Source organism: Erpetoichthys calabaricus, chromosome 2 (genome assembly GCF_900747795.2).
Source record: "Erpetoichthys calabaricus chromosome 2, fErpCal1.3, whole genome shotgun sequence".
NCBI lineage: Eukaryota > Metazoa > Chordata > Cladistia > Polypteriformes > Polypteridae > Erpetoichthys > Erpetoichthys calabaricus.
In genome coordinates, this window is record NC_041395.2 from 197,307,137 (window position 1) to 197,379,225 (window position 72,089).

Sequence of the window (72,089 nt, forward strand, 5' to 3'; positions counted from 1 at the left end):
CCCCTTAAGTTTTCTCTTTAGCATATGGAAGGCATGCTCAGTTGGATTTAAATCAGGTAAGTGGCTATGAAAAACTTTTGTGTTGCCTTAGCAGTATGTCTGGGATCATTATCTTGTTGTAGGATGAAGTGCCATTCAATGAGTTTGAAGGCATTTACTGGAACTTGAGCAGATAAAATGTTCCTGTACTGCTCATAATTTATTGTGCCACTGTAGTCAGCAGTTGCATCATCAATGAAGATGAGTGTGCCAGTACCTGTGGCAGCCAAACATGTCTAAGCCATAATACTGCCACCGACATGTTTAACAGATGAGGTGATATGCTTTTGGATCTTGGACAGTTCCTTTTCTTCTCCACACTTTGCTTTTACTATCACTCTCATACAGGTTAATCTGTGTCTTAGCTGTCCACAAGACCTTTTTCCAGAATTCTGCAGACTCTTTTAAGCGCTTTTTCACAAACTGTAATCTGACCACACTGTTTTTGTGTTTAACTAGTGGTTTCATCTTGCAGTGTGGCCTCTGTATTTCTGTTCATGAAGTCTTCTGTGAATAGTAATCCCAGACACATACACGTCTGCCACCTGAAGACTGTTTCTGATCTATTGGACAGATGTTTGGAACTTTTTCTTTACCCTAGTGAGCATTCTTCTGTCATCAGCAGTAGAGGTCTTTCTTGGCCTACCGGTCCATTTGCAAATACTGAGCTCACCAATGCATTCTTTCTTAATGATATTCCAGATAGTTCATTTAGGTACTCCTAAGGTTTTACCAATGTCTCTGATGGTTTAATTCTTGTTTTTCAGACTCATAATGGCTTGTTTGACTTTTATTGGCACAGCTGTTGTCCTCATGTTGAACACTGGCAACTACACACTCCGAAGGGTAGAAGTGAGCCTAGGTATCTCATGCCTGCACTAATGAAGTACTGGTACACACCTGAGTAATCAAAAACATCCGTGACACCAACTGTTCAAAACATTACGGTGCCCCGAAATGGGGGGACCATGTAGAAAAAAGTGTTGTAATTTCTATATGGTCTGACCAAAATGTATGCAAATATCCTTAAATTAAAGTTGGCAATGTTCACTGTAATCATATCTGAATTATTTGATTTGCAAGTTTGAACATTGGAGCATGGGTAAAGTATGTCCTTTGTGTTCATCATTTAATGAGTACTAAGGTCCTGTGCTGTGCTCTTTATGAGTTGTAGGTTCATATGTGAGTGATAGCTTCAAAAGCATGGCCCCTTGTAAGTGCTGTGCTTCTGTGTTCCACTCTTTATAGGTTTTTGCCTGTGCGTTTGTCTTCCAGTTATTAATTCTACATGCTTTGCTTGTTATGCATGTGATATTCCTGTTCACTGTTCTTCAAAAGCATTGTCTTCTTGCATTTGTCTTCTCACCTATGATTTGCATCCTGTGCCCCTCTCTTGACTGTATGTCCCCTGGAGATTACCTTTGAGTGGGCAGTCAGTCAGTTGCCCTGCTCTGCTCATCAAATTCAAGGGTGTACAGGGATCCGCTCTCTCTGATTCTTATTTGTCTCCTCTTCTCCTATGTGGGCTGCTCTTTATACATTTCTGTCTGCTCTTAATAAGCTGTTAGGCAGGGCTTATTAACAGAGATATGAAGTGGTCATTTGGTCCTTAAATATAACACTAAATGTAAAGGTATTTACCTGGTAGGTAAAAATTTTCTAAACTGGGGGCCAATCCCTCACTAAAATGTCCTCAGATATTGTACTCACAAGTCACTCTAGGGGACAAGGACGAGTAGCCAGTAAGTATAAGTGTGAGCCTGGCACTGAGCATCTAGCCAAGTATGTGGTGCAGGCGGGCACAGCCGTCCCCTTCGGATCTCCTTCAGCAAGTTGGACTGTGTTGCTTAGCAACCATATTCATGCTAATCTCCCCTTAGATGTCTGCAATACAATTTAGTTTTAGTAAAAATGAACAGATTTTTTTTTTTTTTAAAAAAAGGCCCTTTTGTCCCAGGAAGCTGTCAGGAGTACTGGTCAGCCATGTGACCATGATCCTTTCAGGCACCCAATGTGGAAATTTGAACCTTTGCAGTAGATTAGGGTAGTTCAGTGTTTTTATGGTGCTTTTCACAGTGAATAGGAAGTTCAAAACAATTTACACAGATGTGTATTTTTATGGAAGGCTTTCATGCCATCCTCAGGGTGACATTGTGGGAGGCCAGCCTAATTGGAGCCAGTGAATGATGAGGTAACAGATCAACTTTTAGACCATCAGGAACACATAAAGAACTAGTGTGAAGACTGCCACACTGTGTATAGTTGAGGTGTGACTTGAGCTTTAAGTAGAATCAATGTGGCATTCAATGAAGGTGATTTGGCTGCAGTTACCATTTATCTCTCTGTCTGGGGCAGGGTGCCACTCAGTATCTCTTATTTTTTGGGAGAGACTCACAATAAAATTGCTATGCGTACTGGGTAGGTAGGTCTTTAAATAAACCAAATCTGCTCTGCAGCCTACATGTTGCATATTAGTAGGAGTGCAGCATCCCAGCAAGCTCTGCGCACAGAAAGGCCTCAGTGGCAACTCTTGGTACTGTAGTGTAGGCAGACGTCTTTGGAGGTCTCTTCAATGAGAGATACTGCTAAAAATAGCCTGGGTGGCTGACACTCCAAAGGCATAACAGAGCTGGTGTATCTTCTCCACGCTGTCTCCTGAGGTTCTCTGTCCACTGCTACTGGACCTCTGTTGTGTCGTGAGATACCTTGTCTGTCACAGACTGACTTATTAGCAGGTGCAGTTACACTTTCTTCCAGCATGAGGCAAGTTGGAGATGACAATTCAGATGAAACTGCCTAAAGCAGTTTAAAAATAGTGCAACAGGTGGGTGCGTGTATTTGTAGGTGTGAGGCCGCATGCCATTGTGTATACGAGTGTAAATATCAATGTTGGGGGAGTGTATTGCTCAGACTATATGAACCCGTCATTTTTATGCCTTAGATGAATAATCTTCAAAAAATTCTTTATCTGAACCACAATATTTTATGAAGAACCTAAAGTACATATATAAATATACCTACTGTGTCATCATTTATTTAATAAAACATGTTTATTTAATAGAAACCCAGTGATCCCTGCACTCAAAAAGTAAGTGAACCTTTTAATTCAATAAGCGGCAGTGCATTCTGAAAACCATTGACAGCAGCTTAACGCTTTCTTTAGTTATTTATAAGTCTTTCACAGCTACTTTGAGGATTTTTTCCCATTCTTCATTAGTGAACTTATAGTAGCCGCTCAAGATGTGTTGGCCATCTTACATGAACAGCCCACTTAAAGACTTGTCACAACACATCCATTGGGTTGTAAATCTGGACTTAAAAATAAACCTAAATGTTTCTCTTAAATCTTTCTTTGGTAAGTTTGCTGGAATTTTTAGGATCATTTTAATGTTGTAGGAACCATTTTCAGATCAAATTCTGACTTACAGACAGTTATTTGCAATATGTTAGTACAACTCTGAATTACTAATTTTCTCAGTGATGGAAAATCATTTAGGTCCATTAGAAATGAAGGAGCCCTAAGTCAGGAATCTCCCTCTATCTCATTTGACTCTAAGGTTTTTTGCTTAACAAGCCATGTTAAGTTTTAAAAAGGTCAAAGGTTATTTCCATACTGAAACAGAAAAAAGGTTAAATACAGAACATTTCGGCTATATAGCATTGATCAGGTGTGCAACTGGAAAAGAAAAAGACAAACTGGGATAGAGGTACCAAAGCCAGGGCAGATGAAAGAAGAAAAGTTGAGACTGGCCATGAAAAGCTGCAATTAGAGATGAAAAAAGTTAAAATGTTTGCCAGTCATTAAGATCTGGAGAAATGTGTGATCCCAGTGTGACAATAAGCTTAGCTTCTTCTGTTTTTTTTTTTCTTTTTTTGAAAAGAGTCTTTGAAGCCCTGTTAAAGAACACAAACAGAGAGATCAGTTTGGCTATGGTCAAGGCGTGTGAAATGTTCTACAATAGGCATTGTAAAGTCTTTGATTTTAATGGCTCAAGTGTGAAGAATGGGAGTCCCAGTGAGATGTGGGTATTGGGGTTCTTCTTAGAGTGGATTCAATTAGGTTTACTCCTGGCTTGATTGAGAGCCTTGCCCCTAATATAAGAAGGTTATCCTAAGGGTTTTACACAAAAAACATTTTATGTATTATATCAAAAAAGATTAATTTTAAACTCATCACCCTTTAAAATAAAACTGTTCACAATCTAGCAGGATCATTGTGATGGTCTTTTGCAAACTTAATATGAGCAAAAGGGTTCCTTTATGAAAGAAGAGCATCTTTACTAGTTACCCCCAGGAGTGAAATGTCTTTTTGTTTGTAGAATTATATGAAGTACTCAGAAATGGTACTTGAGTAAAAGTCAAGGCACTTCATCAGATTTTTAGTTTCAATTAAGTAAGATGTATTTCACTTAAAAAAAAAAACTCAGTAAAACTAAACAAATATCTGCTTTCAAAACCACTCAAAGTAAAAATACATTTTTTTAATAATGAGTAGGTGCACAGTTAATGTTTAGGGAACACAATACATTCATTTTTACTTTTGAACACAATGATTTTTCTATAGAAATGCACTACAGAAAAATGAATTATGCCATTAATATATCAAATTCATAGATATAATTCATCGAAATAAAAGTACATTTTAGAAGGGCAATTATTATAATTAAATAATGATACCACAATTTCAGAATTGTTGTTTATCTTTAATAAGTATTATGTTAATGTACTCCTATAGACAATTTAAATTCCAAAAAAATAACATTTTACTTCACATGTAAGCATTAAACTAACTCGTATTAATATTATACTAAAATAATTCAACCTCAAGGCAACATAATAAAATGGTAGTTACAAAAGTGAGTGTTGGTGTTCTACTGTAGAATGCCCTGGACATGGGACAATACTGTTAAATTTACCTGAATTGCGTAAAGGACTAATTTAAAGGACATATCAGAGAAAATGAAAGTCACACACTTTGCAATTCAGTAGAAGACAGAATAACAGATTATCCAATTACTCACCAAGACAAAATATATCACTACACAGAGTTCACCCCTGCATATAAAAGTGCATAATTCGTAATAAGCCATCAATGTTCTCCTTAGTCATTGTGGCTCTAGTTGATTCTGGTTGACAGAGCAGTGTTCTGTTAGCTTTCCCTGAGCTCAAATTCCATAAGGTAGCAACACAAATACTTATCTCTGCTAGAAGGAAAGGTGCCACCTGTTTTATAATCTCTCAAATAATAAGGGACATCAAGACCCCTCTAAAGCCACAAGATCTCCCTGGATCTCATGTCTATCTTTGTCAGGTAATCAGGTAACAAGTGACAATTTTACAGTTGGGCTAACTCTAGAGTTTCAGTAATTCGGCTCATAAGAATCTGCCACAATATTTTATGTGTAAAATATACAGTTATTGTTCGCACAATATATAACTTGAGGTCTCAAGATATTACTTGTGCCCATAAAATCTTGCTTCCACATTATTAAAAAGACACAGTTTTTTGGGGACTTTAGGGTCACCATACAAAATAGCTTATGAAGAGAAGCTTAAGAAGAGAAAAAAAAACAGTTCAACATGCATCTATAAATATGAAGGTGAATTCCTGAAGGCAGATATTACTTTAGATACTGCTTTCTAATACATATGGTGAAAGTGCACATTCTGTTTCCATGTCTCAATAGTGAATAGAAAGCAGGGGAGCAACCTACCAAATGAGTAGTGAGAGGGGTGCTTTTATTTTTGAATGATGAAGTTGTCAACACACCTCATAGGCCAATTTTACGAATTTATAATAGTTTGTCTGTGTATCAAGGATTTTCTGGGAAATGCAATATATGGAAAGCATGTTATTTGACCTAAAAATGTAGTGGAGTAAAAATAAAAGTAGCCCTAAATGAAATTTACTCAAGTGAAGTACAAATTCCTGAAAAATGTACCTCATTAAAGTAACAAATTAGTTGTACTTCATTATTTTACACTTCTGTTTTTTTTTGTTTTTGGATTTTATTTTTGAGTTATGGAGACCATGGGCTTCTTGGGGGTATCCTGTAGGAGTTCTCCTGTTGCTCCTTGGGAAGTTACACCTGTTTTTTGGGCTGTAAGTACTCCGGGTTACAGAGCCCTCTTGTGTCTCTGCTCCAGACATGTTAAATGCTGTTCCTTAAAGTTTTCATGATGTGAAATCATTCTATTTGAGAAATGTCTTTTTATTATCTTTTACTGCTATAGGGCATATTTATTTTTGTTGTGCTCTATACCACATCCATGGGCTTTGAAAAGAGTGTTATAAATAGAATATTATTATTAGTATTATTCTGCAACATGTCCACCTCCACATAGAGACACTAAAGTTTTGCATTTTTTTCTACTTGAAAACTTTTCATCTTGAATTCCAAAATGTTTAGCTATGCTTTTATAACCCTTTCCAGACGGTTGAGTTCTTACATCTGACTTCTGAAATCATCGCAAGTCCCTTTAGATTATCATGGAGTCTTTTACACAGCTGTGTGAGTAAGTCCAGTGCAATCAGATTTCTTATTTTATGGTGTAAGGTCATTTCTTATCTTTATGTGGTTGGTACTCACCATCTTGAGTTTAAATCTTGTGCTTCATTACTGCCTGTGTCGAATTCTTTGCTGGATACATCTATTTTCCTCTCACATCTGAAAGACATGATTGTTAGACTGAGGGGCGATTCTGAATTAGCCCAAAATAGATGTGTGCGCAGGTTGGCCCTGTGATGAAGTGACAGCCTGTTCAGTGTCGATTCATACATTACATCCAATCCTGCTGGCACATGTCCTGCCCACTTTGACCCTGAAGTGGATTAAGAAGCTTTCAGAATGTTATGTTACATGAACTAATTCTAGTTTACCAAATTCTTTTTCTATCCTTTGCATGAGTTCTTCTAAATAATACAATTCTGTTTTGAATATTAACCCTTTCTTTTGGAAAGGTCACAACTAGTTTTTAAACATCTTAGTAGAAATGTAACATTTCAAGAATGACTACTGCGGTGTGGGTTGTATACCTGTGACCAAGGTCTTGCTGACCCTCTCCACCTGTATATCTTCAACTCCACTGACCCCTGACATGCATTCCCTCCCCTTACTGAACATCTCCTCAGCCAAGGGATTAAGCACACCGTGACGCGCTGCATTCCACAGGTGTGAGTGTGTTTCTCTTGCACACACACACACACACATGACAGCAAGCCGACGCATCAGATCAGCCGGAGATGGTATCTGCACCAGGGCCCCCAGGTGCTTAACTGTCTGTGAGTCAGCTGCCCCTCCTTGCAACATTCCACAAGTCTGGGCAGCAGACACCCCGAGGAGGAAGGAAGGAAGCAGTTGTTTTACTCTTAATAGCCGCCAGCAGAAATCTACAGCAGACAAATCCGCCTCCCAACCAGGTTGGATGACCAGTATCAGAAGGCTAGTCTAGCTCATCAGTATGTTCTCAATATTCAGTCTCAGGTGTCTGTATAGAAGTTTTTGGTGGCTGGAAAGATAGGCAACCAAAGAATACTGAGCCACAGACAAAAAAAAAGCAAAACTATTATATAGCACCTATCTGTGACACTGAATAAGTATAGAGCTACAGAGCAAGTGCTTCCCTATTCCTGCCTTTAAAGTCCAAACCAGTTTAAGTGACTCGTTTAGAGTGTCCCACAGGAAATTAGAACTGGGGAATAAACTGGCTAAACTGCTAGCTGTGTAGATTATAATTCAACACCTCAGCCACTAGACTTTGCTGCCAGCCTAAGAAACAGAACCCAGGGATAAGGGAGGTAAGACTATGGCCCCCAGTGCGCATCAAACAGGAGCCACTAAGCATGCTGTTTGTAAGGGTACTACAGGAGTTAACTGGTCCAAGGGCGTGGGCAGTGCAGTCTAATAGCAACCCTCAGTCTGCATGAATACACGCCATGGTCTGAACAGTGGGTGCTCACTGTCGCTCTTTACACCAATCCTTAATCCACCCGCTGACTCCCACACCTCCATCCCTCAACCCACCAGCTACCCTCCTTTATCTAGCCCATTATCACTGGCACAACGCATTCTCTTGACTTGCTTATTCAGTCTCTCTCGCTCTCTCTTGCCCCACATCTATCATTGTCTCACTCCCACTCTCCTCCCACCATCACTCTTGCATGTCTTTCACTGTCAATCTCTGCCTTTCTTAGCTTCATTAATGGACATTCATGCCATACATCATGGGGTAATGAAGTCAAGACACACACATTCACCAAAGTGGGGGTAAATTAAAGGTGCCTCTCACTAATGCTTTTCCCAGTTTCCTAAAGTATATATTCCTTAGGAACATCATCTTAAAGTACTTTCCAGGATAAAGTGTAATTTCATCAACTCTTTCCATAGGGTTCAGTTTCATGAGTCAGGTCAGGTCAGTTTTGACCTACTAGAATATTATTTTGTTGTTTTTTATTGGTATTTGCCAATATTAGCCAGAGGTTCTGTATCCTATCTTGCTTCAGTCTTCTTTTTTTATTCCTTTTTTCCCTCACATTTGCAACATTATTGCAGAACTGGGCAGTGTCAATCTGGATTTACACATGAAGCATAAGTTTTATGTTTGACCTCACTGACTTCAATTTCTTTTCGCCTCACAAAAGATGGATGAGTTATTGGTTGGCCTCTGTAAATTCATCCTGTGTGAGTGAGTGGCCCCTGTGGTGATAGTACTGCTTTTACCTTGTACTTCATGACACTCTGCGAGGCTCCAACCCTTCATGTTCTGATGCTGTTTTGGAATAAGCAAGTTCATGTATGAACAAACTTACAGTCATCTATTTTTTTCTTTTTTGTTTGCTTTTTGGCATATTCATATTTGAAATGCTACTGGCACTGCCTATAATGATGAACAGCAGTGCTGTGAAAGACGGCTACCCCCTTGGTGTGTTTTGCTATGCCAGGAAGTATAAGCAGTGACTACAAACATATGTTGAGTCAACAATGTCAACATAAGATATGGTGGTTACTATCAGCAGGGAGACCTTCTGTGATTCCTTCATAGTGGCCCAACAGCATGGCAGTTTAAACTTCAATAACTTAAATACCCCTGGATAACTGACAGCGTACCTGGCTGACAGCTTCTTTGTTCTGATTCATCTACTGCTGCAATGCCCACTCTATCTCGCTTTCTCACTACCTTTTTGCAACACCTTGTCTTCTTTGAGGTTATGTTTTTATTTTCCTGTTTGGTGATCCCAGTGCAGATCTTATCTCGATAGGTTAAGATGCCAACTTGAATCAAATGGTAATTGTCTAAGTTTTATTGGGTGTGTTGGAGATTTCTTCTATGATTCCATAACTGCAGTTAGCAGCGGCACAGGCCACAGACATACCATCCCGAATGTCCCAATAACAACCAAGTTGTCAGCTTAAACACAAATGTCACGGTACTAACTGTGTGAATATGTCACAGGTGTTTCTAAGACAATCATCTGCCCCGGTTAGCCCTTATACGTGCCATATGTGCCTCTCCCCAGCTCTGTTTCGAGCACTGGCATTGCAAAGAAATGTCCAGTGCCCCTCGGCCCTGAGGTCTGCGTGACATTAAAATGAGAGGCCCTGATGAATAACGTGCAAGAGACAGATGTCCTCCATTCTTTTGCAAAGAGTGGAGAAAGCAAGGGACCAATGAAGACCCATGACCTCTCCAGGTGCAGCCAAAAACCTCCTGTATGTTGTGGGATTAGGAGAGTACATATTTTGAGCCCATCACGGTTGACCTTGTGTGACCTAGAGCCTTTTGATGGGATGCCGAGAGCAGGTGAGCAGAGGCTGAAGAGGCCGCCTTTTTAACCTTCTCTGTTCTGCCTAAAGTTAAACTGAGAGGCACAGTACAGCACCCATGACAGGACAGTCACTTATCCACACTGTGTTAAAATTTGGATGTGACATTCTGGAAGCTAACCATCACCCCGTGATCTCTGAATTTAGAATTTGTTTGTGATGCACTCAGTGACCGAGCGATGTCTTCTTGACATGTGTAATGGTCTCAAGGTGTCGGCTGTCCACTATTTCTTCTTCTGCCTTTACATTTGTGTCTCTATGAGACCTGTGCATCAGGTTGAATCACATATCAATTCTGTCTGCCCACTCCCTCCATTACTAAGAGCTTGCTTTGTTAATCCTTTCTATTTATGATAAGTCACCTGCTTTATTTATTTATTTTTTTGCTCACTGTCCATTGTTCATTCAGGCCATCATTTTTATAGAGATTTCCTGAATGAATCCTATTAGTCAATGCTATAAAAAGTATTGAGAGTATTACTCAATCATGACCGTATATACCACCTCTCAGAATCTACCCTGTCGGAAACTTTTACACAAGGCATTAACATATCAGTTATGTATTATTGATCCACAACACTTTCATAGCAACTCCATTTTTAAATTTGTACTTGTAAAGGCATTTGGGATATCAATTAGTCAGTCAGTCAGGCATCTTCTAACCCGCTATATCCTAACACAGTCCCAGCCAACACAGGGTGCAAGGCAGGAACAAATCCCTAGGCAGGGCGTAAGCCCACCGCAGGGCACACACATGCACACACACCAAGCACACACTAAGGACAATTTAGAATGGCCAATCCACCTAACCTGCATGTCTTTGGACTGTGGGAGGAAACCGGAGCACCTGGAGAAAACCCACGCAGACACGGGGAGAACATGCAAACTCCACGCAGGGAGGACCCGGGAAGCAAACCCAGGTCTCCTTACTGCGAGGCAGCACTGCACCACTGTGCCGCCCTATCAATTAGTTAAATTGTGTCAAAAAATGCCTTACATGGCATGTCTTAAAATGGATCTCATCTCAAAACATTTTAAAAAAGCATTTAAATTTAATTTAAGAAGTTTTGCTCTGTGGCACAAAACCGTTGCCTTTAATTGATGTGCTCTCCCTGTTCTTGTGTCCCAAAGAGTATGGACAAAGTGCCATGTTCTGAAAGTGTCCGTGTCAGTCTTCTGTTCTATTCTTTCCATATCCCAAACACATGCAGGTTGATTGTTCTAGTATGATAGGACGTAGGTGATGCCCCATCCAGGGTTGGATCCTGCCTCATGTCTAATGCCGCTGGTTTTGGCTCAGGCACTCTGGATTCTGGGTTAAAAGGTGGATAAAAATCGTATGTAGCTCTTGGCAGTGGTTTACATAGGAGTTTAAAAAAAAGGATTTTTTTATAGAATTATAGGATTAAAAAAAATTTGAGTTTTGTTTTAGTTTATCGAAGAAGAAGCAGACCAGGGCTGAGCCATGAAGGTGGTGGAAATGCTTATGCCTCAGCTGGATTAACAAGAATGAACTCTTTAAATTACTTGGACATCTCTCTCTCCCGATTACACTAAAGCCAAGTTGGCTTTTACTGATATTGATTTGAATTGTTCAAGTTATGTGCTTTCTTTTCTTTTAAATTCTATTATTTAATGTCTGGTTTCTCTGTAAATAAATGTACAGTAAGTAATGATTCAATTAAAGTTTAAATATCTCTTCACTGAAACTTGCCTTGGTTTATTGATATCATCTGCCCCAGTGTGCTTGTTTGAGTAGTTTGTTATTTGCTTAGTTCTGTCGAAGGTACTGATCTGGCCTTGTTGGAGTACGTGTCTTTTATGTTCAGGTATGAGCTGTGCTTGTTCTGTTAGAATGGTGCATCCCTTTCAGGGGCAGCTATGAAGTAGCCATCTTCTAACCCCAGCTAAGGTTTTCAATCTAAAGTTGCTAACGTCAGCAATATTGTTCTGTTGCATTTGTGTTGTCTGAAATGTCAGTGGATGTCAAATAGGTAAGTATTTCAGGGTGTGCATGTAAATCAATGCTAATAATTCAGGCAGTTCCAGTATTAACATGTCCACCAATATAAAAAGAAGCTTAAAGTGCCTTTCATTAACACTTTTTTCAAAACAAAACAAAAGGTGTTGTTAATATCAATTTTTCATTCTTGCTCATAAATGAGCCCTTCAAACAACCAAAACTAATAATACACAGTGCCTTACGAAAAGAGTTTCTGTTTAAAAGTTCCCAAAAAGACATTAAGCAAATAATTGATCTAGTTATGAATTTTAAATATGAGCTCTCTCAGAAAGTGCTATATTAAAGAGCATTGAGGAGCAGATTCTGTTTATTAAGAGTCACTAGGACAATCGGTCAATAAGTCTGACCTTATTTTATGTAGCACCTTCCATTCTCAGCTATGCACTTCACGTGGCTATTCACAAGCTGGTCGGCACAAACTTTAAAAAACAGTGTTTGAGTGTTTGAGTTGGCACCCGCTAAGGAATAAATAGAAGACAGGCTATTAATTACAAGTACAAGTAATAAATTTTTGAAGAGGTACAAATGTACAAATATTCTAAGTATTACATGTATCTCCTTCAGGTTGTCACAAGCCTGCACCTACCGGGTGGCCAGTCCTGATCCTGTTCTCCCAGTATGAGGAAGTGTTTCACTTGGCAAGGCGTTGTGCTAATTTTAGGCAGTGTTCTCCCACATTCCCTTGTTTTGGTAGGATAACAGAAAGTGTTGAGCTGTAGGATTTACAGAAAGACTGCGTCAGCGTGCATCTGCAAAAAGAAAAAGTCGGTGAAATTTAATTCCACGCCAACATGAAGAAAGTTGAAAAGACAAGGTTTCACCAGTGGAGCCTTTCTGTCACTTTTACCTTCTAGTGGCTTCTGCTCCTTGGGTATGCAGGTCACCATAGAGTGTTATGGTCTCTGAGCCTCTCCCTGGTCCGTTTCCTAATTCTTGGGGGCAAGGAGAGGGGGTCAAAGAAGCTTTTTAAGGAGTGACAGCAATCCAGGCATTTGGGCTCCTTTTGCATTTGTCATTTGTGGTAGTGAGGGAGCTTTAGGACTGCCTGACTGATGATTCATATGGTGGGGTTCAGTGTGCAGAGGGCTGTGCTGCATGTTAGTGTCACTGGAGTGCGTCACCTTCTCATAGACCCCCCAAACTCTTATTTCGCTTTCACCCATCCATGCTGAACTAATGTTAAAAGGAGAAAGAAACAATTGGCAGGGTGGCCATCGTCCGCAGGTGGTAGATTGTGACAGCAGGCTCCCAAAGGCCCGGCTTTGTGAATTTGTCATCTTCCCTCAGTGCTGCTCAACGCAAACCGAGGCCTTGTGTGGGAGTGTGTGTATATATACACGTGTCAAAGTATGTGTGTGTCTGTTTACACAACGGTGTGCTTATCTGGGAGCTTCCCCTTGTGTGTTCATGTGCTCCTGCCACGTGTGTGCTTGAGTATTTCATTTCCAAACGTGTTTCGGTGCATTATTGTGATTCTACAGTGGGGCTTTGAGCATCTTTAGGCCTTGGAGTGCACATACATGTACAATGTATTCACATGCTTGTCTAGCAATTGTGCTGATGTGTATACTGTGTAAACATATACATGCATGTTTGCATTCTTGTTTTAAGTATGCATATTGTGCATGTTGTAAAAGGCGCTATATAGTGCCCGACCCGGCACAGACTCAGGCAGAGGCACGTACTTAAATAAAACACGCTTTATTATTTCTTCAGCCGTGGGGCACGCCTTCCCCGTGTCCCACAGGCCCAACACAGTCCCAAATACACTCACAATTACTCTCTCTCTTTTCCCTTTACCACCACTCCTCCTCAGGCTTAGTCTTCCTCTTCCTCTTCCTCGTCCTCCTCCTCCTCCTCCTTCTCCCGACTCTGGCTCTCTTGAGTGGTGGTGGCTGGCCTTTTTTATACCCCACCCGGAAGCGTTCCAGGTGCTTGATTACCTGGTCCTAATTGACCTTCCGGGTGGGGCTGACGAGTCGACCAGCTGGGCTGGAAAGTCCATGCAGCTCCCCCTGGCGGCCATCCAGGCCCCCAACCAGGCTGTGGAGGACTCCATCTCCCATGGAGCCTTGCGCCAGTTTGGGGAATCATCGTCCACCAGGGAGGCTGCCACCAAGCGTCCCGGGGAAGGTACTGAACTGCCCATGGTGGCTCCCCTGGAACAGATGCAGCAGGGGCATCCCTGCTGGGCATGGGACCCGGCTGTCCTTCACAACGTGTACAATCTGTGCATCACTGTGATTGTGTGTGCACATCTACTAAGCAAGTATTTGTTTTGTGTATGCACATTTATTTTTCAATATTCATGTTTTAGGCACCTTTCTGTGTGCATTTTTATTTACTCTGTCCATTATTGTATTGCCTTTATGTACATGTATTGTATGTGTGTTTGTATTTGCATACATGTAGTATGTAGGCCTATTTATGATTGCACAGCATGTGTGCACGTGGATTGTCTGTGCCTTGTGATTGTACAATGAGTATGTGTGTATATTGCATATGGAGGTGTATGTGCCCATAAGAAGAGCGTTTGTCTTTTAGTTGTTTCACAATATCTGTGTGTATCTGTGTTTACTTGCTTTTCACACATGCACATGCTTGGTCTATTTTATGCACTGTGTGTATACATTTAATGTCTGTGTGCTTTTTACTCCTTATCTGCTTGTGATTGGATTTGCTTGTTTTTCATAGAAATGCCAAGCACCCATGAAACATGTATGTGTTTGTGTATTTGTGCCATGCCATGTATACATCCTTTGCGAGCATGTACTCATGAGTTGTGTGTATGCTTCCTTTATGTATGCACACTCGCCCAAGCCACAGCGAGCCCCTTGATCCATACCCGGGGAAGGCAGCGGGCACAATGCCAGCCCAACCTGTAGTCGCTTGTTACTAGCGCCCTGGGGAGGATAGCTGGCAGGAAATGCTTCTTCCTATTCTAAGTAAAGACATGCTGCCGCACACTCCACTATTCACTCCTTTTAGCTGTGTTTGTGTGTGTGTTTATAAGAATCTACAGAGTGTGCACATAAGAGAGCTAGTGGCTCCATCTAGGTGTGTGTGGCTATATGTCTCACTGGTGTCTGATTACCTGTAAGCTTGGATGCGACTTCCAGCCTGATGGGTTCACTGCTTGAGTGTGCCCAACACAGCTTGAGATGAGGGAACGTCCCACAGTAAAGATTGAACAAGGACAACCTACCCTAACCCTACCCCCACCATTTCACACAGAGGATTAGAGCAGCTAGGAATGGTGAGGCGAAGGGTGCAAGCTGCCAGCCCCTCATCTCCATGACAGGATTAGTGGACACGGTTTATGGACAGAGAGGCTATTCTCCAAGTCAGCACCCCGCAGACAGCCCATCCCTCTCCCAGGCAACCCGTCTGGGAATCACCAGGGAGCAACAGACCCAGGCATCCAGGAGAGCTGCCATCTAGGTTTTGACAGGCGGAGCCAGTGACTCCATTTTGTGGCCAGATGACGAGCAAGCAGGAAGAGAGCAGCCACTACCAATGGACCTCCCTTTGCCTGGACTGGGAGGGTGCTGTTGTGTCCTGAATTTCCTTTGAGGGTGACCTCAGAAGTGTGACTGTGAGGGGTATATTTGTGAGAATGGGCACATTTGAGCGTGCAAGAGTGTGACATACCCCTGCTGAGGTTTGCATGGGCTTGTCCACTAAAGTGCTGACCAGTGGCCCATAATCTTATGACTGTTTTAACTGATTCTGCTTTTGTCCACCATTACGGCCTGCACCCTGGACTTTCACTCTCTAAGCAGGCTTTGCTTTCCTGCTTGGTATCCCTTGCAAAGTGGCAGCTCCTTGCTATGTGGGTCACTGACCTTTGCAAGCAGCGCTACAAGGGTCAGGCTGTGGTGAGTCAGCTGTGGGCTCAGATGGATGCACAATAGCAGGGAGAGGGCGCATTGTGTCTGATTGCTAATTGTTTGCTTATCTCCTTGTGGGCGGCTCCCGTCGTGCAAACATTACTGCTCTAATCCCAGTGTAATCTGCACTGCTAGAGCTGGGCTGCCACCAAGCAGGAGGGACCTTCCCGGCGCTTTCATTCCTCCTTTGTGACAGAAGAAAAGAGACCCTCCCTTGAGCTCTTGAACAATGCGGGAGTGGGGGCTTCGTGCCACAGGAGATCATCACACAGGTCACGCACTCCAAAGAGATGCTGCAAACATGGAGTCCTGCCGCCCGCTGAGCAAGGAGCCCAGGCAGGCGGTCAGAAGCAAATTCCAGGGACTCTTCGAATAGTCCTTAAACACTTTGCAGTCAAAGATGTTCCAAAACGTTAATAAAAGGGTGCAAGGTCAGTCCTAAATTAAACGTATGAGATGTAGAATCTTAATTAGAAACATTAGGTGGTCAGTTAGGTATGTAATGTGATGGTATAGTCTGTCTAATACTCTGTGCAGTCAGTTAGAGTCATAGGTGTTCTGTGTTCCAGTAATGCTGGGTGATAAAGGTGGTCTCGCCACTGAAGTCCTTGGTTCAAATTCCCCATCTGTCTTGGATGACCTCCCTGTGCCAGGATCCATTTTCCCCCACATTCAAAAGACGTGCCAGTTGTGACCATGGGTGGCATTAACTGGGTCCATATGAGAGAATGTGGGTGTGCTTGGGAGTGTGTCCTGCAGTGGACTGTGCCCCCCACCCTGAATTACATTAAAGTAGTGGTTCATTAATCAATGGGTGTACAGCAAGAGTTGTTGGAAATTGGGAAATGTTTTGTGACCAACATGAAATTCCTTATAAGGTCATAAATATTGTGGTCAGTTGGAAATATGTCAAGAGTCAATAGAGACTGTGTGCTCAAAATCTTTAGTTAGTAAGAACCATTTTATGGACACTTTAAAATGTCAGGTGGTCAGTAATAATCATGTTTACAGTAAGAAAGATTATGTGGTCCATCAGTTTGGTGAGTGGTCTGTCAGAAACATGTGGCCATCACTCAGGTATTCTACGTCATTAAACAGAAATATGTGCCAGTTGGTCACTAAGAATTATTTGTGCATAATCCCAAATTGATCAGTGATAATCATTTTATGGACATTCTGAAAGGCTACAGTCAGTATCAAATATGTATTCAATGGCTCTCTGTATTACAAACATTATGGGGTCAATAAGTTGGGCATGTGGTCCATTCAGAACATCATGTAGTGAACACCTGGTAAATAGTCAGATACCCCAGAAACACGGAAAGGCCAGTTTTACACAAATTTTACACAATAAATATCACATGATCACTGACCACTCATATGAGTTTATGTCCTTTGATTCTCTTTTAAGCACGTGACACCAAGTCCATCATTAACTCACTCTGGGTGGATTGACCTCTTATTCTAGTCTGGATCTCTTACCTGATGTACTGGCTGTCTGTCAGTCCCTCCAGAATCAACCCCACCTAGGTATTTCTTAGCTGAACCTAAAGGCAGCATGTCTTCAAACAGTGGACAGTGCTAGCCTATCAAGTGAAGGCTCAGCATTGTCAAAGTCAAAGTTGAGTACCCCAGTGACTGGCTGATTATGAAATGCTTGACCTCTGGTGCCAGCCTCTTGTCACCAAACACTGCCTGGGACAGAGTGAGAGTCGTGCCCCTGCTTGCCCTTGTATGAGGGATTATGTTGCTACCTCCCCCATGGCACGTGACGCTTTGTCTGCATGTTTGCGCGTGTCACTGCTGAAAGGGGCGCAGCGGCTTGTCACGGGATGACAGAGAAAACCAGGTACACAGTTAGTGGGGGAGGGGCAGGTCCTCTAGCTGCGGTGCCACCCAGTGGCTCCCTCTCCGACAGAGGCCCACAGGTTTCTCTAGCCTGGCACAGGGCTCGCTAGTCTCCGCAATCCATTCATGGCCCTCGAGTGGTCAGCTGCCAGTGCTGCTGTCCCCCTCCTCCCCATCTCCCATCCCATGCCCCGCCCTGTCTGACTGCTTCAAGGGGCCCAGGTGCACAAGCCTCTCATTAGCGTCTCTGGTTTCAGCTTCCGGCCTCCCAGTCCTGCCAAACCAGTTATTAGCGCACGCAGGGCGTTAGCGTGGGAGCGCCTCACCCTCCGCATGCTTTCTAGCACCCGACTTGCCAATTTCCCTGGCACTCTTCAGTGGTCACGCACATGCATGTGTCCACCTAGCCTTCAGGAGTGGTCCCCAATGCCAAAAGAAGACAACACGCAGACACTCTGGACTTATCATAAATTTCTTAAATAATTTAATTGCAAAAGGGGCTTTTAAAAATATTTCTACAAGAAGCATCATTTCTTCACCATTAAATACATCTCAAAAATTGTCCTGTACAGTTACAGTACTGGTATCTGTGAAAGAGACACACCGGAGAGGAGAAGCAGAGCAAAACAGATGGCAGCGGCCACATTGTCTAGGGAGAGAGCAAGCAGGGAGTGAAGGGGCACTGGGATAGTAATGGAGGGCACTGGGCAAATAGGGCACACCAGCATAATAAATTAAAGCTTGTTGTGGGTGGGGTGGGTGATGCTGCGTGGATATTGGTGCTGTCCCTAGTTGCACTTCGTGGACTGACCTTTTGCATAGTAAGGTGCATATTGCCATCCCAGCACCAGTGCAGCACACCCCACTCTGCTGCTTACCCTCATTGCCCAAGGGGGGCCCTCAATACAAAACTATACACAGTGTCACATTTCTGTTAGAAATGCCAGCTTTTGGAGGTTTGAGTAAAAAGAAAAATTGGCCCTGTATGCATATTTGTGTGTAGTTATGATTATTATTGTTATTATTATTACTTTATTTACACTGACTGTTAGAGGTTAGAAAAGCTCATGGAGGTTGAGATTCCTTACCATGGACCAGCTGCTGCCAACTGGGATACCACCACACTATGGCAGAAAGACACCCCTCCCCCCACTTCCAGGGAAGAGTACGCAGCAGCACAGGTGCAACGGTCTCGCTCAGATGCAAACACATGCATGTGATGAAAAAGTGCAAATCTTCAAAAAAAAAACTCAAGATAAACAAAATGGTCAAACCAAGTTTTCAAGCGCTGCCAGGGGTAAAAATAAGGAAGGAAAGCAGCAATTGTCACTGCAGACCATTCAGTTCTGGCAGCAGCTGCTCAAGCATACTCAAGGCTGGACACCCAGCTGGCAGAATCAGCCAAGTGACACACGTTTCCAAATGCTTGCCAACTGGCTCGTAGGGTCAGACAATTTCTAGCCTAATTGCCAGGTTTAACTCTTGACTAGAAGTCCAGCGCACCATGGCACATATGTTGAAAGGCTTGACATCCTGTTTGCAGGATCATTCTCATGGCACATTTGCTGAAAATGTTGCTGCCACTTTGGCACATTTGGCTGAATGCTTGTTGCCATACTGGCCTGATCCACTTATTGGAGTATTCCTAAACACTTGCCATCCTGCTGGCAGGATCAGCCACATGGCACATTTATCTAAATGTTTGATGCCCTACTTGCAATACATGCTTGTTAAAAGGCTTGGCAGGATCAGCCTTATGACACTCATTTCTCCACTGACCATGTCCGCAGCCTTCTTGGAATGCCCTCTTGCTGAAGCACTCTCACTCCTCCACTGCATTGTCCACTCCACCGAAAGACCCACATTTCTAGGGTCTCCTTAGCTCATGTGGAAATACCATTGGACTGTAACAGTTCCAAATCCACAAGCCATTGAGAAGGGCACAACACCGGGCGAGGCAAGAGGGTCACTGAACCCGGTGATGGCACAGTTCTGGTTGTCCTCTTCAATATGAAGAGCCGACTTCCAAGTAGAAAGGCCCATGCCCTGCCATCCACTCTGAAGCTTCCATGGAGCCTGCAGCCATTCAGGAATGTTGCATGTGTCTATCAGCCAACATCAGCTACACACAGAAGGACACGCATGCAAGTGCAGTCCTGCGTGCCCAGAGCCACACACGTACTCATGCCTCACACCTGAACAGGCAGCGTTTGGTTCATCTGTAAGCGCATATCCTGGATGCTGCTGAGGATCTTCTTCTGGTGTCCGGCTAGTGTTACTCCTATCCGCAGTAAGTCTCTAAGATAAAAATGAGAATATCAGAAGGTCTTGTTCCCATTCTGTACATCCCACTCTCACTCACCCTGTTACACTTAGATTCAGAGTGTGGCAGTCTTATTCATCCTGACCTCAGTGTCACTAACAAACACTCACTGCCACTCTTCAGTGGTCCGAATCTCAATGGCCTTGCCCTCTGTGCCCCTAAAACAGTTCTGGTCTGACCCACTATGACTGCCGTGCTATTATAGTCCCACCTGCATGCATTCCACCGTCAGTGCCAGCAGGACTGCCACACGTTCTCCTTCTCAGAACCACTAGAAGAATTATAGTCTTAACTCTTTCATCCATTCCCATATGAGGCATTGGGTACCAGTCCCACTACTTTAGTTCCCAAAGCCCTCCTGGATTATTTTACCAGTACCAGTCACAGCAACCAAGGAACTCAGGCTCATACCACCTGTGCCCTGAACTTGCATCTATCTAAAGTTCATTAGAAAATAATTAGTAATGGTCACTGACAAGTGACGCAAGTGAGCATTGCAGAAGTGACCACCTAAGGGACAAATATGTAGACATGCACATTGCCAGAGCAGTTCCACAAGGTCAGTGATGATATATGACACTCACTCTGCTGTCATTTGGGCCACCAGGTCAAAAGAGGCAAAGCCAGCATTGAGGAAGTTGTCCTTGTAGCGACTCATCTTGATGGCATCCAGCCAGTCTCCCACAGTGGTGAAGGTTGTGTAGTCAGGGACACATCGGTCCAAAAGAGGTTGGGACACCCTGCAAATAGAGACAGAAAGTTGGGGCAGGTCAGCTTGGTGTAGGTGGGAACAGTAGAGTGACCCAAGGGAGAGACATACCAGCTGCACTCACCCTGAATGTACATTGGAAATGACCTTCAGGCTGGCAGCGTTGCGTATCAGCTTATCAAGTGTGTTCACAATCTGAGCAAATTTTGGCCGTAGGTTCCTGTCCTTGACCCAGCAATCGAGCATGAGCTGATGTAGAGCTGTGGGGCAGTCCATAGGTGGGGGCAGGCGATAGTCCTGCTCTACTGCATTGATAACCTAAGGAAATGAGTAAATATGGACAATAAGTAAGGAGCCAATTAAATGACCCACAATAAGTCAAAGGAAACTACCAAACCTACATCTTGATTGGACATGTCCCAGTATGGCCGTTCTCCATAGGACATCACTTCCCACATCACAATTCCATAACTCCACACATCACTGGCTGATGTAAACTTCCTATAAGCAATGGCTTCTGGTGCAGTCCATCGAATTGGGATCTTGCCCCCCTATGGGAAAGACAAACAAGTGAATTCCTGACCCTGCCCACCGAGCAGTTCATCCTTGTGCAAACAACCTCTACAATGATTCCATCCATCCGTCTGTCTCTTTGACATTTTAACTCCATTCACAAGTAGACCAACTCTAATAAACCTTCCTCCAAAGAATTTTGTTTTTTTAACTCTAACCACTCAAAATTCACCAATTTAATGGCCACATCCATTTAAGAGACTTATCAACACCATTTGAAACACACACCACTATACACACCCAAGACTGCCCTCTACTTCAATCTGACCTCTCCCACTAACCCCCAATCTCCTCATCATACCAGAGAGCTGGTGTAGGTGGGGTCAGTAGTGTCGTCCTCCAGGAAGCGAGAGAGTCCAAAATCTGACACCTTACATACAAGGTTGCTGTTGACCAAGATGTTACGGGCTGCCAGGTCTCGATGAACGTAGTTCATATCGGAGAGGTACTTCATGCCAGCTGCTATACCCCGCAGCATTCCCACCAACTGGATTACTGTAAACTGGCCATCATTCAGCTGCAAAGGGATTAGCACAAGTTCAGAGACAGAGGTGGACGTTGTCCTGATCAAGAGGGTCGACCACAAGGGTGACACTTGATGATTGGCTTGTACACATCACCTCATCTTCCCCTTGCTGCCACTTTTCATGTTCCCCACCCACTCACATAGTTCACTGACTGTATTTACCCTCAGGAAGGAATCCAGAGCCCCATTCTCCATGAACTCTGTCACAATCATGACTGGCCGGCTCTTGGTCACCACACCTTCCAGGTGAATGATGTTGGGGTGGTCAAACTGGCCCATAATGCTGGCCTCACTCAGGAAATCACGGCGCTGACGTTCTGTGTAGCCTGCCTTTAAAGTCTTAATGGCCACAATAATCTCCCGTCTACCAGGAAGCTTCAGACGACCACGGCAAACCTCACCAAACTCGCCTAAAGGGAAAAGAAGGAAAATAGGAGAATGGTCAGACCACATTGGGGGCCACCCATAAAGGTGCGAGGGACAAATGGATCAATGAGCTCACCTGCTCCAATGACTTCTTCTATCTTCACACAGGAAATGTCAATCTCTTTGGCAAACTCACGGACAGCCTCATTGGGGTCCTCATAAGTGAAGGGGTCAATGTATACTTTCATCCCAGGGGTAACTAAATTAAGAAGAAATGACACAGTCTCTGTGCCACCAGCTTCCATTTTTTGTACAGTACATGTCAAAGTTTGATCTGACCAGCCATACTTACTGTACTGCTGCAGTTTTTCTGTATACTCTGACTCAGAACCATTCCGTTGTTTCCTAGACATAACCAGACAAAAAGCATGAATCAGCTGACCAGACTCTCCCCCGTTATTATCAGGATATCAAGTCCATCTCTGCAGATGGTCACTTTGCCTTTTTTTCAGACAACCAAAGCACAGAAGTTTGTTAATATTTGCATCTTGTTTTCAATGCAAAAGAAGAGAGGTTAGCCTCAAGTCATTAACTCTGCATTAGCTGGAACCTTGGGTAGGCACAGACAAGCAAGTGAGATATGTTACCTGAAGCAGACCAGGATAATGACCACCACAGCAATAATGAAGACTAGACCTGCTGTGGCAGAGCCAACAATGAGAGGCAACTGCTCCTGAATGTTCTTGGCGGGGTCATCTGCCGAACACAGAGAAGGTAATTAGCAGCACATCAAGCATTCACCTTTACAGGTGGTCAGCTAAACCTCTGACTTGTATGCAGGTTGTAAGTATTTCAGGCTAATATGCAACCTACCCTGCAGATTGGTGCTAAAGTCCTGAGGGTTACTGTATTTGCCGTACCCTGCAACCGTCCTGGCTCGAACCTGAATCATATATGTAGTGCCTGTTTTAAGGCCCTCAACACGGAAGGAACTATGCTGACTGGTCACTGTGTGAGCAATGGCCTCTGGGTGACCCTGTGGAACAAGATGCAGTATTTGAGTGGATACTGTGAATGTCCAGCTCTGATCCTACCAGGCATTCAGGCAGCAGCTGTCTCCTACCTTCTCATGGTATTTGATCTCATAGTCCAGGATGATTCCATTGGGCTTCTCAGGAGGTATCCAAGAGAGACTCATGGTGCTTGCTGTTGCCCCCATCAGGTGAACAGTGGGAACTGCAGAAGGGGCTGGAATAAGAAACAGAAACACAGTGTAGAGTTCTCCTTCTTTGCCCATTTGTCTACACCCCAAACTGCCCTAGGTCAGTTTACTCCTCCCAAGGGAGGATTAAGAACCCCCATGTAACCACGGCTACACTTAGTCATGAATATTCAGAGCAGTGTGGAGGGAATTAATCCCCAGTGAGAAAGGGGAGGGGTGGTGTGTACTCACCCGCTTGGTTGGTGGTGATATTCACAGCTGCAAATGGAGGTGGGTGTGGGCTCTTGCTGGACACCCCATTGACAGCCTGAATTTCAAAGCTATAGCGTGTGTGTGCCTGCAGGTTGGACACGTACACCCTCTTTTCGGTAAGGCCCAGGTGACGAGGTGAGATCTCCACATTGTCATCACAACGGGTGCAAATTCCCCGTTCAGTGCCACACTTCTTGCAAATTATGTTGTACAGGAGGTCATCCCGGCCTCCTGAATCCTGTGGCTCACTCCATTCCAGTACCACAGAGGTCTCATTCACATTGGAGATGACGTTACGTGGGGGTGATGGTACAGCTGCACAAAAAAGAGAGTTGAATGTGCTAAAATTTCAGGCAGGCAACTGGGTTTGAATTGCAGAATTTAATACAAAATAGGGTGTGTGCCCCATAAGCAGGAGAGAGATAAGCATGCGAAGGTAGATTAAAAAGATGCCCATCACTGCCCCATACTCACTGCTGCAAGCCATCTCAGGCTGGTCACTATCTGCCCGGTAGTAACCACTTCGACAAGAACAAATGGTAGCAGCATTTGAAGTCGTCCGGCTGTTGGGGGGGCAAGGTATGCAAAGTCCATCTCCCTGACGAGATTTGAAGTTCCCCGGGCTGCAAGCTGGGTAGAGTAATAGAAGAAGTGTTAGGAAAGTAGAAGCCATCAGATTTAAACTGGGCATCAGTCTATTGGGGTCATACTGGTTAGCCATTCCTCATTCTCTCTATATAAAGTTCACCACTCCTCACTATCCTTCTTACCTTCACACTTTGTCCCCACAAATACTCACTTGATTTTCAATATACTGAATAATAAGCAAAATACATATGTATAGCACAACAGACATAGGTCTCCTTTGCCTACTAACTGATAACCAAAGGAGTGACTCTCACTGTACCTCCTCACTTTATAAGTAAGCTGTCAGGTCTTTCTGTGCACCACTTCAATATCTCCTCCGTATACCACATCAGTCCTGAATCAAGGTAAGAAATTTCCTGTGTGTCAGCCAAGTCTAAGCCTAAGCTGAGAGACCTATCTATATACCAAGTTGGCACAATTATAGACTTTAAGAACCTTCTCCTTACACTTCTCCTTTACAGACAGAGGTTTCAAGTTATCTTCACAAATCATAGCATTGGAGAGTGATGATGTTCTGCTTGCTGATTAGCACATGCATGTAATACTATCATTATATGTGGTACACCATGACAATAATAACCCTATAAATTTATATAAATTGTATACATTAGTCCAGTCCATAAATAGTACAATGCTCTCTGGACACCTAAAGGCAAAAAAGCCTTTCTGTCAGTCCTTGCAAAGTTATTAACCAGTCATTGTCTTTAAAATGTGCACTACCGTTATCCTATATGCCCTCAATACACCTACTCAGTCCATAGAGAGTAAAATAATCTGTGTAACAGTCAAGTGTGTGGAGTGCCCATGTGAGTATACTGTACATAAAGGATAAGTGAGGTCACCCTGACCCATTTAACAAAGTAAACTTACTTTTCTCAAATCAGCCTAGTCCCTGTAAAGATTGTGGGGCCCCATCTGTAAGCCAACACATTCTCTGAGGCTCACTACGCTAAGATGCTATACAAAACAAATGGCCTACTGTACAGTAGACTAATTCCTATATAGGCTGAAATGCATGCTTATACAGTATACAGGCTCAGTCCCCAGAAATGGACCATATGTATACCACTGTAGATCTTATGTGGTTTGTAAAACCTATCTGTATGCAGCACATAGAAAAATGGCCTTCTGAGTAACAGGCCAATCAATGTGAAGGTATTATGAATACAAGATCAGACCCTATTGAATGCCCATGTCTATACTAGTCCACTCATTATACAGGCAGAGAGGCCCTTGAATATACCAGACAAGTCTGAGAACCAGTGACTCCTCCAGTATCCAGCCCTATGGAGTCTGGGAGGTGACAGTCCCTCTGCATATCATCCTAGGCCCCTCAGCTCCCCCCTTAGTTCCCGCTGATTCTCAGCTTCCACTTTGCTGCTGTCAGCCGTTTCTTTCTCCTTGACTTACAGATGAAATGCAAATCCGCTTTTGCTACCGCGCGGCTTAAGAAACCCAAATGGAAACTACTGCCTCTGATGAATATTCATGTGGCCGCCTCTTCTCTCCAGCTCTCCTCACCGGGTTACCCTTGAGTGAGAAAGGCTTTACAAGGAAAGGTGGGCAGACTGTAGATGGGGGACTCAGCTATAGGCATCAGCGTCAAAGGTGAGCCAGCCTGGTCACTGCAATAGGAGAGTGAAAATTGCACCTCAGCCTTAACCCACGGAGCTTCAATTACTTCTAAGTGTTACCAGTGTAATCCATATTGTATAACAGGGCAGGGATTTGGGGGAGAAAACTGAGCAAGTTTCCAGTCAGTTTTATCCTGTTGATCCCAGGAGGTAGAAGGCCCAATTTAGCTCAAATTGCTCAGTTGCAAGGAGCACAAAGTCCAGTTAGGATGATCCTGCTTAATTTAGGGAGTATTAGGGGCATTTTGGTTCCTTCTGCTGATTCCTTTGGAACAAGAGGTCCTTCTGAGATCACGGTAACTGAGACTTAGAGACCAACTAGACCATTCGCACCATGGGGGGCAGGGTGTCCAATCTGAGGATTCTTTTCAAATAATCTTACTGAGGGGAGCATTAGGGGAGTGTGGGAGCCTAAAATAGTGGCCTAGTGGCATGTTCACCTAACCAAAAGCACAAAACATTTGAAGAGACTAATAATGACAGTTCCTCATAAATAATGAATTCTGAGGAATAACAAATGCCTAAACTCCATGCTGTTTTAAGAAGGCACACTATTGGGAAGAGTAGTTGTCAGTCCATATACAGTGACTAGATAATGAGTTCAGCCCATGCTCACGAAGACAGAATCTTGTTACACAATGACTTTGTGTTAGACACCATTAGGACTCACCCAAGCACTGTGTATCCTTGGCTGCTGCCTCAAACCCGGCTGCACAAGTGCACGCACCCACAGGAACCATCCACTCTCCATCACCATTACAGTACAGTTTGAGAGGCACAGATACCTCCAAGGCATTGGGGATGCATGTTCCAGGAGCGATAACTAATGATGTGGCTTCTGCACCTGTCACAGTCTCTGGGAACATAGCAAAGCTGGCAATGGTGGTTGGGCATTTCTTATAGAAGACCCGTACTGAAATAAGGGACATACATGCCCCCAAATCCTGGAATGCCAAGTAGAAGCCATTTTTGGAGAGTGGGCCAAAGCTTCGCACCTTGGTATTGACTCGGCCAGACTCTAACCTGGAGAAACTCTCATCTGGAGCAATAGTGTCCACCTTAACATAAGGGTTCTCCATCCAGAAAGGGCTCATAGCTGTAGCAGAGTCTGAGTCTGCCTCATAGTAAAAGAGGTTGAAAGTCTCTTTACAAGAACCAGGAATGTTGGGAATGCTGTTGCAGTCCCTGACAGTAAACTTAATTTCCACATAAACTCGGTGCACACTTTGCCGCATGATGAAGCCTGAACGTAGCCAGTTGTTCTGGTTCAGCTCCCGCACATTGCACACCTGGTAGGTCCGGATTGGATTCATGGCCTCATCATAGCCGCTGACTTCCTCCCACTAGAGAAACAGAACAGAAGAGCATTAGCAGAGCAATAGTGACTGTTTCCAGGAGGAAGAGAGGCATTTGAAATGCAAGACTACTGGTGTTAAACTTGTATCAGGGAGAGGTGTGGAGTGAGCAGGTGGCACTGGAATATTATAAAATATCAGATGGGAAAAACAAGAGAAACATCCAAAGGTATGAAGTAAGAGCCAAGAGCAGTAAAGAAACACTAAAAGCATACAGAGGGAATGGGGGCAGGGAGGAGTATGGGGTATAATATCTATACAGTAGGGAATGTGTATTATTATAAATAAGAGTTGAGAGACATAGGCTGCCATAAACATTTAAAGGAAGTGAAGTAGAAAAGAGTGCTAGGGTATGATGAATACTCAGAGGAATTCAAATATTGGCCAAATATAGGGTATTATAAATATTACAATGGTGAAGGAACAGGAAAAGTATAGGCGCATTGAATATTTTCAGGATTAGAAAGGTTGGAAAGTGGGAGAAGTACAGGTGTTAGGAATAATGGAAAAGAAACAAGCACAGGGATGTTAAAAATATTAGGAAGGGTGGAGAGAGACAACAAATACGGGGTTTTACAAACATTCAAATAATGGGGGACTAGATTGATACTATAAAAACTCACAAATGGAAGAATCACTTGAGCAGTGTAAATATTAGAAATAATGGTGTAAAAACAGCAGTATGGAAGCACAGTATACACTTGGAACGTGAATCAGAATGAATGAATGCAAGTGCATTTCGAATGATAAGATGAATACAGAAACAAAGCAAAAGAAAAAGGAGCAGAAGGGTAAAGTAGGGTGGACAGAATAAAGAGATAGTATAAAAAATGTGATATAATAAATATATATTAGGTGGTAAGAGAAAAATAGTATTTTGTACTATAGCATTTTGAATATATCTGCAAGATATTTGAAATCCAAAGAGCATATTAAAGGTATCTTTAATCTCCAAGGCAAGCAACCTAGGGATATAGTGTAGGCCAGACAAAGAAGCACACACAACCTTTAACTAGCAGCCATGCCATCTGCACTTCAGAATAGGTAATCTTGAAGCTAAGCATGTTTGGGCCCAGCCACTGCTGGAGGTGTTGATGTGACCAGCAGGGGGCACTTACCCCATGATCTGTGTGGATCCCAAAGGCCCAGTGCACAGGGACACTGTGCCATAAAAGTTGTCACAGTTGTTCAGATGAGACATAAATCCAAGGACCTGACTCTCTGTGATCATGAAAGATCCCTGATCATGTTTTGAAAAGAGCAGAGTGTTTCATGGCTAAGTTGCCAACCATTGCCTGGTCATTCTGGTCCCCATAACCATCCCCAGTTCCTTATTGGCTCTCTTCTCTTACCCCTTCACCACCTGATAGCTAATGTGTGGTGAGCACACTGGTGCAAGAATGGCTTCTGTGGCACCATCCAGGTGGATGCTGCACATTGGTGGTGGTTGAAGTGATTCCCCACCGTCTTTGTAAAGCACCTCTAGTAAGATAGAAAAGCACAATATAAATGTAATTAATTAATTAATAATTAAAGCTTGCGTGGTCCTAGTGGGAGATAGTCCTACTGTATACAATGATACCAAAAGAATACAGATTTACTTAAGGGAGCCTCCAACAGGGATACCATGAGGAGCGCACAACCTTACAAATAAAATCATTGCGTGAGGACTATTTGATTGAGTCACCAGAAGGCAGTAACAAATGGCAGATTCAGCTCTGACTCAAGTCACTTACCACCCACATGACTCTTCAGAACAAAAACAGAGGGGCTGCATGTTCTAGTACCAGTGACGTATGGGGGATCTGAAGTGGTTTTATTAGCAGGGAATAGCACTGAAGAGAAGACAATAGTTCTGAATGGTGAGACATTGTGTCTCCCAACATCTGGATGAGCAGGTGTGCGTGCCACCCAGGACTTTTCAGCATGGACAGGTGGGATAGTCAGAGTTTCATTTGTTCTTTTCTTCTGTGCACTTGTATTTTATTCTTTTATAGGTATATACTATAATCCACCCATTGTGAAAATAATGTACTTTTATCTAAATTCATTTTACTCGGGCTCTTTCATCAAGATCTGGGAATGTCAGTGGGGCACCTTGTTATGTCGTGGAGGCCGTTGGAGACAGTAGGCCAGCCTGTCTATTTTAAATATTCAGGAAAAATGAACAAGCAGTAGTTTAGTCATTTACTCTAAAGCAATGAAAGCAAGAAAAGAGCAAGGGTGTTATACATAGTCCAAGAAATAAATGGAAGGAAAAGATATAGTGGTATTATAAATTCTTAGAGGAGGTGAGATGTGTTAGAAGTAAATGGGATTTAAATAACTCAGAACAGAAGAGAAAAAAAAGACGAAATGGGTAAAATAAACACTCAAGAGCACTGGAGAACCTGGAGAAACACAAGGCACTTTAAATAAACTGAGAGGTGGAGTGCATAGAGGTGTAATGAGAACAGAGGGGAGAAATTCAAGGATACTATATACTGCCGCAGTTTAGGGAAGAAGAGAGGACTTGAGGAATATTATACGTGAACGTGGAGTGGTAACAAAGGGGAGGAGTAGGGGGGCATTATAAATATTCACATCTTGCAGAATAAGACAGGCTGCAGAAGAATATTTTGATTACTTAAGGTAAAATCAACAAGAGAAAAGGACTATACAGGGGCATTATACGTAGTAGGCTGATGACAGGGAAGAGTGACCTGATGTTAAAAGTATACACAATTTGAGCAAGAAGAGAGGAATAGAGTAATATAAACATGAGACTAGGGTGAGAGGAGAAGGGTGACAACTGGATTGTATAGACAGTCTGTGACAGAAGAGATAAATAGAGCAGCAAACAAGGAGAAGTTGAAGATTATCAATTATTATGTGCTGATAACAGACTGAATGAATATAGAAATATTAATTATTTACAGTTTGGAGAAGAGGAGATGATCACAGGTGTATTATAATTACTTTGAGGAAATGGGTAGGGAGAAGAATAAATATTCTGAGAGGGTGAGAACAGAGACAAGTGAAAAGATATAAATAGTAGTATCAGCATTAAAAATGAAAACAATAAGAGAAGCATACTGCCATGTTTAAACACTGAAGAGGTGAGGATCGTGAAGAAAATATGGAAATGAATAGGGATGGATAAAAGAAATGTATACACCAGCATGACGAATGGCTAGAGGAGGTATGAGGGGGAAAAAGACGAGGAAAAAATAAGTGTTCATTATAAACATCCTGTAGGATGAAGACAAGATGAGGACACAATCTTATGGTAAGTTCTCAAGATAGATGGCAGTAGTGAAAAGCACAGGGACATCGTAACTAATTACAAAGGGTAATAGAGACAGGCGAGGGGTACAGAAGCATTCTAAGTACTCTGAGGAAATGATGGAGAGGAGCACCAAAGTATTCTAAACAGTTCAAGAAAGTCACAGAGAATTAAAATATAAGGACAATAAAAATGTTTATAGTGTGGGTAAGAAAATAGAGAGGCCCAAGGGATAAAGAATACTTAGAAGTGAGCAGGTAGGAGCAGCCTAATCATTTAGTAAAATAAAGAACATGAAGTAGTATGAGAAAGTAGTGACAGTGGGGAAGAGTGTAGGGATGGGGGCAGATATAAATCCATGAAAGGGAATAGCACTCACCCCAGTTTCTGGATGGGATGTCCACGCCAACTCTGATGTAGCCCATTTTGTGTCCATTAACGTTTCTAGAAAGAAAGGTTCAGAATTAACAAAGTCAGCCTGTCCATGCGGGAATAGTCATAAACACCAGTGCCGTGTACTGCCTTCAGATTTCCACCTGGGCATAAGTGGACCTTGAGGGATAGGTTCAGGGTTGCCCTGTTCTCTCTGCCCACTTTGGCCTTCTAACTGCTTCCCCAAGTTCTCTTTTTAACCACCCACAATCCCCAGATGCACCCCCCCAAACACACACACCAGTTCTATAGCCCAGCGTCTCCTTACTGCGCTTCAGTGGTTCATCCTTCAGCTGGGTAACTAATTAAAGGAACGGCACTGAGAGGAAAACACTGCGCTCTTCTATGCATACCCCCCACCCCACCCCCCACTGTGATGGATGGACACAAGGGCCTTCAGCCTGCTAAATGCTTACTGTATGCCATTATAAAAAGGTGCTCATACACATACATACACATGCCGGAGGAGCTCTTTTTAGTTTTATTCAGGATCACTGAAAACTCCAAAAAAGAAATTTCTGCACCAAATGAAAGGCAATGAGGAGGAAACCATTCCTATGTTGTTGGGTTTTTTTCATTAAAAATAAATTTAACAGGTAAAAATCGTGTTTTATTAAATGTAAGGAGGCCACCATACATTGTGAAGTTTTTTTACTTTTCATGGCGACTTTTCTTAGGTTGTCCTTATATTAACAGCAGGCTGCTATCAGTCTGTTACAAGGTTAGACATACGGGTGTAGAAAGACAGCTGGGTGCAGGGATATATGTTAAGGGGGGGAAAATCACCTGACAAGAAATGAGTCAGAACACCTGGATTTGCCACAAACAGCTGGCTCCTTGACTGACAGTTTTCCTGGAAACAACTGAAGCTCCTGCCATTGCTCACACGCACTCTCCCATGATCACAGGCTACTGCATCCGCCCTCCACAGACCCACCACCATGCCACAAAGTTGTAAGGTAAGAATATCCACAGTTTAACAATGGAGTCAGAAGACTAATGAGAAGTGCGTGCTGGCATATTTGGTGGTCTACCACAAAGGCACCATCTGTGGGCTTGCAACTAATGTTGGTTTAATGGAGTCCGTAGAGTGTGACCACCTGAAACTTCTAGGTGGCTGCAATCTGAAGCAAGGTATGTGGAATGGACCTGAAATCTAACTGGTAAAGTTTGTGTGATACTCGGGTACACATCACTTGAGTCACTTCTCTGACACATTGCTCCAAAGCCCTAAGTTATTTTTTGCCGCCACTGCCTCTGGAGCACAAAATGGCCAAACTCTCCTCAGCATCCTGCCAATGCCCAGGCACATTTACTGAATGCGCTTGAGTGGTGAAAGCATGGCAACAATACAAAAAGGCAACATTTGCTCGCTTCTTATTTTACACAAGGCGGCTATCACAAGGCGCTCAGCGGCAGCATCAAGAGGCTTATGGCACAGACAAAGGAACAGCAAATACAAGGCACTGAACTCAAGAAGAAGGCATGCCACGCATCCAGGAAACTGAACCAAAGCCACGTGGATTTGCGATTGCAGCAGCGAAGCAAGCAAGAAGAGATACCATGCAGTCTGGTGTCTACTGAGACCAAAGTGGCTTGTCACACCTGACTACTGGATATAGCACCCGGCATGTTTGGATGCCAGTGTCTCAGCATAGCTTCTGTCCAAAGGGAAAACAGGGTGGCACCATGTTCCTGTTAGCTTCAGAATGCCAGGCTAGGCTCACAACTGGATCGCTACCAGCCGTGTTTCTAATGCATTTACGCACTGAATGCTGGGAAAGGGGCCTGAAAGGAGGGTGGGGTGGGCAGAGTAGAGGCCATATTATTATTATTTCTTTAAATACTCTGCTGTGTGGCTAACTTGGATTAAAGGGATGCGGCAATAATTACAGTACCCAGTGGAAAGCTGAGCAGCGCCTGTACGCAGCCCTGGCAACACAAGTAAGAAGGCAAGCAGTACGACTTCAACACAACATGCGTAACAACAAGCTGCAGTCCTCAATGTGTCCTGATTGGGTATGATGATAGTGTGTTTGATGGACCCTGTAGTCCACCTGGCACCTGGAGCAGAGCAACACTGTCCGAGAGGAATGTGGATATTAATGAATTAAGAATGCTGCTGAGAGCATGGCTTATTAAATCTGTCACGGCACACAGACTCAGAGTGCAGCAGGGAAGAAAAGTGATTAAACCAACTGAGAGAGGCATGATGGGAAAAGAAAAAGTGAAGCGGGGGGGTCGGGAGGGGGTCTTAATCAAGCTCAATAAGAAAGGCCTTCAAATCTCATTGTTGCCACTTTCTTCCTGTGTCTGCCAGACCTCGTATGAAAGGCACTATAGAAGGAGAGTGGCAGATATCTCACCAAAGGGCACACTGTGCCGATTTCTTACAGACTGAATTACTCATCGGTAAGAGACATTTAGTGGATTTTTTTTGTTCTTCTCACTGTGCACAGTCACATTAAAGCCAGAGACAGCAGCGTGTGAAGGGAAAGGTATAAGTCAAGAATGAGGAAGGCAGAGTAGAAGGAGGAGGGGAAGACAAGAAGTAATAGCAAAGGAATGATGAAGGAATGCTGGTCAACACCAAATAGTAAGAGACGCTGCCAGGAGTGGTCAGCCAATCAGTCCAAGGAGCTGCACCAGCTGCTGTGTCTAACAGACTAAAAGCCTGAAGTACAAACAAATAAAGACCATCTCCAAGACCCCCCCTTAGCCAGCATGTCCCTTTGGCTCATAGCTCTGCCTACTACCTACAAATGTCATGGAATCACCAAGTGGACACATTTAAATGTGAGGACTGATAGACTTGTGTGGATCACTAGAGCCTCGGGAAATGTGATCTATAAAACTAAGGCTTGTACCTCATGAGGGTGAAATAAGGGAGCATACGCATATGACTTGGGTCTAGTCACTCAAGTCACCTTGAGGTTACAATGCTGCCTGGATAGAGAGTCACACTGTTCTACTTGAGAACACCGGTGGGCAAAATGAAAAAGCAGCTGTGCATGTTATTTTACTAGGCTAGCAGGTGAGCAGAAGATTTACCAGAAGCCACACTCAGTTTGGTAAATCTGACACTCTAAGAGTGACCACCGCTGCCAAAGGAGAAGTGGCAAGTCTTCAGATGCAACCCATCCATTTTAGCACAGGCTGTAGATCACTGGTGTGTCTTGAAGTACTCAAAAGCAATATACACATTTTTTTAGGATGTCTGGCTTTTTTTTTTAACCTTGAGTGGTACAATTGCCAAGTAGATAACAAAGATGCCTCAAAGCACTTGGATCACATTCTAAATCTTGGTTAGGGTTCTCTCTTTAAGGGTTTGCTTGTTTTCCCTGTGCATCTGCATCTTCTGGTTTACTTTCATAATTCAAACCAAGCTTGCTGGAGCAACTGGCCAAAAGAAATTAGTTTTGTGTCCATATATGTGCATATGTCCAAAAGATGTTCTTGCTCCCTGTGATGATGTACAGTATACGGATAGATGGATGGATGGATGTTTTGTTTCAATTCCCCTGTCCACAGCCCCCAAGCAAGAGCATCATAGGCCCATCAGGGTCCATTCTTTAACAGCCAAACAGGCCACAAACTATATGGTGGGCTGCATGTCCATGTCATTTTGCTCTGTGCCTGGCACAAATAAAAGGTTACATTCTACAAGACAGGAATTCTTATAGTTTGGATAGAAAAACTGGGGCAGAAGATGCTGCCACAAGGCATAACGGTAATCAGACATACTGGTCACAAGCATGAAGCTAATGGACTTAAGGCAACAGTCCATTAGCTTCAGGCTTTGAATTGAAAAGGTTTTAATTCACAGATCTGCTGCATTGATTTAACTCATCCCATTTCATCAGTTTAGATGAAAATCTCCTAGCTGGGGTCTACAACACATCTATGGACACGCAAACAAGGCAGTGGAGAAGAATCAGAGAACAACACAAGCGTCATCAGATGGAGAAATAAAATGAAGACCGTCTGGTTAGGAAGTTGGAACCCAGAACAGAAGCAGGCCCATACAACTGTATATACAAACATATATGCACAGTACAAACAGTATAACATAACATTCTCTCTGCTAAGCCAGCTTAACCCAATTCAAGGTACTGGACCCTATCCCACCAACACTGGGCAAAAAACAAAAACAAATCCTGGCCTGCTTGCCAATCCACCACAGAGGTCACTAATGCACACACTCACATGTGACCAGTGCATATGAAGATAAAAGAGTACCTGGAGAAAAATTCTGTGCACACATAACAAGAAGGCATATACTTCACACCAAGTGGGCATCAGAGTTGAACTTAAAGTGCTGGATTCTTGAGGAAGGAAAAATAAACATTGTGTGTGATTCTGCCATCCACCTAAATATACACAAACACATATATATGCATATATATATAAACAAACAAACAAATATGTATGTGTGCATGTGTGTGATACCTTTGTATATGGTATATAAATGCATATACATAAACACAAAGTATCTTTCCATTCATTTTTTCATTACAGGGCTGTTTTGAGCTGGGTACCATCCCAGCAGCATACCCTGGACCGCACACCAGTCCATTGAGGTTACATTTATACACAGATAACTTAGAGAATCCAATTAACTTTACATCCATTGGGGAGGTAATCAGAACAGCGGATATGGAAAGAACGTACCAATGGGAATTAAACCCAGGTGTTTCAAGCTAACCACTGTGCCAGTATCCAACCATCCATTTTTGACCAATTTAGGGTCATAGGATGGCAGAGTGTCTCCCGGTGCCTCTACCAGACCCTAATATGGTGCCAATCCTTTACAGGGTGCACCTTTAAAGGGATGTCCATTCACTTTACATGTATAGAGGAGAGGACAGGTTGCTGTAAATTGTATATACTGATAATATACTACTGGAAATCGAACCCAGGTTCTTGGAACTACCCAGGGTGCCACCTTGCTGTCTTCGCCTACATGTGTGTCTTTGTGTTTGAAGTATTCATCTGCTTTGAGTAGCCTTGAAAGAAAAATGAAAGCTTCATTTTTTTCCGTTCCAGTTGAACTTCTTGAAGCATACAAAAACATGTCTAAAATGTATCAGTTTTGGAGATTCGAGGCAGACCTTCCTGCATTTCGTGTCTTCCATCAGATAAGCGGCAGCTGCCTTTATTCTGCCAGCGAGACATGGCCCAGTCCCATAGCGCCCGGCACTTCTGTCTCGCCTTTCATTTGAAGAGAAATATAGCAAGATTATCCAGCCGGTTAAAAAATAATAAGTAGAAGAAGAAAAAGAAAATATAATGATAATCGGTATTACCTAAAAATCCGCTATGAAAATAACATGATACATTTTTTTACATTTTAAACGTAATCCCTTCCTAAGCAACATAAAGTAACTTAACGCGATAGGTGAGCTGCCTCGCCGCAATAAATATTTTAATAAAAAAAAGTTACGGTAGCTTTACAAAATATAATTTACTTACTTTATAATTCATACATACATATATATTTATATGCTTGTTTGAGTGCAATGTAACTAAAAGAAAGTTGCTGCTGGTCAAATCCAAGTGTGCGACTTTGACTTATTTTACTTCCTTCAAACGTGTTTGCCTTTCCATTAGTCATCTTTTGTTCTTGTAATATATTATCGTATATTTATCTGTGTGTCTATAAAGTTGTTCAGTTATTCGTTTAACTATTTTCTTTTGATGCCCCGCTAAGATCCCGCCACAGGCTTACATGTTAACATGTCCACCTAAAACGAATCTTACGTTTGGGAAAAACGGAATCTAATTTCAGTATGTTTCGTTAGGCGTTTCTTTTTAAACAAAATGTTACTGCTCCCCATTCTAATATTTGATGATAAAATAAAATTTTACTTTTCATCATTTTTATAATTAGTAATTACAACTAAAAAAGCTAAAAATAAAAATAGATAAAAGGTCTTTCTTTACCCCATGTTGTTATAATTAATATCTCAGCGGTGGATGTAATTTATGACACAACAAACGTTGACTGCAGTTTGATCCCCGAAGACCAGAAGTTGACACTACAGCAAGGCGCTTACTCCATAAACAGAAATGTCGTGCAGTTTGCTTGGGAATGGATACAATTTAATTGTACACGGTACTGTATACGCACATTAACTAGAATAATTTTATTTTTGCGCGTGTGTTTTCGGGAGGTCATGACAGTCTCGTTTAGCTCGATATTTAAATTGTTTTAATTTTTCTATCATATGTTAATGATGCACGTGTTTCGTTAGTGTCTTTATGTTTATGCCTCTCCACTTCCGTGGGTGATTTTTGTAACTTGTCTTTCCCTCTCTCGCTCTCGGATTTTTTTTTTTTCTAAAACAATCCGTAATTGGGCTGGAGAAGACTAGGCCAGAAAGAAACCGCACCGAGTATTCGTGCGAACAGATCGCGCTGGCCGCCTCCGGGGGGAGAAGGTGCGACCTGCCGTGCGTGAGGGAGCGCGTGTGTGCAGTCACACTCCTACGGTGAGACAAACTGCCCGCTTTCGGCTTTTTCTTTTAAAACAAAAGAAGCATTTGTTATAATTGGCCGTACAAATTAAATAGCAATTAAAGCTAACAACTGAGGCCTTGAGCAAAAGGTGGTTTTTGGTTTATTTACAAAGGTATGCAATTAGGACGACCGAATCTCCGGAGACGGCCAAGGGTTTATTGCGTGCTATCTGCTGTTCGCTCGATCAGAAAAAGCCGACCGCTTTATTTCACCCCTTCCTGTTAAAACAGCAGCTGCTCTTTTTATTGATCTGTATCAGCCGTTAGTCTGTGGGGAAATGGGAGACAGCCGAGAACAGTCGACAGGGCTGTTGAGGTTCAAAGAAAGAAAGTAAGAAAAAATGAATAGCTGGTGCCTAAAATGCCTGTGCTTCAAAACGAACAGCCAAAACCAAAATGTGTCTTTCAGCATTTGCCTTTTATTCCTGACTTTCTACAAACAGAACACTGTAAGCCGGTTTATTTAAAACCAGAAAAACAAGTTTACACACTTGCATTGTGCAGTGCGCGGATATTTGTTCTTTTAAAGTGCCTTAAATACGTGTGTGTATTTTTCCAACGAACCTTCCTTCTTTGTATACCGAGTAAAAAAGCCTGACAACATTAATGGAAAAAGGTCGGTTTTCTGTTTTGGACCCAAAGTCCAATGGCATTTGCATTGCTTTCGAATAACGACAAAGGCAGCGTGATTCAATTTTTATTGCAATCTTTTTTTAATTATACTTTTATTAATGCCCAGCTACATGCAACAAAGATATATATATATATAATATATATGTGTGTGTGTGTGTGTGCTGCGGGCCCATAAACTGGACTGACAATAATACTACTACTAATAATAATAATTGTTATTATTATTATTATTTAATGGATGGTGTGATTTTCCACCAGTGACAGGAAGACAGTGCTCCAGAGTGGCCTGTGATGAAATTGCGCCCGTCCAGGCTTAGTTCCTGCTTCATCCCTGATAAGGCCAGACTTCTGTTCCCTGTGGCCCTAAAGTTTAGCTGAGAGGGTCAAAAATTTGAATTTGCTGATAAAATTAAATGGACATCAACAGCAACAACAACAATAGTAATAATAAATAATGGTAGGTGTGGTAATGGTTTGGTTAGCTGCCAGGTCACTGCCAATGATGAGCTCGCAAATTGATTCAATTTCTGCATTGTTTTTTGTCCAGTGACAGTTTAAGTGTGTGCTAAAGTGCCCTGCTATGGGCTGGCTGTATTCAGGCTTGGTTCCTGCCTCCATCTTTACTGATGCTGAACTTTGGGTTTATGTGAGCCTAAAGTTTCCCTGTGAGGGATAGAACATGAATTTGTTCATAAAATGTATGACAACAACGACAATAATAGCAGCAATAATAATAGTAATAATAATAAGGATCAAGGGTTCAAATCACATCTTCAGCAGAATTTCTGCCCGTGACCCCATTAATTTCTTCCACGGATGTTGCTCCTATACCCACATTTTAAAGGCTAGGTTCAGCCTCCACACTATATTCACCCTGTGTGAGCGAATGTGTGTGTGTCTGAGAGTGCCAGTCTGCATGCAATGAACCAAGGACCCGGCCTGGGTTAGATCCTGCCTTGTGCTGTCCTTGCATTGGAATAAGCTATATTGAAAAAGCGTGTGTTCCCCGTGAACCTGTCAAGGAAAAGACATGGCCATGTATTGAACAATTGGTATGTCATCCCGTTCATGGCTTATTCCTACATTTCCCCTGATGCTGACAGGATTGGGTCTGGATACGTGTTACCCCGCATCGCAATAAGATGGAAAAAGAAAACTGATCGATAACATTCTGCATTATGTGAGGTTACTTTTTCAGTTTTTCTTTAATAAAGACATGAAGAATAAGATCCGTGAACTGATATAAACGGTCTGATAATGAATAAACGGACAATAATAATAACAAAACCAAACGCAACAATAACAATCCTAATAACCATAATCATCACCATCGTCAATGACCCCGAAAACAATCTGCTTGAATGATCCTTTAGTTCCATGCCTAAACAACCTGCTCCGATATTCCTTGCACACTTGAGTCTTTAGAGCGTGTTTATGAAAACACAATCAGCGGCCGCCGACAAATAAATCAACGAAGGTAAATGCACTTTCACGGAGTTGGCTATTCATTACGTGAACTATCTGAATAATTCAGCAGCTGATTAAATAAGTAATGCTGGCTCGCTTACGCGCGATTTCTCCGCATCCAGGTGAAGTGCGGCGGGCGCGCTCGTGGACACTGAGTGGGAGCCCCGGCCGCGAGGCGTTTTGGCCGCGACTGCATCCTTCTCGGAGCAGAGGCGTCAGGTCGAAATTGTAAGCTATGATATGATAAATAAAACTCCTCCGCGCCCTGTGTTGTCGAGGTTCCCATCGGCTTCCTGAATGAAATCTGCAGCAAACACGCAGCCGTCCCACATAAATTAGTACTGGCCTGAGTTAATTTTACCAGTTCGGCTTTTCGCGCTGCTCTCTCCCCGCGTTGTTCTCCAGTGTTCGGCCCCCCACTTTGGAAGCCTGGGTCATTGCTATGCCGTTCGCTTGACAGCACGGCGACTCCAGCTGGGGTCAGGGTGTTGTTCACTGGCATGACTAACTAATCGATCTGCCCCAATTAGTCAATTCTTTGACCAGCAGAGCCCTCCACCATTCTAAGCTGACTGGTTGGTGACGGAGTAGGCTGTAAATGACATCATTACAATCTTCACATTCATTTGATTTCAGCTTTTTTTTTTAATTTAGTACTTTTTTTTCTATTAAATTATCAAGGAAACAAGAAGTAAATGCCAAGTAATGACCAAACAGGTCAGTCACATCATCTAAAAGGCATACAAGCTCTCAGTTCAACTGAAGAAATTGGTGATGTGTTTTGAATGAACAAAAGAGTGCAATGCTACCAGGAACTTGCCCCAAACTAAACACATGACAGGTTGGAATTAATATATGAGTTTGGGTAGAGCAACCTAAAGGCATGAGGAAAAACTGAAAAAATACAAATTATGAAAAGATGGGAGAGGAAGTGGGGGGAGTTGTTCAGCGGTCTGATGTACAAGTCGCCATGTTAGGCCTTTCTGTCTCCAAAGTCAGCTCGCTCATGACTGAAGCGGCCCTTAGAAACCCACAGGATGGAAACACCAGCCTAGGCACTACCTTCAGCACCAGGAAGAGCTGCGGCTGTCTACATGCAACATGAATGAGTTGGAAGAGACACTTTTTGACTCAAGGGAAAAGCTTGCATTCTGGTTGTCGTGTTTATTTTTTTTTTTACTTTGGCTTATTTTCTCTGGACATTCTCGGGATCAGCTGCCACCCTACTGGGCAAGAGCTGCTTTCAAATTTAATTCAGCAAACTGAGTGGCCATGATGATTTGGCACTGTGAAAACAAGAACTGTCTGGATTTTAGATTTAGCAGGATCAATGCCTAACATCCACCTCTAAATCAGCCAGCCTACATGTCACACAGGAAAATAGTTGTCTGTGGAAAGAAAAGGAGCAGGAGCTCATTGGGTTGGAGACTGATGCAAGCAGGAGAGTGCCTCCTGAAATGAGAGGCTCTACTGACCTCCAACCTATCAGCAACAGATACAGATGGTCCAGAATGGCTAAATAATAAACCTTCTATTTGGGAAAGTTCAAAAGGTCACAGAGTGTACTTCCTGTTGGAAATGAGAACCCTCTGCACTTAGCGAGCTGCAAGCGCAGACGGGCACCATTTTTAATTTGCCCCCAATAAACAACCAGACAGCACTTCTCTCCCAAGTCTGCCCATTTTAAACAACTGCCTGGTCAACATTTGAAGGCAGAGAGAGCAGGCAATAAATCAGACTCCTATATTAAAAGCTTAGCTAAATCCCAAAGTAGGTCAGAGTGGAAATTTATGGCATCACTTAAGGTGGAAATAGATTGCTTTAACAAAATTTATCAAGTCCAGGACAAGCAGACCTCCCTGTGAGGGCCATAAAAAAGACATCTTTGGGGAAACACTATCACATGTGGTCTGTGCTTAAAGGTGAGTGGCACCAAAGCGTGGATTCCCAATTGCCTTAAAAAGTGTGAATCCATGCCAGCAGCAGGATTTTTTTCTTCTCCCGGGGTCTTTTAAAGTGTAGCACATCCTGCTCTTTTGCAATGTTGTCTGCTCTGTAGAGTACTGAACAAAGTGCTTTTAACTTCAGCATGAAAAGAATGAAGGAGATGCACCTCTAGGTAAAAAGAGTTAGTGGAGTACTATATAAGAGGAAGAAAGAGAGTACTGGCAGGTGCTGCCCAAGGTGTGACAGTGAAAACTGAGTTTAGAACTGTCCTCATAAGAGCTTGAGAAGTATACTGAAGGAAATGTAGTTTCTATAAGTAAGAGGACTCTTATTCACAATAGAAGTAAGTGAAGTGCTTCCTCAGCCAGAGAGTAAGTGTACTGTTGAATGTCAAAACTGAGTGAAAAGGTACCATGGTAGGGTAGGTATAAGAAAAGTGCTTTCCTACTGTAATTTGGAATGAGTAAGCAAAATGTTAGGGTCTGCTGAGTGTGCTATCCCAAACAGCAATGCTGCCCTGGATAAGCGAGGAGATGAATGCGGGGACACAAACCCAGTGCCAGTGTAAAGAAAGAATAGGCATGCAGGATACAGCCTTTGCTGGACATGATGAATGAATGGAATGATGCCCTGGTTTAGAAGTAAGAGGAAGAGCTTGTTGGTGGAACTAAAAAGAATAAGCATTGGGAGTTGATCATGGAGTAATTCCCTAAAACTAAAAATAAGTGAAAGGAGTGCTGTCCAGGCTTGCAGTTTTTGCACTATTATGGACATCACTCATTGGGACATTCCTCCTGTTAATCCCAGTCTACTGGGGTACTGGTTTCTCACTGGGTGCTGGCTAGGGTCGCTGGTCTTACACCAGTATAGCCTGAAGCACACCATTTCCTTTAATTTAAACTGGGGGGTGAGTGAAAAGGCCCGCTGAGTAAATGGGCGAAAGAAGCGGAGAGCTAATAGAATGGGCGTCCAGCTTTTACGTGGTTTCAATCTACTGTTTGCTTTCTGACGGCGCAACAGCAGGCTTCATTTGCTGAGGAACCGATCCAGATATAAAAGGTGATCAAAAGCGTGGGGGTCGCCTTAACAGTTCCCCGTGCAGGCACCGCCGGCCAGTTGCCAGTCCTGAGGATTGAATCCCTGGCACCCTAGTCGTTTTCGTTTGGAAAATTGGGAATGCCATCATGTACCTCACATGATAAGAACAGGGAGCATATATAGCTAGACTTGCATGAGGCTCTGTAAAATCACATGTAAACGACCCTTGTAAAGCTGAGCGGAGTGGGGACAGACCACTTAAAGGAGTTGGGCACTCTCCAAGCACAGGCACCGAGTGCCATCTTCGCAGACTTCCCCCGCGGTACGCAGAGCACATCCTCAGCGGTGCCCCTAAAAACAAGGAGCGCATTCTTACCTTCTACGGCCAGGGCCAGCGGGAGCAAGCAGCTGCACAGAAAGGCGAAGTAATCCATTGTCGCCAAGGCTAGATTCGAAATACAAAGAGTCTCAGAATAATCAATCCGCGGATCTGTAGGTTCTTACATCCCAACGCTGCGAGCCCGAGTCTCTAGTGATCCCAGCCGAGAGCCGTCGGCTGACGGCCGTGCGCGCAGCTTTGTGGCGATGCTGCGAGTCCTGTGCTGCGGTTCCCTGAGCCCTACCGCGAGTGGCGCGGTACATGTCCTGGAATGAGGGGGGCAGCCTCCAGCTCCGAAGATTGGGAGATGGCGAAGGGACGGGCTATTACAGTGTCAATCTCACAAGACACGCCCCTCCACGGCGACCGTAGCCGCGTGCACGTAGCGTCCCCTAGTGGCTAGCCCTATATACAGAATAAATGCGTCGAAGGTTTTGTGACCGCTGGATATTCAAGGCGACAGGTCGGCACGAAAAACTCTGGACTTCCTTGGCTTTGAACCCACTGATGTATGATGGTAGAGCTGAAACAATTCGGTTCCATGTGCATCTCCAATGGAGACACCAACTGTTGTTGGCCTATGATCCCTGCGTGTTGCGCATAAGGCGTCCACACTATACCTGGCAAGCCTTTGTCATTACCTGGTGAACTACTATCTCCTGTCTCCATGATTTTCTTTTTCGCGCAATAGATTCACGGTTCGGGTTGTGTAATGCGAAAGGCGCCACATTATTAGTCACTCATCTCAGCGCAAATGCAGTGTAGTCCAGATTATGTAGAACAGTTTCGCCATATATTAAAAATGGCATTTAATTAGGAGTATGACCTCATTAAAGTAAAAATTAAAAAGTCTGGTTAGAAATTCATAGCTTCATGAGTTTTGCCCACAGAAGGCGGGAAGTATGTATTTTAATTAAATCCGTGACCCTGAACAGGAAGCAACAGTTACTGATAACGGGCGTAAAAATCAGTTCTAAAGATAAAAAGCACCCGATACTACCTTGTCAAGTTTAATATTAGAACACAGTGTCAGGCACAATTCTTCCAAATATACCCGAATCACCTTCCTGTTTTTCAAATAGGTAGACAGTAACTGATAAAGATAGCCGATAGCAATGGCGCATATATCTATACGTATGCATGTGTTTGTGTGTGTGTGTCCTGTCCAGTTTAGCAAAGAGATGGCCTTCACGAATCTTAAAAGAATTAAGCGGGTTTGATGACGGATAGATGGATGGATGGAGAGCCCGTGTGTTCAATGATCTAGACAGATTAGCATTTGGCCAGTAAAGAAAACCAGGAACACCTGACGGATACGGAGGAAGGTTTTCGGCACCTCCCATCTGTTTGTTCAGGTTTTACCCAACAATGACAGAGCTATTGTAACATAATGAAGAATCGGCGTCAGGTCATTTCGGACAGATACAAATGCTAGTCGTCAGATAGGAGGTGCGACGTCCTCACAACGGAAGCACAAGGGTGGCACTGGAAATTCACTATCATCATCATCAAAGGGAAAAAGTAATTTCTTTCTCAGAGGACGTGAAGTACAAATTTACTGATAATAAACTGCAAGAGAAAAAGGAAAGAGAGTAAGAGAAAAAAAAAGATTTGAAACAAATACGAAGAATTCATCGTACAAGGTCCGATAAAATAAATGTCATTACTCTATTTTTTTTCTAACATTTTTTGCTGGGTGGAATGTTTTAGATAGATAGATAGATAGATAGATAGATAGATAGATAGATAGATAGATAGATAGATAGATAGATAGATAGATAGATAGATATTTTACGTTTAAAATAACCTTAATTGAATTAAAAAACTTTTAACATCCCATGATAAATATAGTTGAGCTGCAAAAAATAATAATAATACTCCTACTGTTAACGATTTTATCAAGGAAAAAATATTATTGTTACAGTCCCAATGGAATTATTTAAACATTTCAACAACCTGAACCATTAAATAAAGGTGGACAGAAAAGAATACAATAGAGCACAAACTGTAACTCACCAACATATTTATATAATACATTGTTATTCATTATTCATATATTCCTAAACTTTTCAGTACTTCTTGTAAATTTACAAAAATTAAAATCCTCTAAATTTCTACTTTCATAAAGAAATTCAAAAAACAAAATTGGATCTTGAAGATCAGAATCAGATAGATAAATAAAGTTACTAGATAGATAGATAGATAGATAGATAGATAGATAGATAGATAGATAGATAGATAGATAGATAGATAGATAGATAGATTAAATGAAGTTATAATAAAAGTATTTTTTTCGTTGAAGCATATATATCAAAAAATGATTGGTGTGACTTTTATACATAAAAACTATCGTTATATAAGACAATATAAAGAGTTTATGTTAACCAAAAATCACTATAATCCATCCATCCACCCACTGTCAGTCTTGCTTTATCCATGTGAAAGATCCGGGGTGTACACGTACACTTGGCAATAAACTGTTTAAAACAGAAATAGGATTGCTTTTAGTTTTGCAGCATGAGGACCATTCAATGAGATATACTGTACCTGTAGATTCTTGATTGTTCTGCAGTGTTACGTCATTGTAAAAAAAAATCTTTAAAAATTCAGATGGGTATTGAGAAGATTTTTAAATGTTTGTACTGTTTTAAACATCTACAAACATTAGTTCATAATTCAAATTTTATTTCTCGGGTTAAAATAGCTATAGCATAACTAAGACCCTTTAACACAGAGCTAAGCACAATGGTCGGTCGCGCCCTGTTTTATCCGCGCAATCCGCGGCTCCTCTCGCGCTTCGGTCGACTCGACTGTTTTGGGGTTTTTTATTTTTTTTACTTTTTTATTGTTTTTTTTTCTTTTTCCACCTGAAACTGATTCCCCAAAAACAAACGTGAATGAGGAGGGCAGGGGCTGCGATTTCCCACAACATGGGACTTAGTGAGTCATGGGTCAGCCATCCATCAGTTTTCTGTCCTCGGGCAGGCATGGCAGCACTAACGGTGAAGCAGACACAGCCCAATTCACATCTGGGTCAGACCCGGTAGCCGGATCCATCCCAACTAACAGGGCAGTCCCCGTGGCCGAGCACTTCTGTATTTCTTCAGAGGCACCCCGCCAGGTCCAACCGATTTTAGTGCAACCAGTTCATAGAAGCCAGCGCTCTGGCAGTTCACACGCACAACATGACTTTCTGTGCTGTAAGTTTCGTTAATCACTTCCACATTGGGGCAGCGCTTTCCGAAACACGACTTCAGGGCGTCTGCCTTGTGTCTTATTCAGACTGAGACAGGGGCCTCATTTTTTGAAGAGTCCAGGGAGGGGAAGAATCATAACGTCCGATGTTCCAGCAGCTATGCAGAAATGCGAGCTTTCCACGAATCCCGCCATCTTTCTCCTGCAGCCTTATCTGGTAGTCCTTTATGTAGGCCGGCGTGCGTGTGTGCCAAAAAACAGCGGACAAGGTCTGCACGACTCGGCTGTTTCCTATTATTATTATTATTTTTATTATTATTATTATTATTATACGTTACAAGATTACAATAAAAGTTTATTTGGACTATTTGGGCGAACGTATACAAAGAACATTTATATAAACGAGAGTACAAAGATCAAGATTAAAATATATCTGCGCCGTTCTAAAATCAGTTGTCTTTACTCCTGCTGTGTGCTGGATGCTGTCGGGATCGGTGCGCTGAAATGGAAAAAAAGCGGGTGTACAAAATGGATGGATGGGGTGTTCACTGTTTTTATTATCCACACATCCGTTTTGCGAATGTTATGTTTGCATTATGTTATTTACTGTTACTTTATTGTTGTTTTTACAATAAATATTCTTTTTCAGAACTCCATCATTAGAATTACAGCTCTCCTTAAAGAGCCCATTCTGGTCATACACAGTTGTTTCCATTTTTATGAAGTGTGTCACTCTCGGTGCTAGTGATCTGTAATTGACTTTGTTGCCAGTAATAGTCGCAGTGGTAGCGCAGGTTTGGTGTTGTTTTTTTACGGGGGTGCATTTCCAGCCCTCCTTCTTTCCTAGGGACAGGTGAGTCACTTGACTTAAACAGCAAAGCGGCGCCGAAGGACTATTTCTTTAGTCATTAATCACAAGAGAGTGACGAGCGAATTTTATTGTTTCTGATGAAAACCGAAACTGTGGCCTATTTATTCATTTTCTTTTATTTCCTTTACCAATGTGCTGATAAAAAAACAACCAACCTGTTAGTTTTAGGATATTAACACAGCGTCTGCCTGGGCCAAATGACTTTCTTTCCTTCTGAATTTTTAATATTCTTGTTTTTCTTAATTTAGAAAATGCCCAGAGTTGTCCAAACTATCTGTTGTGAGTAACCAAATCCATTTTACTCAGTTTTTTTCTACCTGACCTCATTGCCTCACTGACCTTCATGCCCCAGTCAGCCCCCTAAAGTCCAAACGCTCGGCACTAAGCTGGACAGCCTAGGTATTTTAATCACAGAGCAATGGGGTCTCGTCCTTTGCTTCACATCTTTAAGCTATTACGGCTGTGCGTGCTTTTGTATTTTTTTGTTACTGGAGGGAGACCGGGACTCAATCGTATGAAACCAATTTGTGGGAATAAATACTAAGAATCAGTGTTTCTGAGTTTCATTTTTTTTCTTCTTCCCTTTTTTGTCTTTCAGGTCAGCTAATGTCAGAAACCTGGCACTCATCTATCAGAGACACACAATTCTCTGTTATCAAACTTGGAGAAAGATTTCCTGAAATTACAGTTTCCCAACCTCCACCATCTTATTGGGAGCACTGGAATAGATTGGCCACCCAGCATGTCACTGCCTAGGGGATACAGAGTGTTCTTGTTGAGTACCGCCTATTTGAGCACAGAGAAAAGAAGTACAAACAAAACTAGAATTGAACACAGAATATCACTTCAAGCATTTATAGTGGAACCAAAATTAATGTGCCTCTAAGTTGTAAGGTCTGCATATAGCAGATGTTACTGTGTTACAGACTGTGCTAGGGGAACCTCACACATTAGAGTAACATGTTACTTAAGTGGGTTTAATATGAAAAAGTGTGATGAGCAGTACTTTATTTAAGAAACATCAATATATAGGACAGCGTGGCAATGCATCTCTAAAAGGCTGTTGAAATCAACACCCAGGCATTTTCTCTGGAATTATGCATGTTCTTCCTGTGTCAGTGTGGATTGTTCCCTAGGTACTGAAGCTTTCTTCCCACATCCCAAAATTTTCCTGTTAAATTGAATAAGTGTGCCCTGCAATAAAGTGGCACTAAGTGCTGCCGTTGTTAGCTTCAGTTTCCTGCATATCAGGATTGGAATAAGTAGGTTTAATGAACTGTGAAGTGTAAATTTTTAGGTATAACTATGTTATAGATAGATAGATAGATAGATAGATAGATAGATAGATAGATAGATAGATAGATAGATAGATAGATAGATAGATAGATAGATAGATAGATAGATAGATAGATAGATAGATAGATAGATAGATAGATAGATAGATAGATAGATAGAAACTCAAGTCAAGTGACCTTTTTATCATACTATCTATACACCATAATACAGCATACAGTGGCACAAAATAACTGTCCCCAGGACCAAGGTGCAACTAATAAATAAACACAGGGCAAGTACAAGACAGGTACAGAACTATACTATAATAAAAATTGATAAATTAATAAATGATAGGTAAGTGAATAGATAGCAATCATTTGAAATAGATACTAATAAATACATTAATAGTAACAACAACTAATAATAAAAAACAACAGTAGTAACATGTGCAATAAATGTACCATATTTAAATAAGCTACAAGAAGCTGATCTGAGGGCAGAGGAGAGCTCAGACTTCAGAGTACAGACCGCCAAGGGGTAGAAGCTGTTGCAGGATCAGGCAGAATAGGTTCAGATGCTACAGTACCTTCTGCCAGATGGAAATGAGACAAAGAGACCATGAGAGGGGTGGGAGCAGTTCTTCACAATGTTGTAGGCTTTGTATATGTAACACTTTGTAAAGATGTCTTTAATGAAGGCCAGAGAGGTCCCAGTGATCTTTTCTGCTGTGCACACTATCCTTATAGGAAACTGCAGGTCCCAAACCAAACAGTGATGCAGCCAGTCAGAACGCTCTCAGTATTGTCCCAGTAGAATGTGGCGAGAATACAGGGAGGTAGGCTTGCCTTCTTCAGAGGCCGAAGGAAGTGTAGATGCTGTTACTTCTTCTTGGCTATGGAAGTAGTGTTAATTGACCAAGTAAAGTCAGCTGATAGGTTTATAGCAAGGAATCTGGTGCCCTTGATCAGTTCCTTGGCAGTATCCTTAATCATAAGTCAGCAGAGTGAACAGAAGTGGGCTGAGCACACAGCCCTGGAGCACCATTGCTCAGCATTGTGGTACTGCAGATGGTATTTCCAATGTGGACTGTCTGTGGTCTCTCTATCAGGAAGTCTAGCATCCAGTTGCATAGGGAAGTGTTGCAGCCTAGGAGACCCAACTTCCCTAGGAGCCTCTGAGGGATGATAGTGTTGAAAGCTGAGTTGAAATTAATGCAAATTCTAGCATAAATGTCTCTTTTGTCCAGATGTGACAGGGCCAGATAAACAGTACATGATATGGCATCTCAGTGGAATGGTCCAGGTGATAGGCACACTGTAGAGGGTCTTGTCAGGTAGGAAGTCCAGCTTTCAAGTGGCCCTAGAATAGCCTTTTGAAGCATTTCATGATGACAAGTGTGAGTGCAATAGGGTGATAGTAATTGAGGCAGTAGGAGACAAAGGACTTTTTCAGCCCGAGTATGATGGTGGTGGTTTCAAACCACTTGTGGGGATAACTGCCATCCCCAGTAAAATGTTGAGTGAAGATATCTAACAGCTGGTTTGCACATTCCCTGAACACTCGGCCAATATGTTGTCTGGTCCAGCAGCTTTCGGTGGGTTTATATTCAACAAATGTCTTCTCATTTCAGCAGTGGACAAGCACAGTACCTGTTCTTCTGGAGGATGGATGGATTTCCTTGCAGGCATGTTCTTCAGGGCATCAAACTGCACATAGAAATTATTTAGAATATCTGGATGGGAAGTATCACCACTATAGACTGGTGAAGTGGTCTTATAGACTGTAATGGCTTGTATTCCCTGTCACATTTGCCACGTGTCTCTGGTGTCCTGAAAGTGGCTGCGGATTTTCTTACCGTACTCTCAGTTAGCTGCTTTGATGCACCAAGATAGGTTTGCCTACTCCTGCCCTGAGGGCTACCTTGTCACCTGATCTAAAGACAGCATTACAGGCTTTTAACATTGCAAGTACCTCCAATATCACTCACCATATGATTTGCATATGTTCTAATGATCTATAAGACAGTAAAATCATCTACTGTATGTTTTTGTTAATGTAGGCAGTGACTGATGCATACTCCTCTTAGCTGATCTGATGACAATAGGTGGCAGCTGCTTTAAACATGACCCAGCCCGTGTGATCAAAACACTCCTGCAGGGCTGTTGAAAGAAGGATGTATTGTAATGTTATTGTGCAATTTATGTCTGAGTGATGGGCTATGCAATACGACAAGATTAGTTCTATTGAAAATTGGTCGAACAATTCTGACATGTAAAATTTTAACAGGTGACAAGAAAGGTAATGTAGTACATCTTCTGCGGAAAACATTAGACACCAAAAGAGATCTTGATATGCCATTCATATTAAAACATTTACAGTTTCCCATTAGAATAACTTTTGCTATGACAATTAACAAATCACAGGGACAAACATTTGAAAAAGTCGGTTTATTTATTAGAGAGAAAGAAACGATATACAGTCACGGGCAGTTATACGTTGCATTGTCACAATGTAACTCCAAACACAGAATCAAATTTCAAAGCGATATTGACAAAAAGTTAATTTAAAAATATTGTTTTTACTGAAGTTTTATAGTAAAAGTGTAAGTTTAAAAAGTATTTGCGTTTTAATTTCAAAGCCAAACAGAATGAAAACTTATAACACAACGAATACCTTTAATGCAACATGAAACATAATTTTCTTTCAATTTGTTATGTTTTACTATTTTTTACTATGGTTAATTACTCTCTGTAATGTAAAATAGTTAGGTCTATTATGCATATGTAACAATTCCCATGAAAATAACAATCTGTTTAAATTGTACATCCACTTCCCTATACGCAAGCAGCAAAGCCATAAAGAGGCTAGCGCTCGCTCAGGGATTGACGAGCGATGCGAGCAGGGGGCATAGCCTCATAATAAACTATATATATTGTGATGGAATGCTTTTGTTGCTGACCTCAAAACCCAGAATTACCCACTGGATGCAAAAAAGTTAAAAAAAAATTGTACTTTTATAAATTAATAAACAACACAGGGATTAACAAAAATATTATTTAAACAAGCAAAACAAAGCTTTGTTAAATGTCTTGGCCTACCTCATAGGTCTTGAAGCCAATCTTTTCAATCCCCTTATCACCTCCCTCTCTCTCTCTCTCTCTCTCTCTCTCTCTCTCTCTCTGTTTGCCTCTCTCATACTCCTCCTCTCTTCTAAAAGCCTTTTGAATCTTTGCCAAAAGCTCTCCACCCAACTTAAATGTCCTCGGGCCATGAATGAATTTTAAACTCCCTCCAGGGATTGCATGCAGCTTGAGCCTCAAAATTACTTCTATGGTTAGGGAAAGCACTACGCTTGTTCTAGGTCTCCTTGATAGTTTTACAAGTGCCTACTATGTTAAGGGGATAGCGCAGTCCAATACATTCCCTGAAGGAACAGTATGCTTCATAATGGCCAGGAGGTTGCCATTCTGACACCCTTATCTCCCTCTTCCTCCAGTCTTTTCTTTGTTTTTTAGAGAATTGTGAGGCCTTTTATCTAACTTTTGGTTTGTTGGCCTTCTAGTATCTTTGGGGAGCATTTTGTACATCCAGCTAGACCTTCTGACTTTAATACTACTTCTATTTTTTTTGAACAGGTAACACTCATGCAGGTCATACTGCCCCCTAGCAGCAAGATCGCTGTTTGATAAGACTTCTCTATTCCATCTCACTGGTGCCTTGTCTCTTCTAATATACTCTATACTATATATACTGTATATATGATACATCCATCCATTATCCAACCCGCTATATCCTAACACAGGGTCACTGGAGCCAATCCCAGCCAACACAGGGAGCAAGGCAGGAACAAATCCCTGGGCAGGGTGCCAGCCCACCGCAGGGCACACACACACCAGGGACAATTTAGGATCGCCAATGCACCTAACCTGCATGTCTTTGGACTGTGGGAGGAAACCGGAGCGTCCGGAGGAAACCCATGCAGACACGGGGAGAACATGTAAACTCCACGCAGGGAGGACCCGGGAAGCAAACCCAGGTCTCCTTACTGCGAGGCAGCAGCTCTACCACTGTGCCATCGTGCCACCACTATATGATACAAAATCTGCCAAAATAATACAAACAGTACACAATATGTGTTTCACCCTTATTGGGGCTCATCAGGTGTACACACATTTGCATCCAAACCAGCCACTGTGGTGTAACATCATAGGCTTTGCCTTAGTACACTGACATCTGAGTTTTGATTCCTATAAGGGGGTGCAAAAGTGTGTACACATATGTTGTGTATTGTTTTTTATTATTTGGCAGGTACTGTATCACATATCTAAGATCTGCTTCTCATAACAGAGAGGATATGATGGATGTTTGCTGACTGGCCAACCAACCACAAGCATCACCTGCTTAATGACCACTTAAATAATCAGATTCCAATTCAGAGAACACTATGTAATATATACATACATATATACAGTATATATATATATATATATATATATATATATATATATATATATATATATATATATATATATATATATATATATATATAAGAATCTAATTCACTACACATGGCAGGAGAGTGGTTGCATTACCACTCGAATACACCCAATTACATGTGAATTTCAAGGTTTTACTTGTTACACCGTAAACTGTGTTCAACTTAGTTAACAGGCAATATTGTAAATACCAGATCGGATCACCAATGATACACCAATGGTTTCTTAAGTAAGAAAAAAATAGGAAATAAGACAACCTTATTTTCCTCTTAAACCTTACTAAAAGATTTTTTTTTAGCATGTTTTACTTGTTGAATTGACTTCCATTATACCAGTGACAATGAGTAGTTTAGAGTTATTGGGTGCTGTACACTGTGTTTGTGTTAATAAATTCTCTATTTCCAATAATTTAAAAGGAGAATATTGTAATGATTCCCTAACACAAACAATAACTATATTTTTACTCAAAATACTCCCCAGTAGGAATGTTAAATACAATATGCTTCCTGGCTGTAATTGTAAAACGTGGAAAAATCTAACATGGGTAAATACTTTCACTTTAACTTCACGTTCCATTAAAATTTTTGGTTCAAGGTAAGGTAGTTCTTTCAGATATGAAAGACAGGCTTTGACGTCGAAAGGTAAGTTTCGAAGCAAGTTTGTTACACTCGCTGGCTGTGGTACTAAAGCCTAGTGATATGTTGCAGGTTGGTTAGCACATATAGGTAAGCATTTCAGTTTACTCTGTATATGTGACATTATATTGACCCTATGAACCTATACATATGGGTATATGATGTGGAAAAGAGGGCGGTAGGAAAATTGGATGCCATCATGAAAAATTCCCTCCATCCCCTCTTGGAGGCACTCTCTTGGAGCACTTTTAGCCACATGCTCATTCTACCATGGTGTGCCAAAAAGCTCCTCTGGGGGTCTTTTCTGCCCGCTGCTATCAGGTAATTCAATGCTTCCTCCCACTTTATAACTTTATTTTGAAATTTGTGCACATCTATCTATCTATCTATCTATCTATCTATCTATCTATCTATCTATCTATCTATCTATCTATCTATCTATCTATCTATCTATCTATCTATCTATCTATCTATCTATCTATCTGTTATTGTATTATTTGTCCTGAGAGTCTATATCCTTGTTTTATATGTTTCTGCTGCTAAATGCATGTGAATTAATAAAATCTAATCTAATCTAATCTAAATATGTATGTACAGTATATGGTGTTTATCAGTGGTTCTCAAACTCCGTTCTAGGGGCCCACTGTGGCTGCAGGTTTTTGTTCCAACCAAATTCATAATCAGTGACAACAACTGATAGCACTGATCTCATTTAATCAGCTGGTATTTTTTCTTCTTATTCTACTTTCATAAAAGCACAACATCATGATTTTTACATTTACGAGAATTTTACAAATATTTCTAGTTTTCCTATGGATTTAAATACTTAACTCTCTTTTGTTGATTGCATGATATTTTGCCCTTTTTCTATACAGTTTTCTCCATTCATTGTACAAGCATAATAATGACAATTAAAAAACGAGAAGAGCAAACATCCAGGCAAACAACACTGAATCTTGAATGGCTGCAACTACTTTAGCATCAGATCCACTAATTAGTAAATAATGGGTTAATTGAACAGTTAGAATACCTGAAAAAGTAGAATGAAAATCAAGATAAAAATATTGTTAAAAAGAAAAAAAATACATTATTCCCATATAACTGCTTTAGCATACAGTATTTTAATATGTTTTTTTTTACCAAACATAGTTTTCTAATTTGTGTATTGTTCCCAAAATACAGAATCTGGGAAATAACAATTGACTTAATTAGGCAAGGAGTCCAATTGCAAACAGAAGTTGGTTGGAACAAACCTGCAGTCACAATAGGTCTCCAGGTCCAAGTTTGAGAACCACTGGTGTATATAGTGATAGTGTTGAGATGCCTTACAATCTACACTTTAAGGCATGTCATGGACTAGCTGATGGAAGTTTACAAGACCTCCTAGCCAGTAGCTAGAAGTATAAGTTTTGTTACTTTTTGGATTCAAGGAAAACTAGCAGGGTTGTGATACTCTGCTGCCTGGCTGATCCTGAGCAGCACCTGGTCCCTTACTAGGAGGAGGGAGACTGTGTTACCCTTCAAGGGCAACAATTTGTTCAGCATTATATGGGTACTGGGGTCAGAAGAGAGAAATCTAGCCTGGGATTTCTCTAGGCAAAGAAGGCCTCCCTGATGCTGGGAGGGTTTTTACAGCTGCTTTAGACCAGAGGCTAAATGACTGTGGATTTAGGAAGAAGTGTTTGGCATGAGAGCTCACTGATAGGAACAAGAGATCAGTCTGATGAGAAGATGTGTATTGTGAAACTTGCTAAGAGGGCAAATGGGTAAGCCACTCTGTATGTCAGACAGGACATTTAATGATGCAGCAAAGATAATTTTGGCCTTGGATTTTTGGTCTGCTACTTCGCCTTTCTATTTTTGTTCATTCTTTCCTTATGCGTTGAATGCATTGTAAATATACCTATTGGCATTTTTCTAGATGCAGGTGCCATACAGACACTGATCTGTTACTATATATACTGTATATGCAGGTCTTCCCAGAGGTGGCTGAAAATCACACACAAATCTTCTGATGTCCCAAGATGTGATGCTGCTTCTTCCCAGCCTAATGTACTAGGCCCATCTTATCATGGGTACTGCCCAAGAAGGTTGACCTAAAACACACTACGATGAAGCACCTCAGGGGTTGACCTGGCATTGGAGGATTTTATACAGCCTGATAAATGTAGGTGGAACAGGAAAGATGGTAGTTCATTTTCTGGGTGGGAGAGTTTTGAAAAATAGGGAGACGGAAGAGAACTGAGTAAGTTCATTCTAAGGGTTTTTGTTTTGAATTTATTGATGGATTGAAATACATTTTCCTAATTGCTTGGAGAAGGAAAAAAGGGATCTGTGTGGTGTGTCACTATGCACATATGGCCCCAAAAGCAGGATAGGATTCCAAGATTTCTATGAAGCCATTCGTAGGCGCCATTGCAGAGGAGACATGTCTCTCAGCGGACTTCCCAAATCTTGGGAAAGTGCCCTCCCTTAAGGTAACTGACTACTGTGCCTCATATTGAGCTTACCCCTCTTAAAGTTCTGCCCTCAGCATGTACATATCCACTTACTAGTAAATATAAGGAAGGCATTTTCCTCAGATTGAAGTGTTTTGTTTGCTGATTACCCTAAACTTTAACAGCACCGTAATCTTCTTTGTTGTCACTAAAGCAGTTGAATTGCCTGTTGCAAAATGTGAGAGATTTCACCACCACCATCTCAGCCCCCTGTGTGAAACACCGTCACATGAGTTTTACTGCCAGATGTGGTCAGCAATCAAGCTGCCCTTTACAGAAGTGCTTTACTGAGACAAGAAGTGATGCACTTATTCTAAAAAAATCTTTAAAATCAATAAACTATCTCTATCCAGACAACTATGAACACAAACAAGAAATCAGTCCATTTTCTGTGGGTTGGAACCTATCCTAGAAGCATCCAGATGTGAGGCAGGAACTAAGATTCGATAGGAAACCATTACAATTAATAATAAAAGTCAGTTTGCTGCCATCTTAATAACTACCCTTAGAAACGTATGTCTGTAGGTGGGCTTTGGACATTAAAATCAAGTCTAACTCTAAACAGCACCAGGGACCAGGGACTTAACTTTTTCCTCCCTTATGCACGCATGTGTCAGCAGTTCTTGAGAAGCTTGTAAGAATATTCTAGTGCTAGCCTTCCAGCAAATAAATTCCAGTGGTGTTCAAAATGTAGATCCAGGCCAGGGTTGCAGGGGGGTGCTTGAGCCTATCCCAGGTAGCATAGGGCACAAGGTAGGAAAAAACCCTGGATAGAGCGCCAGTCCATCAGAGGGGAAACACACACACACATATCGTACACCTAATAGGGCCAATTTAGCATCACCAATTCACTTAACCTGCATGTCTTCAGACTGTAGGAGGAAACCAGAGCACCCAGAAGGAACCCACACAGACACTGTGAGAACATGCAACATCCATAAAAAGAGGACCCAAAACGTAAACCCTGGTCTCCTTACTATGAGGCAGTAGTACCACCATTGCGCCATCGTGCTGCCCACAGAGAAACATGATGATTAAAAATGATTACTGGAAAAAGTAGGCCAATGTGTTTGAATCACAGAAAATTTTTAGTAGCTGCTGAATGCTGAAAGGAAATAGTGCCTATTGACTGTCAAAGATAAAGGACGGTGTGCATACCGGTTGATCCACCTCTCCCCTGTAGTTGAGCTGCCCACACTGAGAGCCATTCTCCATTCTCAGCCTCAGGTATCCTCATCTATCCATTAATCCAAATTCCAGCCCCAATAGTTAGTTGTTAACAGTCAACCTGACCCACAGGGTTATTGTATGTACAGTGCATCCGGAAAGTATTCACAACGCATCACTTTTTCCACATTTTGTTTTGTTACAGCCTTATTCCAAAATGGATTAAATTCATTTTTTTCCTCAGAATTCTACACACAACACCCCATAATGACAACGTGAAAAAAGTTTACTTGAGATTTTTGCAAATTTGTTAAAAATAAAAAAAATGAGAAAGCACATGTACATAAGTATTCACAGCCTTTGCCATGAAGCTCAAAATTGAGCTCAGGTGCATCCTGTTTCCCCTGATCATCCTTGAGATGTTTCTGCAGCTTAATTGGAGTCCACCTGTGGTAAATTCAGTTGACTGGACATGATTTAGAAAGGCACACACCTGTCTATATAAGGTCCCACAGTTGACAGTTCATGTCAGAGTACAAACCAAGCATGAAGTCAAAGGAATTGTCTGTAGACCTCCGAGACAGGATTGTCTCGAGGCACAAATCTGGGGAAGGTTACAGAAAATTTTCTGCTGCTTTGAAGGTCCAAATGAGCACAGTGGCCTCCATCATCCGTAAGTGGAAGAAGTTCGAAACCACCAGGACTCTTCCTAGAGCTGGCCGGCCATCTAAACTGAGCGATCGGGGGAGAAGGGCCTTAGTCAGGGAGGTGACCAAGAACCCGATGGTCACTCTGTCAGAGCTCCAGAGGTCCTCTGTGGAGAGAGGAGAACCTTCCAGAAGGACAACCATCTCTGCAGCAATCCACCAATCAGGCCTGTATGGCAGAGTGGCGAGACGGAAGCCACTCCTTAGTAAAAGGCACATGGCAGCCCGCCTGGAGTTTGCCAAAAGGCACCTGAAGGACTCTCAGACTATGAGAAAGAAAATTCTCTGGTCTGATGAGGCAAAGATTGAACCCTTTGGTGTGATTGCCAGGCGTCACGTTTGGAGGAAACCAAGCACCGCTCATCACCAGGCCAATACCATCCCTACAGTGAAGCATGGTGGTGGCAGCATCATGCTGTGGGGTTGTTTTTCAGCGGCAGGGACTGGGAGACTAGTCAGAATAAAGGGAAAGATGACTGCAGCAATGTACAGAGACATCCTGGATGAAAACCTGCACCAGAGCGCTCTTGACCTCAGACTGGGGCGACAGTTCATCTTTCAACGGGACAATGACCCTAAGCACACAGCCAAGATATCAAAGGAGTGGCTTCAGGACAACGCTGTGAATGTCCTTGAGTGGCCCAGCCAGAGCCCAGACTTGAATCCGATTGAACATCTCTGGAGAGATCTTAAAATGGCTGTGCACGGACGCTTCCCATCCAACCTGATGGAGCTTGAGAGGTGCTGCAAAGAGGAATGGGCGAAACTGGCCAAGGATAGGTGTGCCAAGCTTGTGGCGTCATATTCAAAAAGACTTGAGGCTGTAATTGCTGCCAAAGGTGCATCGACAAAGTATTGAGCAAAGGCTGTGAATACTTATGTACATGTGATTTCTCAGTTTTTTTATTTTTAATAAATTTTCAAAAATCTCAAGTAAACTTTTTTCACGTTGTCATTATGGGGTGTTGTGTGTAGAATTCTGAGGAAAAAAATGAATTTAATCCATTTTGGAATAAGGCTGTAACATAATAAAATGTGGAAAAAGTGATGCGCTGTGAATACTTTCCGGATGCACTGTATGTAAGTCCAGACTTCAGATAAAAGACTTACATGTAGACTTAACATCTACAGTGACTAAGCCAGAATTCAAGTGGTTTGGATCTGCAAGGCAACAATGGTGACTACTGTACCTCTGGGCCACCTCTTAGTAGCCTTTTTGTCTTAAAAAGAAACAAAAATTAACTCAGAAATACAGTACATCCAAAAGTGTTGTCATCTTGTCAAAACATTCGCTCCCATTGTTTTTTTCCCACAGTCATAACTGAACGCATCTCCCCATAGGAGATGCATAGACTGAATGTCGTCACCTTGTCATTTCCAATGTTTTGACATTCATATGGGACCGTCTGTCAATTTCCTGTTCCCTGGTGACAGTTTACAGTCCTCCAATTTTTCATCATCCTGACCAGGATCAGCATGAGAGAAATGGGTTGATTGTTCCCTTCAAGGGAATTGAGGACTTGGGCATATTTCTCCTTTCTTGATGTACACCTTTATTCCTTAATTTGCACTGAGGAGGCTGTAAGGTAGCAAACTGAATCTGTGCACAACCATTGTACTCAGGTTGTAATATAATTTTTACAAATTTGTAAAGATATTGACTGACACTTTGAGCTAGCCAGCAAATCATGATTCTTTAATTTGATTGGTTTCTTTTTTTCTTCCTTTATTAATATTCACTGTTTATTTTGGTAAGACCTTTTGATGTCAGTTGAGAGTAACATGGATCTTGCATCTAAATAGCCTGACCACCAATTGAGTATGCACCTTAAATAAAATAACTTTTAACATTTTGTTAGGGTATGCATGCAATATAAGATTTATCTTGAATGGTGTTTTCCTTTATCTACTATAGTTCATTTTATCAGTTTGTCCATTTATTTTGGAACTTGCTTAATCTTGTTCAGTGTTTCAGGGTCCACTACCTCTGACTGAAGCACAGAGCACGAAGCCACCACTGGCCCCATTCCACTGGGCTAATTCAGAATCGCCAAAGAATCTAACATGTTTGTCTATAGCATGTGGATCCAAAGTACGTGAAGGAGAACCCACATAGATACATAAATGAACCAGGATTTGAAACACTTTGAAAAGTAAGCAGCACTAACCTCTGTGCCACCAGTTGCTTGAGCAGAGCATTTTATGTGAAGTTTTATTTATTTCTTGCAGACCTTCTTGTGCTAGTCCTTACTCCTGTTAAGTCCTAATGTTACACAGTCAGAGCTCGGGATTTCTCAGGGAATTAAAGGTATTTTTTATGCGATGCTACAAAAAGGGCAGGTGATAGCAGCCAATGTACCATCTTAAATATGTACCACTCCCTCTGCCTCCAAGCTGTGTTGATTCATCACTTAATGTTCCACTTCAGAATACAAAAATTTAGTTTGTTAATGTGAGTTCAACTCCGAAGATGACTGCTCCACACTCACATTATCCAGATGTTCTTCTCTGGCCATCCTGCCCTTTTTGATTCTCATAGCATGCTCAAACAGAGACAGGGAAAGAATCATTCTTGCGTGACTGAAAGAAAAAAAATACCATCCACTTAAAATTATCTACATGCTCCCCAACCAAGGAATAATTTAATTTATTCATTTGTGTATTTCTAGACACATTTTTGCTGCCTCATGTTGGTACAGGCTATCGAGGGCAGATTGTTAAGGTGGCATAGAGAATTAAACTGAGTTTTCTTTTGATCACCCCACCCCCCTCTCCTTTGTTCCTTTTGAAGGTTACCATCGTACAAGAGAGGTGTAAGCTAAGGGTATCACCCAAAGACTGAGGAGAAGTTGAGCAGGTCTGGCTTCAGTCCCTCATGAGGATCCTTCAGACAGGAGCACAGCATTGACATCAGCTGACAGCTAAAGTGAGGAGTCCATCTGCAGAAAGAGAGAGAGAGAGAGAGAGAGAGAGAGAGCTGGTCAAACAGGCACTCTAGGTCGTTAAGTGTCACTGCATCATGTCTTCAGGTAACTTGTCAGTTCAAGAGTGGAGGAAGGAGATGGGAAAAACAACAAAGGGAGAGAATATTATTCAAGAATAAGGAAAGGACTGGAATTCCAAATCAATCAACATTATCTTAATAAATAATTTGTACATGAAAAAGGTACACATTAAACAGGGATAGATAGATAGATAGATAGATAGATAGATAGATAGATAGATAGATAGATAGATAGATAGATAGATAGATAGATAGATAGATAGATAGATAGATAGATAGATAGATACCTGGCTCTCTTTGTCCGCCATGGCTTACTTGATCCCTTCACCCATCTCTCTTCTTATCCAGCTACAGGGTGTCATTAAAGTGAAGGTCGGTCACAGTGGAACACTATCTCTGATTGTCAATCAGACTGAAGGTCACTTAAGCAGGATGCAGTACATGGACGCTATTGTCTTGACCATCTGTACTCTGGCAGTGTCAGCCTGACCTCTACAGCCTCTCATGGGAATTACAAGGCCATCAAAGGTCCCTTTCGGACAAGACGACAAGCATGCGCTGCTGAGGCTAGATGATGGGTCACACGCGATATCCCTTCACATCACAACACAACACTCACCTTCTCCTTTTATCAACGAAAGGCCTGGTTGACCTGCTTGGCTAGCTTTGAGAAAGCAGCATAGTGGCCTAAGGCTGGGAAGAGAGCAGTGCCTCCTGACTTCATTACAGTGCACCAACTCACTAGGGAGAAACCTGAGCTGGACAAGGAATGCGTGAAGCAATGCAAGAAATGTGGCCCCCCAACTCCAGACAGTCTGCCTGAAACCAGATCCCCTGTTCATCTCACAGACGTTTAGCTCTGCTACCAGCCGTCCTCTCCTCAGGTGTTACATGGTCTATCTCATCCAGTCAGGTAACTTTTAACCTTTAGAGTAGAATGACGGTCAGCTTCAAGGACACACTGACCATGTCACTTAGAGGAGAGTCTTTCATCTTCTGTCATTTATTCTTTTTTATTTATTACTCTCTCTGTCTGTGTGTGTTCTTCTACTTAAAAGCGGTGCCTGTTAAAAAAGTGCTTATAAACTATAAGCATCATTGTGTGTGTATGTCAGTGTGAGTGAGTGATCCCCGCACAGAGTGTACAAGTATGTTTGTAGGCATATGTATACCTGAGAGTACAAAATGGAATGTGAGTGGTGATGCAGTGTGTTTATGTGTGTGAAGCTGGGACCACGTATAAGTGCAGATGTATGAATGCAATAAGTGTGCATGCTTGAGGGAGAGTGTGTCCATATCAGAGTAAGCCTGAGCGTGAGAGAAGGGTCCATCCGCTCAAATAAATATGAGAAGATCCATACATTAAAAATGACTTGCATATGCTATATCAGAACATGTAAAAGAGTGTGAATGTGGGCTGTAGTTATCAGTATACTGTATTTGATCAAGTGGGTGAGGCTCCACATGTACTTGTGTGAGTAGGTGTGTGTGTGTGATGTGTGGGGTTATACATGTTGAGTGTCAGCAGGTATGACACTGAGTATGAGGGTAGAAATTCTTCTGTAGATAAGAATGAGTTCAGCTGAATATGTGAAATATATGAGCATATGGGAATGTTATGTTTACTTACGTATGCTTTCAGACATATAAGCACAAGTGGGAGAGATCATCAAGAGCCAATGAGGAAAACAAAGAGTGGGAGGAGTGTGAGCAAGAGTGAGCATATAAGCTCTGTCTAATCACAAACGTCATTGGATCATTATGTCACATGTACAGAATAGTGACAGTCTGTAGAATGTGGTGAGAGTATCAATGTGTGGAATGAGAATATGCATACATGCCCATATGAGTATAATAAGTATAAGAGGTTATGGGATGATATATGTGGGTATACTGTATGTTGTATATTGTATGTAAATGTGCATGACTGCATGTATGTGTACAAGTGCATACTGGATATTATGCATATCAATGTATGTGTGAAAGTGTATTAATAAGCAAGTGTGAATATGAATGTTCCTGTGGATAAAGTGAGTGTGTGAACATTTGAGTGTGATGTAGTATGTGTATGTAGTATGTTTGTCTGTGCATGTTTCATATCTCATCGTGTACATTTGAATGTGAGGTGTATGTAGTGTGTGAGTATGAGAGGTCATGTGTATCTAAGAGTGATTGTGCCTGTCTGTTTATATGAGTGTGTAAGAATATGTATACCTGTGCACATGTGTGAGTCTGAGAAGATGTACATATTAAGAGCGTGTGCATAGGAATGTATTAAAAATTATGTATATCTCAATATGCAGTGTGGGAAGGAGAGGCCGTGTACCTAAAATTGTGTAAGTGTGTTGGTGTGCATGCATATCCACATGAGTGTGAGAATGCGAGGCTTTACATACCCAAGAGTGAATGTGAATGTGTATGTGGATGTGTGTACAAGTGCGAGCATGACAGCTTGTGTATATGCGGGTTAATATATTGTAGTGGATGCTTGTTTGAATAAATGAGACAGAGAGTAAGCAAATGTGTACACCGTGATGGGCCAGTGGCTTTTGGATGGCCAGGTGAGCACACAAGACACAGCTCCATGCTGCCGCCGGCTAGCATTCCTGTGGTTCAGTTCACTGGAGAAGCATGTGAAGAATGTGTGAGGTGTGACCAAGTCGCTCAGTGCAGTGACAAGCCAGAAAGAAGAGGAGAAAGAGGAGTCAGCGGCATAGTCAGTCTCCATCTCTCTGCTCAGCTGATTCATACATACTGGACAACCCAGTTTGAACAAAACCAAGCAGCTCTGCATGTCCAGTCTGCATATGTCAGGAAGGCAGCATGCACATCAGGTCAATTTGGACCAGTCAGGCTGTTTGACATGGGCTAGCTGCTCTGTGCACTCAGCTAGCCACAGAAAAAGTGACCATAATGTAGGGCCGCAAGCCAGGAGCTGCCACACCAAAGCATTTCCCTCAGGCGTCCTCCATTCTTGATCCAAAAATCAGGAATCAGGGCTTTCCATCTGGCTCTCAAGATTAAAAAAGCCCACTCCAGAGAGGGGGACAGAGCCCTGGATCATTACCTCCTTTCCCCAAAGAACAAAGTTTGGAGACCTACAAGGATGTAAAAGTTCGGAAAGATTAAAATGGTTTCAGTGGATATCGGTCAGACAAAGCAGGCCCGCCTGGACACTGTCAGGCCGTAGCGAGTGCATTCCTGCGGCATGAAGGATGAAACTCAATCCTCACACATGAGAAATAAGGAAAACAATCCTAACCCTCCCCGTGGGACCAGTCGGCTGAGGCGAGACAGGAGAGCACTGGACTCTGCATCCGCGTGTGGGGAGGAAGGCCTTGATGTAAAGACAGCTATGGTGGTCACATACCCACCCTGCCAGCCACCCCTGAGCCTTCCTTAACCCAGCGTTCACTCAACTAACTGGAACTCTTGCAGTACTAAGGGTTGGGGAGTTATATGAAGACTTGTGGAAATTAAAATCAGAAAGTGAATCAGAAGTAAAAATAATGCAGCACTACATGTGTACTTAGACTTGCAACCCTGCAGTATGATGGGTGGCATCAGTATTAGAACAAAGGAATCAGGAGAACTTAAGATAAATCCACACCCCATTTAAGGGACAGGCATCTGTAGGTATGTGGGAATGTCTGCCATCTGGCAAGGGCTAAGCCCAAAGTTGCATGGTGGTTGCATGGTGGTTAATGCTGCTGCATTACAGATCCATCTGGCATCCTTGCATTAAATCCCATACCAAAATCATGTTGAGTTTGTACATTCTTCCTGCGTCCTCTAACCACATCCAAGTGACATTCATGTTTGGTTAATTGCCAACTCTAAATTGACGTGTGAATGAGTGGACTCTTTAATGGACTGGTGTCTTGTCCTGGGCTGATATCTACCTTGTGCCTAATGCTGCCATCGTAGGGTTTATGCCCTGGATTGAAAGGGGTTAGAGAATGTGATGTGTCTATGTATTGCAGTGCAGGGATCCTCAGGGTCAGTCCTGGATGGCCACACTGGCTGCAAGATTTTGCTAGAACCCAATATCTTAACTGGAATCCAATCCTTACTGATACCAGAGTTTGTCATTTGTTTTTATGACTTGCTAGTGCTTTCAATTCTGTCATATCAGGCCATCTTTATTTTGCAGATTTTTCTATTTATAAACATTTCATCAAATGATTTGTGAACTGCAAGGGATTCATGATCTTCCATTGCTTTCCAACTTCATTATTAAAAAAGTTACTTCATCACAAACACACACAGGCATAAGTGGGGTCAAGTCAGAAGATGAGCCGCTTATCAGATTGTCGTTTGCATCTCATGGTGAAGCAATTTTAAAAAGTGAATGCAGTGGTTTAAGACTGAAAGAATCCATTAAGGGTTCAGAATCTTAACAAGCAACTTAATGAAAACAAAGCATAAAAATGTTGCTTGAGGTCTGACCTTCATCAGAAGGCATAGCAAAATCCTAATTAAGATACTGGGTTGGAACAAAAGTCAGAATTCAGTGTGGCCATCCTGGACAGACCTTGAGGAACCCTGACGTAGTGTTTATCATGGGGGTGAATGTGGATAGAAATGTGTGTGTTTGTGGGCAGGAATGATACAATGTGTATGTAATGCCATGTGTATGTGTGTAAGGATGTGCACATCATCAGTGTTTTTAAAGTCTGTGCATATTGTTGATGCTGTGTGTCTTTATAGAATTCCTTGAGTTTTGGAGTCTTTGTGTCAATCTTTGTGTGTTTGTTGGGAGTGCGTGCTGATATTTGTTTACATGTGCCACATAATTGTGAATATACTTGTGTTTATCATTAGATACTGTATGTGTTAATGTGGGTGTAAATGTTTATGTGAATGAATGCATTTTTTGTGTGCTTAAATGACATGTGTGTACATTTGTGTCTGTGTATTTTAATGGTATGATGTACTGTATGTTTCCTGTTTTTTTATATGTGAGATACATGTTAATATACTGTATGTATATTTTTGATTATCTATGAGTTTTTGGGTGACCATATCAGTATTATTATGCAAGTTATGTTTGTAAAAGTGTGTTTTTATGTGTGGGTGTTTGTCACATATTTGAAAGTGTGCTTGTTAATACTAGTATGCAAGTGCACGTATCCTTGACAGTATAAATAACAACAAAAATCTATTTCTTGGATAGTCAAAAATCACAAAGCCTCAATTGGCTTTAACAGGCACTGTTTTTTGACAGCCCCCCAGCCCTGACTACTGTACCTAAGAAAGCAAGAAAGAACTCCTAAACTCCCAACTCCCAAAAAATGTGAATTAACATGTGCACATGTATATATTGTTATAGGAGTATGCAGAGAGGTGTGTCTAACACTGGTGTGTTGCTTTAATGTATGTGTCTAATCTTTGTCCATGAAAGTGAGCATGGATGTTCAAGTTCATTGTGTTTATAGTAGACGTAGTAGTACAGTAGTAGTAGTAGTATTGTTACATATAGAGAGTATAGTCAAATACATACCTGAATGTCCAACCAACATGCAACAATTCACCACTCTCTGGTGCAATTAGATAGATAGATAGATAGATAGATAGATAGATAGATAGATAGATAGATAGATAGATAGATAGATAGATAGATAGATAGATAGATAGATAGATAGATAGATAGATAGATAGAACTTTATTTATCCCCAAGGGGAAATTTTCCTTTTTATAGAAGCTAATTAAATAAATACATACAAAAACATATTTTGGTCTGAACACACACCAGCATGACTAACGAGAATGAAAACTAGAAAGAAATGAAAACATCTGCCTTGGCTGTCACAGTCACTGTGAGGCATTATGCAGACATATTAGTGCTGGTATAAATGAGCCCCAGTAGCATTTCTTGACACTTCTACTGAACAATTCATTGGCTGAAAGTCCTCAGTGACATAGAGGGTATGTGCAGCTTTATTCATAAAGGTACTCAGTTTTGCCTTCATTCTCTCCTTTGCTACTATGTACTTCCAGGGGGTCCCGAGTGCATCCTATAACTGAGCCTGCCCTTTTAATTAGCTTGTTGATTCGATGGTCCTCTCTTGAAGTGAAATTACCAGCCCAGCACACCACAGCGTAGGAAATCACACTGACCATCACAGAGTTATAGAAGATGTGAAGGATGTCACTACCCACATTAAAGGAATTCAGTCTCCTAAGGGAAAAGAGCCTGCTCTTTCTTATATAGTTCCTCTGTGTCATGAGATCAGTCCAGCACATCATTAATGTGGACCCCCAATGCACCACATCCACACTGACTCCTTGAATAGTGACCACACATAGAGGTTCTTTGGTGCAGTGAAGATCAATATCTAGAACCTTTGTTTTGCTGATATTAAGTTGCAAACAGTTCTTTCTGTCACAAGGAACAAAGATCTCTACTTGACTCCTTATTGATACACTCCAAAAAACAGATAATATAACTAAGAATTATATTCAAACACAACTAAATTTATTTAATCAAAAACAAAAATCAGCCTTTGTGACATGAGTATTATGTGTTAACTGATACACGTAAAGATTTGTAAAGTGTGTATGCACATGTGAAAAAGTGAGAAAATGGTAATGAACTTATACGTGTGCTTTCCCAGTTTGTGAATGTGGTTGTGTTTAGTGATTGTAGACATGCACATGATACATGTGTGTGATGTTAGACATATGTGAGTGTGCATGCATCACTGAGGATGTCCATGCGTATTCCTGGACATGTGTGTTTGAGCATTGTGTTGACATGACAGCTTGCAGTGTTAGATCATGTGTTGGAGGGTGGCTGAGTATATACATTTATTTTCATGTTTAACATTTTTAGCAGGGTGTTTATGTTTTCCATTTGCAGGTTTGTATCTGTGAATCTCAATGTGATTGTGCATTTTCAACATGTGTGCTGTGTGATGTTTGTTAATATGCATTCATGCTTCATTGGATACGCGCATGTGTGCGCATGTGCACCAGATTCTGCCAGCTCTGGGACTGGATGATGGCTGCTGTGTGGTGAAGGAGAAAATCTTAAGTGATGACTTTCCCAGACTGCAGAGGGCAGACTGTCTGTGACTGGACAGGTCCATGTAGCGGCTCCGCCCCTCGTCTCCCAGTTCCGGCTGCAGAGATTCAAACCAACACTGGTTCAGAGAAGAATGAAGAGGTGTGAGAGCCAAGGAGCAGTGCAGAGCAAGAAAGAGTGAGGCCCGGAGCGTGACTGAAGAAAATGAATATTCCCCAGAAAGGACTTCACTCACACATTAATCTTCACTGCCTGACAGCTTCGAAAGTTTTCGAGAAGCCCTGTTTCCTTGAGCCATTATAAAGCTTCACTCAAGCAAAACCCCTGAATGGACGGGGGTCTCCAGGGACCTGCGCTGTCTGAAGCAGCCAAGCTGAACGTGGAAGGCGGGGGATGGGGGCAGCCAAACTCACAGAAGCAGGTCTGCGAGAGTGACCGCCATGGACGCTGTCAGCGCCCCCTTGTGCTTCATTCATGTTTCATACCTCACAAGTAGACCATTGGTGCTTCTCACTGTACTGGTGGCATTTGAAAGTCTGAAGATTAAATGTGCCTTCTCTATAGTTTGACCGTAATGGGTGAATACAACTATTAGGGCACCTAACACTAGCATTATAACCTGAGGTTGGGCACCTTCCTGCCTAGAGGTCTCAAAGATCAGCATGGCCTTCAAAAAAGAACATCAGTCAGGGCTGGATATATGGTCAGCATGATAACTAAGACTGCGGTTAGATGATCCAAAGCTTCACCATTGGCCTAATAGTTACTAATGCCCTTGGGACTTGATCTCGCTTACCCTTGGAACTGCACATTTGTCACTAAGGTTTTGTGGCCATTCTGATATTAGAACTGTAGCTGATTACTCATAGATATTCAGTATTGGGCTAATTGTCTCTAAGGTCCCCAGAAAAGGTCACTTAATTCCAAAGCCACAAGAACTAAACTCACAACTGAGCTCCTGGTTTATGTGAGCCATTGTCTTTGAAGCCCTCATTAGTGGACTTGTGATCGTTGATGCAATATTTGCTGTCCTTAAAACTACTTTGACCTTAAGAATTGAATGGGTGTCCTCTCTGAGCTGCATACCAGAACTTGTGACCCCTAAAGCTTCATGCAGAGGCCCTCAAAGTTGACCATGGGGCGTCCATGTCCCAGAGTCTGGACTTACTGAGCAGAGGCAAGCCTGAGCTATGCATTGAGTTTGAGTTCAGGCAATGAAGTTGAACCCCTGACACCATCACTATCTTCCAGAAAAGGAGCATAAGTACCATGATCAGTGACTCCAAGGGGCAGCACCCCATTACCCAATTGAACCAGAGGGACAACAAGGCCTCCAAGGGTAGCACTAGAAGAGAAGAATATTGTGCTCAAAGTGCAGAAGGTCAATGCGAGGGATGAAAGCATTCATCTGGCGCTCCTCCAATCCACCTTTACAAGCCTTTCTCTCATTTTGGCCTCTTTTTCTAGACATTAATGATTCTTTGCTTTTATTAACTCTCATTACCCTGCCAGACAAGGAAGCCGAGGTAGACAAGAAGCGATAAAAATGTTTTGTAGCCATTTCTGCCAGATGTGCAATGTGCCAGCTGTGAGGGTTACAGCCCTGCGGTCATGGCCTCCACCTACCCACACAAAAAATAGAGAGTGGAACCCGGTAAGCAGTATGCTCTCACACACTGAGGAAGAGGAGTCTAAGGAGCACCATAGAAAGTGTGCCACTGGGGTTAGAAATGAGGACTAAAGAGGAACAGATAACTGTCATAGTTACACTAAGATGGAATGAGCAGCTAGAGTGAGGAATGGGCTTTAGTGAGTCAGAGGGGATGTAACACAGGTAAGGGGATGAAGATTTCATTGACAGAAAGTGTCATCAAAAGGGGATGGGTAGCCAGTCAGTGAGTGGGAGCAGTGATACATAGTGGGCCTCAACAACATAGTCATTCATGCTGTGTGAACTTTACAAGAGATTTGTATCATGAACTGATTGGCAGGTAGAAGGGGTATAAAGTAAGTAACAAGATGGGTAACACGCATCTCTTTGGTAATGAGGAGAACACTCAAAAGTAGACATTGATAGAAAAGTAAAGGCTTTCAGTCATCCAGGGTATCTCAGTGAAGTGTCATACAAGAACCTTCATGGCATTAATGATGCCAGACTCAATAATGACAGGGAAGGTAAAGAAAAATACCAAGGATACAAGACACATTGGAGCTTGGGATTGTAAAAGAAAGTGTGCCAAAGGTGCAGGATCAATACCAACTTGAAAATATTTCTTCAGTGTTTTTGTGTAGCGGTATCTTGAATAGATGCCAACAAGGGTCTCTGAAGTCTCTGTAAAAGAGACATATTTAACCAAATTTGAGAAGAGCTTGCACTAGCCAGGCTAGGCTTGGTTAACCCATTCTGCTCCATGACCTTCTCCGGCTCACAATGGACTCCAAACTTGTGTCCACAGCTAAAGATGTAATTCCTAGAAAGCTTCTGCCATGACCAAAAAGCCCCACAACCTAAAATCATACCCAACACAGCATATTGGTCAAATGTCATGTGGTCAAGTGAATGAAATACAAATGGCCGCCTGCCAGCTCCATCACTGGGAAGATTTCATGGATGTGAAGACAAGTGCTTTGAAGTGGCTTGTGCTCCAGATGTCCTGGGAGTGCGCAGATGACTGGCTCAGTGGCATTTCTCTGAACCCCCTCACCACCCCCACCTCCTCCAGAAGCCGCACAGTCAGATCTGAGACAGAGGAGGAGGAGAAGGAGGAGGAGGAGAGAAGCCTCAATGCTGAGACCCCAAGAGAATATGAAAGCTTGTGTTAGAGATAAGGAGTCAGAGGAAAAGGGGAGCTTCACTCCAGTCAAAGCAACAGGAGGGTAGGGTGTCACAGTGACCTCAAGTGTCTCTCACTTACCTTAACCCTCCACCCCAATATTTGTGCTGACCTGTGTCTAGCTTGTCCATTCCAACCTGCTTCCTTCTCATTTGGCTATTCTCTTTTACCTAACCAGACCACTCTCTCTGACCTCCACATGTGCCAGCTTTCTCTCTCTCTCTCTTTTTCCCACAGACTTTTTACCTTGCCCACCTCTCAGACCACTCACTCTGACCTTAAGTAAATAATCACCTTGACCATGATGTGCTCATTAACCCTTTACTGGCCCTATTTCCCTCCAACCCCTCACTGCATCAACCCTCTGAACCTGTTAGGTGACACCTCTCTCCAACTGTTTATGATGATCTTGTCCCTCTCTTCCCAGCCCTGTCAACACTGTCCAGTCACTGCGAGGCTGTGCAACCAGGGTGGCCGTTGACTCACACGCCACCTCCCTGGTGTTGCACACACAGAGACACGTGCACTTGCAGCTGGGAGGATAAATGACAGCCACAGTTTGGTCTGAAAAAGAAGTCCCAAAGACACAAGCAGGGTGCCAGAAATGGTGGAAATCACAAGGCAGTGTCAGATGTCAAGAGGCGGTGGGAGGGAAGCATACATTAATGACGTCCCATGGCCTGAGGTCTACAGCGTTGCAAAGGAAATCAATGCACTGTCACGGTTGCTGGAGCATCCTTGTGTGAGCCATGTGTGCACATCCATCTGAAGTCTGTTTGTGGGTGAGACTGTTGCACAAAACAGGAGCCTAAGTGTCCATTGTGAGGCTCTACTTTTTAGTGTTTTTAAGTGCCCTTGCACATGCAATAGGTGTCAGAATGCGTGTCTGTGAGCGCTTGTGAACACATTGGTGCTCCTCAGTGTCAAGTGACATGTGTCTACTTGTGCACATGTGATTCCAGTGGAGTATTTCTTTGTAATGGAAATGTGTGGAAACCTAAGCATGTGTTTGCATGTTTGTATGCCTAGATGAACTTGTGTGTAAAAATGTATGATGTGCAAGTGCTGCTTTTCTCGTATCCATCTATCCTTGTGGCATTTGTGTTGTCAGAAAAAAATAAGATTCATCAGTGCCAAGGTGGAGCACCATTAATTCACTGAACAGTCCTTTCATGTATGTATGTATGTATGTGTGTGTGTGTGTGTGTGTGTGTGTGTGTGCGTGCATGTGTATAGGGTTCCAAAGCACAGCAGAGAGAGGGTGGAGGTGAGATGAGGGGCAACAGCATAACATAGTGGGAAGTGTGACGTTGCGTGCACTCAACATACAGGAACTCTGCTTTATTTTAATTTGGGAGCTCCACCCCCTGTGCATGATTGGCTGTTGATTGGAAACAGATGTCAGAGCTGATGTGGCTGGAGTCAGTCAGACCTGCAAGGCTCTGCTGGCTTGAAGGGAAAGAAAGAAA

General features: G+C 42.2%; 1 protein-coding gene and 1 long non-coding RNA gene across 3 annotated transcripts; both read right to left on the reverse strand.

Annotated features, from left to right (window-relative positions):
* Positions 1-18,085: 18,085 nt before the first annotated feature.
* On the reverse strand, positions 18,086-43,191 carry LOC114646653 (ephrin type-B receptor 3-like). 2 transcript variants are annotated; one of them, XM_028794935.2, is made up of 16 exons: positions 42,909-43,191; positions 30,877-30,941; positions 26,548-27,220; positions 24,070-24,225; positions 23,575-23,910; positions 23,245-23,369; positions 22,995-23,157; positions 22,769-22,877; positions 22,474-22,526; positions 22,258-22,380; positions 21,918-22,165; positions 21,531-21,746; positions 21,058-21,207; positions 20,781-20,974; positions 20,532-20,687; positions 18,086-19,922 (listed from the first exon to the last, which is right to left on the reverse strand). In XM_028794935.2, the coding sequence occupies exons 1-16, from the start codon at positions 42,964-42,966 to the stop codon at positions 19,814-19,816; spliced, it is 2,934 nt and encodes a 977-aa protein (XP_028650768.1). In that variant the 5' UTR covers positions 42,967-43,191; the 3' UTR covers positions 18,086-19,813. The 2 variants fall into 2 exon arrangements, with proteins under 2 accessions (XP_028650768.1, XP_028650767.1); XM_028794934.2 differs by having other exon boundaries at positions 22,258-22,526.
* Positions 43,192-60,386: 17,195 nt separating this feature from the next.
* Positions 60,387-61,460, reverse strand: LOC127526515 (uncharacterized). The gene is made up of 2 exons (XR_007934017.1): positions 61,047-61,460; positions 60,387-60,694 (listed from the first exon to the last, which is right to left on the reverse strand). It is a non-coding gene; the product is annotated as an uncharacterized LOC127526515 (long non-coding RNA).
* Between the last annotated feature and the right edge of the window lie 10,629 nt (positions 61,461-72,089).

Coding starts and splice junctions, on each gene's coding strand:
- LOC114646653 (XM_028794934.2), bottom strand. CDS start 42,966: ATGGATTACTTCGCCTTTCTGTGCAGCTGCTTGCTCCCGCTGGCCCTG. Junction 23,158..23,244: donor AGATCAAATACCATGAGAAG/GTAGGAGACAGC, acceptor CTTGTTCCACAG/GGTCACCCAGAGGCCATTGC. Junction 22,878..22,994: donor CTTTAGCACCAATCTGCAGG/GTAGGTTGCATA, acceptor TGTGTTCGGCAG/ATGACCCCGCCAAGAACATT.